We start from the raw sequence: 69,870 nt of genomic DNA on the forward strand, positions 1-69,870 counted from the left end.
TTGTTTCCAGTCTTTTGCCATTATCAAAGCTTTCCCGAGTGCTCAAAAGATGATACACACATCTTTGGGTCTATGGACAGGGTTCTCGGTAGAGTAAATTGGGTGATGTTTTCCCTTTAATTTTCATTTTGTCCTCCTCTGGATCTGAAGTGCACTCTCTCTCTTAGTCCAGAGAGGGGGTATAATTAGAAGAAGATCGTAGAATAAGTGATGAGCTAAGTCAGAATTAGAACTCAGATGCCGGGCCTCCTAATCCATCCAGCATTGCCTCTGTCCACCTCCACGTGGCCCCCTGGCTCACCAGAGAAGCAGGCAACAGCAGCTGAGCTGGGGAAGGTGCGGGAGTGGGGCTGGGGGAGGGAGGGTGATTATAGCCCAAGCTGTTGATAAGACAAAGCAACAAGGGAGGGCTCCATCCAGGGTGTTTAGGACCTGGGGAAGGAGAGGCTGAAGGTGCATGGCCCAGAAAATGAACTTAGGAGTGAAAACAAAAGGCAACTATCCATTTTCCCCTTTTTCCATTGTCACAGAACTTTTAGCTGGGCTTATGGCCACCCAGAATAAAAATTATTTTCCAGCCTCCCACTGGAGGCTGTAAAGTGATGTGTCATGTGATAGCCTCCAGGAACCCTTGTTAAAAGACAAGGTCTGCCCCCTCTTCTTCATCCTGCCCTGCTGCCGGGAGTGCAGGTGCCCTCACTCGAGGCTGTAGGACCAAGGCCATAACTTAGGGATGGAAAGAGGGTGCTGGAGTGAGCCTGGGTCCCTGGCAACCTTGTGGATCAGAGCTCTCTTATAGCCTGGACTTCAGGCCTCCAGACTTTCGCCTGAGAGATTAAAAACTAGGATGCAAAAGCTCGGAATGTTTTGGGTTTCTTTGTGCAGCTGAATTGAATCTTACCTGAAACTGAAGGCCATGGTTGAGTATGTTGAGTTCTTACGGTTCTGACAATGGATTTGTCCTGGGCTACCTGAGCTCCGTTTGCTAGATCACCTGTCAGCCTTGGTCAGGGGTGTAAATGGAACCATGATAGTGCTGGGGATGGGCCTGAGGAGTCAGGATACCTAGGTCCTCAGCTGGCTCTGCTGATGCCAGTACGTTTCATGACTTCATGCAAAGAATTCCCTTTCCCTGGGTCTCAGTTTCCTAATCTGGAAAATGAAACGTTTGAATCAGAAAACCTCTAAGGTCCTTTCCAACTGTGATGCTCATAGCTCTGGCTCAGATGGTTGACCTGGATCTCTCTCCCTTCCCAGCTCTGTCCTCTGAACTCCTCATGGCATTTCACTGGTCTCGCCCTTGGACCATGGTCAGGTTTTGCCTTGCATCTCTCTTCTCCTTGAAGTTCTCTGAGGTCAGGCCCTTGGGCTTCTTCCTGTCATACCCTTTTCTAGCTTCTAGAATAGTGCCTTGGGTATAAAGTGTATTCAGTACACCTTTGTCAAATAGATGATCTCACACAGACACAACTGGAATATGATCCCGGATCTTTCATGCCCTACTCCCCCGGCCCGCCCCCCAGCCCCAGCCCATGCTGGTTCCACTTTGACCCCGTGGAAGTTGGGAGGGAACAGCAGTCCACACCCACCTTCCCATGCTGGAGCTTTGCCTCCCTCAGAGCTGCACCCACACCGGTTTCCCTGCCCCAACTTGTTGCTAATTTTGGTCTCTGTGGCTTGGTCCTCCTCTGCCACACCTTCCTGTGACGTCCTCAGGCCCCCATCTCCCAGCCAGGGAGCGAAGGAAGGGAGATACCACTGAATGCCCTGGCGGGGGTGGGGAGGGGTTCTTTGCTAAGGTCTTCTACTTCTTTCCTTTCCAGTAGTTTATTCCTCCTCATTCTCATCCCTCCCAGTCAGGAGCTTTGTGAACATCATTCTCCTATCGCAGACACCAAAAAGAGAAGGAACAGAGTGGGTGAGCAACTTCCCCTGGGTTACACAGCGGGAAGGTCTCTGTGGACAATAAGTTTCTTGGTGGCCACCTTCAGCAGAAGATGACAGAAAAGGGTAAGGACCCCAGTCCTGTAATGTTCCCATCCATCTTTGCTCCGTGAATATCATAATCTCTCTCTGTGGCTGGGAAATGCCCACCTTGGTTTGGCAGTAGGGTTTGGATCTTTTTGGGCATCTGAACCTTCCTCCATGCCCCTTCCCCTCTCTTTCTTACTGCCCACAGCTCATCAGTCTCCACCACAGGGCAATTCCAGTCCCTGCCTCCTGGTCTCTGTTCTCCTCTGAACCGTGCTAGGGGCTGTCACCTACCCGGCGTGATACCATTACCCTGCACAGTTGGTAGTCTCACTATTCTCATTCTAGAGGTGAGGACACTGAAGTTCAGAGACGTCCAGTGACTTGTCCAAGGTGACACCCCGGGTAACGTGTAGGACTGGGCTCTGAAATCATGTCCTTAGCCCCCAAGCCCAGGGCTCTCTCCTTTGCAGCCTACATGGGGTGGGGGCAGCTGTGCTTTCTTCCACTCTCCTGGGGAGTGGCTTTATTGAGAAGAGCACAAGCTCCACAGTCGACATAAATGGAGCACTGACTCTGTACCAGGCTTGGCTTGAACTCCTTCAATCCTCACCACACCCTACGCAGTGGGTACCAGTACTCTCTTTGGTTTATAGCCAGGGAAACTGAGGCCCAGAGAGATGAGTGACTGATCCGAGTTAACATATCTAGTGGTTGACAGAAGTGTCAACTTGAACCCAGGACCAACAGCTTCAGTGCTTAAGAATGGTGCTGCCTTTCTGAAAGGAAAAGCACAGGTTTGAGAGAGCCATATAGGTCTGGGTTTGAAGCCCCGCTTTGCCACGTCTAGCTGGTGCCGTCTCTCTCATCTGGGCCCCTAGATATGCAACGGGGGTGCTGCCCTGCAGTGTTGGCTTGTGTGGACACAAGAGAGGCATCTAGAGATAGAGCTCATTATAAAGTTCTGGCCCTGGGCGCAGGGTAGAGGCTCAGTCAACCCGAGTTCCTTTCTTCTCTTTCTAGGCTTCAGCTAAGGTTCTCCGATCTCAGCCCACGAAGGAAGGATTTTAGATTACAGGAAAGAGGGTGTTCTACTGAAGTTGGAGCCGGCTTCTTCCTGGTCCCAGGCAGCTTGCCCTTTTCATCTTCCTGGACCTCGCTCCGAGGGGCTGTGGGAGAGACTGTGCCCTGTGTCTCCCTCTCTGTTTTACAGCCTGAAGTTTAATCTTCTCCCCTCCCTGCCCACCCTGGTGTCCCCTTTCCACCTCCCTAGTACACTGCCCGTGGGTTTCTACCATGGAAAGGCCCTACTGCCTGAACTCTTATCTGCTTCCTGTGGTTAATATTGGGGCAGGTTCTTTGAATGGGAACATCTGTCTGAGTCACTGTGCCCTCCGCAGCTCCCACTGACTCAGCATTGGGCTCCCCTTCCTGTCCCCATCCCCCCTTCCCACAGGTGAGCTTCTCCCTGCTCCACTCTGACCACCGGCTCCTCCTTTACCAGCCGCTCAGAGCCTCTGAGAGAGGGCAGGGCTCAATTTCAAGGCTCCACTCCTTTTGAGCACCTGCTCTGAACCAGGCCCTGTGCTAAGCATTTTCTGTGCATTACCTTATTTGACTCTCAAAACATCACTGTGCGGTCACGGTTAGTTACTAACTGTTTCCTCTTGGAGGCTCAGGGAGGTTAAGGAGGTTAATTTACCCCAAATCGCAGAGCTAGGCAGAGCCATGACTCAAACCCATGTCTGGTGGACTCCAGATCCCAGGTTCTTAAACACACTGTCCTGTGCGATATTTGGTCCTGAAGCAGAGGGAAAGACAGACAAGAGTCCTTCTTGCTGGGAGAATTTGAATACCCCATCACACACTCAACTTTGGGGGAAAATTTGGCTCCTGGGCACCCACTTAGAAGTCAAAAGTTGCCCTGGGATTTCCCAGAGACCAAAGAAGGCCACCATGTGTGGGAGGGAGGAAGTGTGAATTTCCAGGGGCTGGAGGGGTTCTCAGTGCTTGGAGTCCAGTGGTGTTGGGCAGTCCAGTGGTGTTTTCCTGTAATCTAAGATCCTTCCTTCGTGGAGGAGTGGTTCTCATCTCCTTGGAGGTCTGGGTTACTTGGACTGGGCTGTTCATTCCCTAGCAGACCTTCACAGAGGGCCCTGTGTGTACTCACACTCTACCACCAAGGCTCTCTGGGTAGTAAAAGAGGCAGAAGTGGCAACAAGTATTGGCATGGCTGGTGACAAGGGCTATGGTGGAAGCAGGCAAAGAAGGAAGGCTTTGAGGAAGGCTCTGAAGAAGGGCAAGGACCCACTCTTCCCAAGGTCTCGTGTAGAGTGATGGAAGGTCAGAGAGTGCTGGGTTCAAATCCAGGCTCTGACGCTTCTGACCTAGGGGATCTCCAGCAGATTTTCTCTGAGCTTCAGTTTTGCCATCATGAAATGGGGATAATCCTGTCTACTTCACTGGAGTGTAGTGCCTGGTAAATAAGGGGAGGTTGTTTTTTTTTTTTTTGATTGATTGATTTTGGGCTGCGTTGGGTCTTCATTGCTGCATGCGAGTGGGGGCTACACTTCGTTGTGTTGCATGGGCTTATTGTGGTGGCTTCTCTTGTTGCAGAGCATGGGCTCCAGGCGCATGGGCTTCAGTAGTTGCAGCACGTGGGCTCAGCAGTTTTGGCTCGCAGGCTCTAGAGCGTAGGCTCAGTAGTTGTGGTGCACGGGCTTAGTTACTCCACAGCATGTGGGATCTTCCCGGACCAGGGCTCGAACCCGTGTCCCCTACACTGGCAGATGGATTCTTAACCACTGTGCCACCAGGGGACTCCAATAAGGTGGGTTTTAAAGCCCTGAGAGGTATCAGATACTACTCTCTGTTTCCATTCCCACCTTGTCCTGTCATCAAAAAATACTTGCAGGAACAATCTTCCCAGCAGCCATGGTTGCTGTCAAAGTCAATGGCTTGATCCTCAAGTTAGACAGTAACTCTGAGCTCTACTCTTTTGGCCTGATCACAATCTCTTTTAGATAAGAGATTGAGGTGAATTGGGGGTCACTCCCATACCTCTTCTTAAAAACAAAGCAAAAGAAAACAAAACAAGCAAACAAAAAAAAACCCAAAACTAAAAATGGTGTTACAATGTCAATTGATGGGGAATTGGAAACTTTAACTCACAAAGATGCTACTTACCCCTCAAAACTGGGAGGCTTTACAGGCTGGGTTAAGAACACAGATTCGAGACCCAGACTATCTAGGTTTGCTTCTTGGCTCCATGATGTTCAAACTGAATGAACTTGGACACTTTTCTTATAATGCCCAGTATCCTTGCATCGGGCCTTACCTTCCTCAGCTGAGAATGGGGATCCTAAGAGTACTACTAGGGTCTTCCTCCTGGAGAACATGTGAGGCCAATATAAGATAGCATGTGTCAGGAGCTAAGCACAGATCCTGGATTATAGGAAGCTCTCAGAAAACATTAGCCGGTCTGTTACTGCTTGGAAACTGCGGTTTAGCCTTAGAGAGTCGCAGTGCTGGCTGGGACTCTGGGGTTATCTAGATGCATGGTTTTCACCTGGGGGGCTCCAGGGTGTGTGGACGTGCCCCAGGAGCCCCTCGTCAGATTCCAGAGAGGAGTAGGCAGGCCCACCTATCCTCTGCCTCTGCCCCTGCCCCCATCTGTTTCATAGCTTGGGGTTCCCCGTAAAAGTTGTTTGGATAAAAGTGTGTGTGTGTGTTGACAGGGTTGGGGGTGGGTGGTTCTATTGGTTTTTTTTAGAAGTTTGAAATCTACAGATTTGTGTCAGTGATTTCCAGCTCCCTCTACCCCATGAGGACCTTTGACTATCTTTTCATCATAAACCCCATGGTTTGAAGAGTTTGGTCTACCTCCAAACTACATGTATTTAGCAATGACGTGTAAGATTTTTAGCTCTGGTTAAAGTATTTTGGGAAGACCTTTGGCAACACTTACAATTAGGAATCGTCATTGTCTATTTCAGAGTCTGAGAAGAGACTGGGGCCCTAGGCCTGGGACTTGGGTCCCCTCCACTCCTTTTCCTACAGGGGACCACGTCTTCTGAGCACCTTCTATGAGCATCATCTTATTTAACTTTCACAAGCATCCTTTGCTCCGATCTTCATTTTAGACTGAGAGAACAGAGCATGGAGGCATGGGCGGGGGTTTTTGTTGGTGGTATGTATCACTGCCCAGTATCACTCATTTGATAAATGGTTTTCAAAGTCCCAGCCCACTGAAGCTTTATTTATTTTCTGCATGAAAACTAGAGGCTTGTAGGATCTGTCCACTTTTTTCCAAATCGTCCCAACTCTTCTAAACATTTCACTGTTATTTGGAATTCATTAATTGGTTCCCTATGTTAGCAGAGCTATGCGGGAAGGTACAGATGAGAGAACTGTGTTAAGCCACAAGTGGTCTGTGTTTGATTTCATTACTTGCGTCTCCTCCACGATTCCACGCTACAATTTATTCACACATACACATGAGCATACTCCAAGGAATACATTCTCAGAAACAAGGTCCGCAGCAGAACCCCAGACATATACACTCCACAACACGTCTGTTCTTTGAGGCATAAACATGGAAGCGGATGCACACACAGAGACGGTCAGATACTCGGACTCTTATATGTATCCAGATACAAAGAACCATAGCTACACAGCATGCACACACATACACGTACACCCTAATTGAAATGAGTTCTCTCTGAAGCCCGTTTGACCAGATGTCTTTGGAAGGAAGAAGGGATATAGGATTTACAAAAAGGAAAATTGCAACGATAACAGGGTAAACTTACATGCTCACTAAACTGGCAAAAAAAAAAAAAGTTGGAGGGGAGTTGAATAATGACATCCAATGCTGAGGACTACTTTTTATAAAACAAGCGTCTTTATACATTGCCACTAACAAAGAAATGGTCGCTTTTTTGGGAAACATCTTTCTTATCGCTCCAGTAGTCAGATGTGTTTATACTCTCTTTTGCTGTAATTCCACTTCTAGGAAGTTAATCTAAAGAAAAACATCAACAAGAAGAAAATTTGACTTATAGAAAAGTAGCCACAACATAGTTACTTAGGAAATAGTGGTAGCCAGATAAATATCTACAATTAAATCCCGTTATCTCAGTTTGAGGCAATCTGTTCCAGCCACATCACAATGACAATTATGAAGAATAGGGAACATCACAGAAAATATTTATGATAAAGTCAGTGAAAAAGAAGAGCACAAAACTGGGAGTTCACTGTGGATGGGATGAGATGAAGATTTGTCTACAAAGAGCTAAACAATGGAAAGTGAGAAACGAACAGTTCTTTGAGAGAGATATGACTATTATTGATTTGGTTTTTTGTTTGTTTACTTTAATGTTGTTATAATAAAGATTTCTGTTCCCAAAGCTATCTGTAATATAAAAAACCCAATGTAAGCCAGCCTGACAACTGCAGTAAAGATTTAACCCACTCGCGGATAATGGACCCTTAGCAACTCCTATGTTCGAGGGGCTGTATACACAGACATGTGCATCTCTAAGAATGCCATGTGTACATTGGACTTGGTCAGCCTCCCAGCCTCAACCTACAAGAGTCTTAAATGACAAGCTAAGAATTGTCCATGGTGCTTCACAGGCCTAAGGCTCACCTCTGTTATTCTTCCAAGCCCTAAACTTGAATATTTTCAGGTGATCTATTTAATACAAATATCTGACCTTGCAGCTCTTGATCCTTGGAGATAAGACTCCAGTTGGTGAAAAAAGTTATTCAGTAGGGCCAGAGACCAAGTAAGGTCTAGGCTTTCCATGAACTAGCTCTGTGACCTTTGACCGAACTTGTTAGCATTCACTGAAAACTGACCGCTTTGGGTGCTGTGGTGGATGCCCTACACCAGAGGTCCTCAACCTTCAGGAGCGCCAGAATCACCTGGAGGGGGTTTCTTGTTGATACAGAGGTTACTGGGCCTCACACCCTGTGATAAGACTCAGTAGGACTGGAGTGGGGCCCAGGAATTTGCATTTTATCAAGCTGCCAAGTGACATTGAAGCTGCTGACCCAGTATGGAGGGCCACTTGCTCTACATAGATTTTGCTCAAAATAACCTTGCAAATGAAGGGTCTTAAATAGCACTCCCATGAACTAAGAGGATAGAGAACTTGAGTGACTTAATCTTCTTAGTAATAAGATTACCTGCTCTTTCAAGAACTGAAATATGGAATTGATGAGACAATCCAGATACTAGTCATTTGCTCTGATGTGAATACGAACACACACGCACGCACACACACATACACACACACACATCTTCCCCTCTATATGGAGACCCACTGCCAGCCTGCCTTCTTTTTCAATATGAACTATCTCCAGGGGTCAGTTTCCTGTTTGTTTTTTGTTTTGTTTTTCAGTCAATGAGAATGAACTGACTTAGTTGGTCAACTTAGAAACTTAGATGGTCAACTTAGAAACATGCATGGTTTCTGCTGTCACCAGGGATCCTCAGCAAAGTGACAGCATGCACTGCTAGTGACTCTGCAGATGACCCAGGCTTTGTGGTCTCAGGTTTATCAGTGTATCCACTGTGCTGCCTGGGTGAGCTGGGTGCTGGGGGCATGCAGAAGAGCTACTGCTTTGCAGCTGTGTGCCAGCAGTCCATCTCTGTGCATCTCAGCTGTAGTATGAGGAAAATAACACTGACCTTCATCAGGTAGTGGTGAGGGTTCAATGAGCTGGTCGTGTAAAGAGCACAGACTGGTACCCAACAGAGATTTTCCTGGGACTTGATTGAAATGGCTCCAAACTTCACATAAAAGAGTAAAAGGGTGAAAATAGCCAGAACACTTCTGGTTGAAACACAAAAAAACAACAAAAAAAAGAGAGGGGAGCCTTTCTTAACCAGATACCATGGCTCATTACGGTCAATGCAGTGATAAAGTAGGTGACCAATAAAAAGAAAGTCCATAAACAGAACCACGTATGTATGATGTTATGGTATGTGATATGGCTTGTACGTCACATCAATTCAAAAATTAGGCCTGGAAAAATGGCAGTCCATATGGAAGAGAAGATTAAATTGGATGCTTACGTTACACCATATGCAAAAATCAACTGCAGATGGTTAAATGTTAAAAATACGCCCCTGGGGCTTCCCTGGTGGCACAGTGGTTGAGAGTCTGCCTGCTAATGCAGGGGACACGGGTTCGATCCCTGGTCTGGGAGGATCCCACGTGCCGCGGAGCAACTAGGCCCGTGAGCCACAACTACTGAGCCTGCGCGTCTGGAGCCTGTGCTCCGCAACAAGAGAGGCTGCGACAGTGAGAGGCCCACGCACTGCGGTGAAGATGGTCCCCGCTTGCCTCAACTAGAGAAAGCCCTCACACAGAAACGAAGACCCAACACAGCCAAAATAAATAAATTAATTAATAAACTCCTACCCCCAACATCTTCTTAAAAAAAAAATACGCCCCTGAAAATTTTAATAGAAAACTTTAATAGAAATATCTTTTGAACTTTGGGGAAGGGAAAGATTTCTTAAACAAGATACAAAAATGTTGACTCTAAAAGAAAAGAACGATACATTTTCTGTATTACAATTAAGAGTTTTCTTTCTTAAAAAGACAACTTGAAAATAAGCTACAGGTACTTCCCTGGTGGTTCAGTGGTTAAGACTCCACGCTCCCAGTGCAGCAGGCCTGGGTTCGATCCCTGGTCAGGGAACTAGATCCTGCATGCTGCAACTAAGACCGGCACAGCCAAATAAAGAAAGAAAGAAAAAAAAAAGAAAGAAAATAAGCTACAAATCGTAGACTATATGGCAATCCACATCTTAACAAAGGATTATATAAGAATGTATCAAGAGCTCCTTGATATCTGTGAGAGACTCTATTCTTGTTTAAAATGATTCAGAATGTATTGCCCTACATCACTGGCTTTGTGCTTGGCCATGTAACTTCCTTGAGCCAACAGAATGTGAGCAGATAGGACATGTGTCATAGCTTAGCAGAAGCTTTAAAAGCATTGCAAGTTTATTTTTCCTGGATCCTCTGCCAGGAGAATGACATATCCTAAACAAGAGCTGTTCCTTTAGCCTGAGCCCAGGAGTGGGAAGACATGGGGCAAGGACCTGACCCACAGGTTGGAACAGAGATGCAACTGACCTGCAGACTTGAGAGCAAAAAGGAATGTTTCTTGTTATAAGCCACCGATTTGGGGAATGAGTTGGGGGGGTTGTTATGGTAGTGAAAGCTGACCAATATGGAAACTAGTACCTAGCGGTGGGGTGCTGTGCTACCCAAAGAATAAAATGTGTGGTTTTGGCTTTGGGGCTGAGTGGCAGGCAGGGAAGTAACTACTATAGGGGGCTGGAAAACCAGCAAGCTATGTAATGTAATAGTTAAACATTTGGAAAAACTGTCACATGTGATCATTCGGAAGGGCTCCCTTCCCCTACACTGCTCCGCTGGGAACCCACAGAAGGAGAGCTTCCCAAACCTCCAAAGGCCAAAGCCTTCCTGGATTGATCTGTCATAGCATGTGTCCTCTTAAAACACTTACAGCCCCTTAGCTGTGTGTCACTAAATGTCCATGTCAAGGTCAATACCGTCCCATGTGGTCCACCTCTTCCCTGGGGGTCCATACTCACCCTCCAGGAGCTTGGGCACAAAGTGGGTGGCTGCCTTGGTCTTCTTGACTCGATTTCCCTTCATGACTCGGCCCTCCTTGTCCAGGCCCATGTACCAGGCCCGGCCAGAACGACGCTGGCGATAGAGAGCAGAGGCGTACAGGACATAGTAATTCTCAAAGACGCACTCCTTAAAGCGTCACTCAGCTGTGAAATGTGGCTGAGGAGACAAAGACCCAGAAAGGCACACACAGACAGAAAGACAAAAGGACACATCACTGAACAGAAGGGAGCCCTGGGAAGAACAAGGCAGGATATAATCCATATGTTTGAGACTGCCAGAGCCAACTTCTGAGTCCACACAGGAACTGGAGAAAGGGAGGATGAGGAAGAGTCTGGTGGCCCCCCGAGGGCCGGGAACTAGACTTCTGGGGGCCTGGGATAAGAAGATAACTTCTCTCTGCTCTACTCCCAACCTCTCACCATCCAGGGCACCTGGAGGGAATTTCTGCTTGGAGGAGTTCCTGAATCCTTCCCCAGCATCCTGAATGACTCTGGGGAAGTGAGTAATAATGAGGTCTAGAGGAGGTTGGAGGAGACACAGGGGTCCTAAAAGGTTGAAAGAGTTGGACATTCAAAGAGCCTGGGGGTATTTAGGAGGCTATTGGAGGAGAAGGGATTGGAGGGAGGCTACAGGAGGTGCTTGGGAGCGGGCAGTGAGGACAGGGTGTCGGCAAGAGCTGGAGGGAGAGGAATCCCTGAGTTGCAAAATATCTGTAGCTGGGAAGGTTGTAGCTAGGGGAGTCCCCTGACTCCAGGCCACTCTGCCCCCTTGTCTCACCGAGCTGTAGAGCAGCCCCTCAGCATTCATGGCCACGTAGTGACCCAGCTTGGCACTCTGGATGGTGACTACACAGAGCCCCACAGGGATCAGGTTGAAGTGGGCTGGGGGTGGAGAGAAGGGGTATCGGTACCCCAAGCCTCCAATCCCCATCTGAGCCCCCCCTCAATTATGGTCCTAGTTCTACTTCTTCCTTTGCGGGGTCAAAGAGCCAGACTGAAAACAACAGAACCTGAAGCCACAATAGGACGGTCATCTCCTATGCCTGCGCTCCCCCTTCCCACCCAGTAGCTGGATTCCCCTCTCACTGAAAGAGCTGGTGTCCTCTGGGGTGCCCTGGATGCTCCCATCGGGATTCGCCTGGAGGTAAAAACCCTGGCGGCAGAACAGTTTGGTGACAATGCCTTTGAGCTGAGGCTCTGGAGAGAGAGACATTCATCTTGGAACATGACATCTCTGTTCCCAGAAACATTGCTACACTTGGCGGGATCAGAGGAGAGAAAGAAAGGAGGATGGAGGGAAGGAAGAGGGTCCCAGGGCCCCAGCTCCCTGACCCTCTAAGCAAGCTCTCTCCCACCTCTCTTTGACTCCAGAGGATGCTGGGGTGTGGGTCCCTTCTGCTTCCTCTAACCAGCTTTCAGTTTAATTGATTGAAATTTATTTAAAGGCTTAATTCCTACTCTACAGCTCAACCAGAATGGGGGGAGGGGAGAAGAAGGAAGAGGAAAGGGAGAGATATATGGAAACGCAGAGGACAGAGGGAGACAGGCAGAGCTGCTGAAAGGGCAGTGTGTTTGCGAATGTGGGGGGCATTAAGGTGACCCCAGGGTAGGGTCGCACCCTCAGGAGTGGGGGTGGGACTGGACCTGACGCTGACTCAGCACCTGCTGCTGCAGCTGCCGCTCGCTTCGCGCGGGCCTCGCCTTGGCCCACCGCCAGCCTGTCTGACACTGACCCATCTGTCTGTCTGTCTGTCTGTCTGCTGGCTCGCGGGGGCCCAGCCCTCCCTGAGGCTCAGCCTCTCCCCTTCAGCCAGGTAACCCGCCTGGGATGGGGGATATTCGTAACTAAACCAAGGAAATGGGGGAGGGGGCCAGGGAGCTGGTGAGGCAGGCTGACTCACGTGGGGCTGGGTCCCACACAAAGGGTGGGCTGCTGACCTACCACTGCGGAGGGCCGGCGGCGGGGGGAGGAGGACGCCAGCGGCGGGGTGGGAGGGTCTCCCCCTAGGGGAGCTGAGAGCGGACGGGAGCGAGGCCAGAGGGACTTCCCGCCTGTCGCACCGGGACGGGGACCACAGGCTAACCTTCACAACTCTCTTTGCCTGGCGCTTGCGGCCGAGTTCCCGGTACCCCCTCGTAGGTGGTACGACCGCCAGTCTCCGTGCGGGTATCCAGCCGTGTAGTGTGTCTGAGTTCCTCGCGGCAGAGGGTCTCCTGAGCCCGTGGGGCCCGATTTCTGAGCCGCGTAGGCGGTCATTGGGGAGTGCCCAGCTCCCTTCTTGAAGTGCACGTCACGGGAGGAGGGCGCACAGAGGGGCGGACTCGCGAGGTAGCTGCAAGGACACCCGGGGGAGAGCTGGGGAGATTGGTACCGAGCCAGGCAAGCTCGGCGAGGAAGAACGGAGCCAAGGCTCGGAGGAGCGGGAGAACCGGGGCGGGGGCGGGGCTTCCGGAGCCGCAGAAACCCTCGCGGTAACCCAGGCTTCCGGAACCCCCAGGCCCCTCCGCTCGGCATTTAAAGAATATCTCATTGAGAGAGAGGGCACGTAGTCAGAGGATGGTGGGGGTGGGGACTCCTGTGTTGGGAGGGGGGGGCGAGCGGGAGCTTCCAGGCTTCGGGGCACCAGGCTTAGCCCCTCAAGCCTTCCCCTTGCCCTCAAAAGCGAGGAGACTCGGGGTTATGGACGCGAGACAACGGAAACTGAGGCATCGTCTGGCCGAGGGTTTGTGGTCCAGGCCCACCCCCTTTCACTTTCGGGCAGTCCCCGTCAGTCGGGCCCCACTCTTCCAAGTCCCTGGCCTCAACCTCCCAGGCAGAGAGACCCCCGGCCCGGAGACCCCACCCCAGCCACTCACCCGGGCAGCGGTCCGGTCGCGCGCGCCGACCCCCCCGCACAGTCGCACCTTGGACAGCAGGATGAGGAGCTGCTTCTGGCAAAGGGACTTGGTGCCGCGGGGACACACGCGCCGCTGCGCCGACACGGGCCGGCTGCCCCCGGGCTCGTGGACTTCCCGCTTCTGCCGGATCAGGCTGCTGGCCAGTGCCGCCATGGCGCCCCGGGAGGAGACACCCCAAAACCGGCAGGCTCCCGGAGCGCGCTGGGCCACCCCGGAGAAGCCCGCTAGCTCACCAGGACATGCTCTTGACTCTGCGGTCCGACTCGCCGCCTCACCCACGGGACCTGAGGATAAGCCCTAGACGACCCCCACCCCAGGCACCAGCTCCCACCCTTGGGCCTCTTGCTAGCTTCGCCAGACCCAGCAGCCTATGTACCTGTCAGTTGACCCCACCCTCGACCTTTGCCCCCCACAGAAAACTCCCCCTTCTCTGATCTCCAGTGTCCCTGTCCCCCACTAACACTATCCCAAAGCCAAGACCCTCAAAGTTTCCAGGATGTGGTTCCAATATCCCCAGGCACCTTTCCACCCTATTTCCGGGCCGTGCACTCCTGCCAAAGCCACTCTTGTAATTTTAAGGGTGTGGGTCCTTAGCTTTGGGGATATTAGCTCACCCCACCCCTGCTGGGGTGCTGCCAGTGTCTAGGAAGAACCCAACCTTGGTGTCTTTTCTTTTGCCACCCTCTAATTGAAGAATCCCCCACTTTTTTCACTGAAATCCCCAAAAAAGTATGCCTTGAAATATCCAGACTGTCGCCAATCAGCAAGAAGAGGTTCCCAGACCCTGTCTCTGGACGATACCGCTTTTTACCAAGTCACCCCCATTTCTAGTGGCACAGCATTCCAGCTGCTGAGCCCCTTTCCTCACCTTGTTACCATCCACTCCTTTTGAAGTCACCTCCAAATCCGCCCTTCCTAGTGGTTACACCAGGTGGTTGTCTGGAGGGCCCTGTGTCACCTCGGAATAAGGAGCATAGGTTTTTGGCTTTTTTCTTTTTTTCTGGCAGCCCCTAATTTCCTCGGGGACAGCTGGTGCTGTTTAGATCCCACGCCCTCCAATCCAACCAGCCCCCCGAGAGAGGAGTGCACCCACGTTGTCACGGGTCCCCAAATGTGAACAGACCCGCTATAAGTCAGAGCGCATCAGAGCTTTCTGCGACAGGGCTTCCTTGTCCTCCCTGGGACTGCCTATAGCGCCCCCTCTTCCTTCCCCGACGCCCCTCAACCTGTCCTCTCTTGTCGATCCGGGGACGGCTGGCGCTGGCTCCGGTTCCAGGCTCCTCCCTCCCTGTACCCCACAAGCGGAGCTTCCCCCCACGCCCGGCTAGACGTCCCGGACCCCAGGAAGGAGTGAGAGTGTCTCCGCAGAGAGCCCTGGTCTGGCGAAGTGAGCACTGGGCCTGGCGGCTGGACCAAGCGGAGCGGCGGCAGCGGCGGCAGCGGTAGCGGCTGTGGGAAGCTGAGGCGGCGGCAGCGACAGCGGCTTCCCCTCCCCCGAGAGCCGGTCCGGGGGCGGGGCAGGAGGCGGAGACGCCGGGAAAGAGGGGGAGGTGAAGCTGGGCGGGCGGAACCCCGGGGTTCCTTGGAGGCAGGGAGTGGCGACGGTCTTAGAGACAGGCGGAGCCGAGGCAAAGCCGCATGTCTCGCATGTCTCCGGGTTCAGAGGAGGAGGGACAAGGAGGCGACTTCACTGAATGGAACTCTGGATGGGGGGAGAGGTTGGGCTTAGATAGATGGAATGGCGGATGCCCCGAGAATGGAGAAAGGGACCCTACTGCCCGGGATGGAGGACAGAACTGGATGAGGAAGGTGGGGGGAATAACTGAAGAGATAGCGGTGGTGGTGAGGTCTAGCCTGGGGTGAAATCCGGCCTCCTTAATGTCTCTGCTTTTGTGTGAGACAAATTGGTCAGTCCCTGGTCTCCATACCTTTCTCCTTTACACGTTCTTTCAGCAAATATATTACCCCCATCCCTATTGACTCCTAAGAGAAAAGACCATAAGAACAGGCGGGAGATGGATGCCAGAGGCTGCACCGGAGTGGGAGGGGTGCTGGCCACAGATTTGGAAAGTGGAGAGGCCAGAATGGAACGACCTGTGCCAGGGATGGGGCGGGAGGAGGGTGGGAGGAAGCGGAGGAACCGACGAGGAGGCCTTCTAGAACGGGCTCTTCAGGCCCAAAGGGCTCAGCCTGTCTCCCAGGTGAGGGGAGAGCAGTCCCCTCCACAACCCGCTGGCCAACAGACGCACATTCCAGGTTAGTAGGAACAGCGCCTTTAATGGGCCCCGCCTCCCACGCCGGCTAAGCCGCCCCCCTTGCGTGCAGCCTTGGCCTCTTCCACAGCGGCGCGCAGGGCGCGGGCAGGGTCCCTGCGAAGCAGGGCCAACGCCCCGAGCAGCGAAGCGGAGCCGTACCCCGCACGGAGCTTCTGGCCACTCAGAAAATAGTGGGGCAGCGTCCCGGCCTCGAGCACCCGGCCCAGCTCATCCAGCAGCCCGAGGCAGCAGGCGCCCGCGTTCTCGGCTCGCGCCAGAGAGGGCGCGGGCAGCCGCTCACACGCCCCGTAGAGCAACGTCCGCAGGAGGTAGGGCGCCGCGACCCTAGTCCTGGCCACCAGAGGGCGCAGCAGCGCCTGAGCCGCCGCGTGCGCTTGCAGCAGGGGAACGGATATGCGCGTCTTGAGCGCCAGCTCTTGGCGGGCGAAGCAGAGCTGCCAGCCGGAGGCGTCCGGCCGCTCTGTGCCGCCGCCGCCGCCGGGCACCAGGTAGAAGGAAGACGACTCCGAGGCCAGCGGGCCGGCCCACGAGTGGCTCCGAGGCCCCTGGGGCCAGCCGGCCACAGACACCACGGGGATCAAGTCGAAAAGCAGGAGGCGGCGCGGGGGCCCGGTCGTACCCAGGAGGATGGTGGTGAGCCCCGCGTGGCGGGCTGCGTGGACCAAGCGCGGGGCACCCGGAACCGGAAACGGGGACTCAGTGACCGCAGCCAGCGAAACAGAGAACCAGGCAGCCACCTGGGCGGGGCACAATGTGGGCCATGCCTCCGGAGCCGCCAACGGCTGTGGCACTGGGCTAACGTCGGTTGCTTTGGTGACGTCACCATTCGTTTTTTTCAGTGGTGAGGGAAAGCCAACGTCGGTTACGTCTTGTTGAGGCAACTCTGGCACTGAAACATTACTAGGTGAGTTTTCCAAAGACTCGTGTGCCTCAGGCTCAGTGACATGTAGCTGGTCCACGGAGATTTGCGGATCCTTGGGAGTTTCTTTGCTTTGGGCTGGGTGGATCGAATCACGTCCTCCTGGGAGTGGGAGTCCTAGGCAATCCTGCCATACCTCCCGGACCGAGGTTCCGCGTACCTGCTCTGGGAGGAAGAGCCATGTGTAACACGATCCCACGTCCGGTTGCAGCTCCTGCCCAGTGCCATCTAGCGAAAGCACGGGCACCAGGAGTGTGAAGCCGGCGTCGTAGTGAGGTCCCTGAGCGTAGGGACCTAGAGGCGCAGGCCCCAGATCCAGGGAGCCCTCGCGAATCCCGCAACGAAGCAGCAGGAGCTCTGCCTGAGGAGGAAAGCGAGGGTCCCGGCGGTGAACGAGACCTAAGGAAAGAGAAGGGATCGTAAAGTCGTGATCCAGAGCCGGGGCGGGGTGAGGCGGAGCTGAGAGCTGCAAGTTCCCGAAGGCTGGGAGGGTTACTTAGCAAGCAAAGAGAAAACAAAGTCCTTGGCCTGGAGGAGATCTGGTCCTGGCTTGGGACCTTCACTCCAGCTCGCCTGCACACCCAGCTCCTGGATCAGCTGGGTTAGTTCTTGCAGCTGCGCCCCAGAGCAGAAGTCGATGTCCGTGAGCGGCCGGGCTGGGGCTGGGGGCGGTGGGCCCCACCAGGGAGCACTCCCCCAGACCGCGGAAGCCATATGGCTCTGTCGTTTGGGGGCTAGGAAATACACAAACGGGAGGAAGCCCAGACGGGCCTTACCTTTTGCTGCGGAAAACTGACCCCCGTTCTTGGCTCTTCCAGAGACCAAGAGGGTTCCCAAGACACGGTCCGCCAATGGGTCTGCAGACGAAGGGCCCTAAATTTAGTCTTGAAAGAGAACAAATAAATACCTCCTCCGTCCTTGCCCTTTTCTCATATGCTGGTCCCCGCCCCCATGGAACGGTTCACCTGACTCAGCAGGTAGAAAGTAGCTGTTTGGCCCCTCCTAAGGAATGCAATAGCCTCCTTCGCTGCCCCTTGTCTACGTCCCCTTACCTCTTTTTCAGAAGAGGCTAGTGGTTTGCAGCTTCCCTCTTAGGGTTAGCTAAAAAGGCTGGGAAGAGAATGGATAGGAAGATTCAACAGGTAACTTCTTCCTGCTGCCTGTAAGGCCACGCCCTTAAATTATAACCACGCCCCTTTCTGGAGACTGTGGGGGTGGTTCCGGACCAGCCCGGCCTCCAGTCAGAGTTCAGTCACTCCTTTCGCTGGGCAGAGATCTCGTGGCTATCCTGGGAGTTGTAGTTTGTCTTCAAAGCTACCAGGGCGTTGGGGCCACGCCCCCACATCCTTTCCTGTTCCGTTGAAGTAGTGCCTGATGGAAGTTGTAGTTTCTATGGAGGTAAGCTATTCTGTGTCTTTATGATAAACTATTCTGTGTCTTTATGATAAACTATTCTGTGTCTTTACAAGGCCAGGTAAAGCGCACAAACACTCCTTGGGGTTAGAACAGAGGCCTAATAGGATGGATCTGAATAGCAAACAATAATGAGGGACATACACTAGGGAATGCAGAGAAATAGGGGACTCTACATCTCACTTGGGAGTAGAGGAGCCCTGGTCATTTAAATCTAGAAGGGTTCTTGCATGCAATTATAACTTCAGTTTAGAGATGAGACTGCAAGCCTAGAAAGGTTGCACATGACTTGTCCAAGTTCAGAGCTCAGCCAGAGAGCTGTTGGAAATGGGCTCTCCAGCTGGGACGTATCTCCTTGGAATCGGTGGTGGTAACGTTAGACAGGAACACACCGATAGCGTGCATGTAGTGACACAGGGATGGACATCTGACTCAGGGAAGGGACATATTAGTGTTGCCCACCTCAGACACACAAGTGGTGTCAGGGAAAACACTTTGGAATCTCGCAGTTTATGTGTGTATACAGAAGAGTTATCAGGACTGAAAATCAAGTCCAGAGGAAACTCCAGCTGGGCTAGGGCAGGGCAATGAAAAATTATCAGGGGAAGGAAATGGCTTTCAGCAACCAGTGCTATCATGGACACAGCTTAAGTCCAGGATGAACCTAGGACTCAGAATAATAGGACAGAAAGATAGGACACCAGAGACACGCTCACAGATTAGACCAATGCATACTGGACCAGGATTTCTAACATTCCTTTTTCCTAGGGGTCTGTCTCCCCAGTGAACTAGGCCTAAGTCCATGGGCAAGAAAATTAAGTGGAGACACCTCGAAATATCTAGAGGCCTATGAAGGAGGGGACCCTCAGAATCCAGGGCTCAATTTGGAGAGCCTAAAACACAAGGTTTCCTAGTCACTGACAAAGAGAGGTCTTCTTCCTCAGTAACCAAGAGCCCCAAACACAGCCCAGAACGGGGGAGGCAAGTTTCCGTACATCTGGTCATGAACCAAGAGACCAGATGAGGAAAACTGAAGCCTGGGCTCTTCTCACAGTCTGGGGAAATCAGGCACTAGGTGTCCAGCCCCACATCTTACCTCCTCCCTAGAGGGTGGCTTCTGAACCACCCTAAAAAGAGCAAAGTTCGCTGGTCTCTGGGGGAGCTTTAAGATGCTGGGGGTGGGTGACAGGGAAAGGAAAATTGCTCTAAACTCTAAAGCACTGCTCTGCAATAGCATTTTCCATGATGATGCAAATGTTCTAAATCTGTGCCGTCCAGTGCAGTAGCCACTAGCTCCATGTGCCTACTGAGCCCTTAGAAGGTCATGGCACTGAGGAACAGAATTTTTTTTTTTTTTTTGGCCAAGCCATGAAGCTTGCGGGGTCTGAGTTCCCCGACCAGGGATTGAACCCCAGCCACAGCAGGGAAAGCGCCAAGTCCCAACAACTGGACCACCAGGGAACAGAATTGGATGCCAGGGAAATTCTGTTCCCTGAGGAAGAGAATTTTTAACATTTTAACTTAATTTTTAACAGAATTAATTTTCCTTAATTTTAACTAATTTACATTCTAATAGGCATTTGGCTAGTGGCTACTGTAATTGACAGTGCAGCTCTAGGGCCTTGGGGATAACGGATTTAGCTAGACAGCGATGGAGGGACAGCAAGGATACTTTAGGTCCTCATCAGGTCCTGTGGAATTGGGCTGGGGTGGATGTCCTCAACCACCCACAGAACACTTCTCTTGTCTCTTTATTCCTCATGCATATCTGTCCCCTCTTTTTCTAAGTTGCTCATCACACACTGATATCCCCACTCCTTGATGGTCTCCGGTGAGTTGTTGGATGTCTCTCAGTGAAGGCGCCTGGGAGACAGAGCTTCGCACTTGTCCCTGCCTGCTCTGAACTGTCTCTGGCGGGCGTCAAAGACCACATGTCCTAGCCAGGTGCCTGACCCAGGACAGTAGGGCTTCCAGCTGGTTTTGGGAGGCGTAGACATCTGGCAATAGTTCTGGCAGGCTGGAGGAACTGTGGTACACCCAGTCTTGGCTGCCTGCTTGCCGGGAGAGTGATTGGAGCTCAATCAGTACAGGTACTTCTGAGAAGATTTGCAGGTCATTGTAGACCACCTGAGCCCTGGGAGAGCAGGAGTTCTGACTGGGTGAGACAGAAGTCCATGGTATGTGCTGCCCAGCATCCTCCTTTCGAGGAACTGCCTCAGATATAAATGACTTTCGGGTCTGATGTGGGCCCAAAACTTGGACAGAGTCAGTTCCAGATGGTTCTTGTGGAGGCCAGGGTTTGGGATAAGGCATGAGTTGTTATGGAAGCCTGATCTCTTGAATAAGCCAGAGTCTTGAGTAAGGGCTGGACCCTTATGGGGGCCAGCATCACGATTAATTCCTGAGTACTTGTGTTAGTTAGGGACATGGGTATGTTCTGAGCTCCTGTAATTTCCAGCATCTTGGGTAAGGCCACATCTCCTTTTGACTTCAGTGGCTTGGGTAAGGCCTGGATACTTACGGAGGTCAGAATCTTGAGTAAGGCCTTGGCTCCTGCAGACTCAAGAATCTTGGGTAAGACCTGGATTCTTGTAGTCTCCTGAGTCTCGGGTAAGGCTTGAGCCCTTATGGAGGCGAGGGGTTTGCACAAGGCCTGGGCTCTTCAGATTCCTGGCAAAGGCCTGAGCTCTTGTTGGCTCCAGAGTCTTGGGCAAGGTATGGACGCTTCTCTGGCCCAGAATCTTGGGTAAAGTCTGGACTCCTAGAGACTCCTGAATCTTGGGCATTACCTGTACTCTTGTCACATCCAGAATCTTGAGAAGGGTGTGGGCTATTATGGAAGCCAGTTTTTTGGGAGAGCTCTTGACTTTTATACAGTACAGTCTCTTGCTTTCGTTCCAGATTCCTATAGACTTCAGAATAATGCATAAAGCCTGAGCTCCTCTGAATGTCAGAAGTTTGGAGAAATGGTATGTTCTCATGGAGACCAGAGGGTTGGGTGAGATATAGGTGTATAAAGAAACGTCTATCTCGAGTAGAACCTAAGCTCTTCTGGGAGCCAGAATCTTGGGTAATGACTGGATTCTTCTGAAGATCAGAGTCGTGGGAAAGGCTTGGATTCTTGCAGAGGTAAGGGTCTTGGGTAAGGCCTGGAAGCTTGTGGAGGCCTGGATCTTGAGCAAGGCCCGGGTTCTTGGGGAGACCTGGGTCTCGGGTAAGGCCTGGGTTCTTATGGAGGCCTGGGTCTTGGATAAGGCCTGGGTCCTTGTGGAGGCTTGGATTTGGGGTAAGGCCTGGGTTTCTGAAAACTCTACAGTCTTTTGAAGGGCCTGGGGTCCTTTGGAGGACAGAGCCTTGGTTGAGGCCTAGACTCTCATGAAGTTCAGGGGGTTGGGGCTGGTTTGGGGTTTGGGAAGTAGTGGATAACTGGGGAAGGATGGGACCCTGGGAAGAGAGGACAGACTGAGGAGACTTGGAGGTTGGGGGAAAGGTGGGGGGTTGTATTAAGGTGGAGGGCTTCTGGTGGTTGCTGTGTTGAAGGACAAAGGATCTGGGAGAAACAAGAGGCAGAGAAAGAGTGCATGGTGGAGGCATGGTGCATGGTGAGCTCTGGGCACTGGTTGGAGAATGGAAGCAAGGTTGAGAAGGTGCAGCATCCTTGGAGTACACCAGGAATGTGGGGTAGACTGGAGTCTGGGGGTCTGTGTTTCTCTTCTCAGAACTGCAAGGATGGAAGCTGCAGTAAGGGAAGGTCTTGGACTGTACAAATTTGTCTTTGGCATCATTTGAGGTCTTCCCTTCCATATTCCCCAACTCCAGGTAACCCAGTATGGATCCTGTGGAGGACTTGGCACTGTCCCTACTACATTGCTTCAGTGTTTGCTCTGCTGTACCAGAGCTCACCAGACCATGCCCCTCTTGGGGCCTGGAGGGGGTACCAACCCATCCACACTGAGGCGGCATCCAGCAGCAAGTTCTTTCTGGAATACCCAGAATTCTGAGGCAGACACACATGGAATAAGTTCTGCTTTACCCTGCGGTCATGGTAGACCACATGGCCGGAGGAGAGGCCTTGGCTAAAGGCAGACAAGGTAGAGGGAATAGAACCTAGGATGGGCGTAGGGGTGGTGGACGGGACTTGAGTGTTTGTCAGGGCCATGCCCAGCCCTGGGACAGAGGTTGTGGCAGAGATCGGGACAGGGGCTGGTGTAGGGGCTAGGGCAGGAGTAGTAGCAGGGGCAGAAGTTGGGAGAGGGACCAGAGTGTTGGCATGGATATAGGTCAGATGAGCATGGGTCAGGGTGCAGACAGAAGTTTGGCCCAGGGACTGGGCTGAGGCATGTGAGGTGTCCTGGTCTTGGGCCTGGGCTGGGGTATGGGCTGAGGTATGCTCAGGGCCATGGACCTGGGCAGGGCTGTGCTCAGGGGTGAGGGCTGGGGAAGGGGTCTGGGCCTGGGGGGTGGTGTGCTCAGGGGAGTGGAATGTGAAGCAAGTCTGGGCCTGAGGTGGGACGTGCTCAGAGGGGTGGGTGGAGGAGAAGGTCTGGGCTTTGGCAGGAGTGTTCCCAGTAGGGTGCACTAGGGAGAAGGCCTGGGTCTGGGCGGAAGTGTGCTCATGGGCGTGGCCTCGGGAGCAGGTCTCGGCCTGGGTGGGGGGCGGGTGTGCCCAGGGGGGTGGGCTGAGGAGGTGGCCTGGGCCTTGGCAGGAGCATGCGCAGGGGGCTGAACTGGGGGGCGGGTCTGGGCCCCGGGCTGGGACCTGGGCTGGGTCAGAGTCTGGTGTCTTAGTCTTGCTGTCTTGGGGCAGGCGGAGTGGAACCACGTCCACCTTGCTCATCCTTTGGAGCTTGGAAGATGTCTCCTGCCTGGAGTACAAGGTGGCTTGGGACTTTAAGGCTGTGACCGGAGGGGCCTCCCCAGCTCCCACTACCCGCTCCATCCACAGTCCCCGTGGAGCCTCCGTGGAAGCCCCAGCCCATCCACACTGAGGCGGCATCCAGCAGCACTTAGAAGCATTCTCGTCATTTGTGTCTGGTATCCAGGAGTTTGGGTGGTGGTTTGGGTGCCCGAGCAGGAAGGGCGATGGCGGAAGCGGGAAGAAACTCTTGAGCACAGGTTCTTGGGATCCACGGAGCAGCGCATGCACATGCGATGGCTGCCTACACAGCTGGCTTGCTTGTCTGCGGGGAAAGGTGAGATGGGTCAGGGCCTGGCTTCCTGAGGGGCTGAGAATCAAGGCAGGGATAGAAGAAAGGGGACAGGCCCACATCCCCTGAGCCCACGCTGGCGCCCACTCACCTTTGGGGAAAATACGATTGAAAAGTACCCGCAAGTAACTCTTCAGATGCCTCCAGAGCTGAGGGAAGCAGGGGAGGGGGGAGACCAGGAGCAGGGTTAGCCCTGAAATCCAACACTTGTCCGGCCACACCCCAGCAGCCCTCCCAACCTCAGCCCCTTCGAGGCCCCAGGGCTCCCCCAACTCCGCTGCCCAGGTCCTGCCCTGACCATAGTCACCACGTTCATCCCCAAGTTGAGGAAGATTAATCTGATCAGGAGCAAAAGAATTGAGTCTCCTAGCTCCTGGCATTTCCTGAGGATGGTGCCAGAGCATGGCTCGGCTCGGTAGAGGGCTCGCTCACCCACGGCCGGGGGTCCAAGGACTGCCTGGGTCCCCTGGCCTCCACATAGTCACTGGGAGCCAGACTGGGTCATAATGGGGCAGGTGGTGAGGTCACAGTGAGGGAGGGGGATGAAAAGGAGGACCCAGGGTAGCATTCCCTAGTAACCAGGGTCAGGTAAGCTGAGCCTGGACAGTCAAACAGGGCCCGGTGGCCGGCACACCTCCCCTCGAGTGGTCATTCATTTGCTTACCACCCGCTGACTCACTTGTTCAAATGACACATTCCGTCTCTTGGCCCCTCTTGAGACTAGGAAGACCTCGGCCTCAGAGGCCTGCTGAAGGCCTGGCTGGAGTCCAGAGCCTCAGCCTTCTTCATGCCCTTCACTGGGCCTGGAGCTGGACCTGCCCAGATGTGGAACCTCCCAGATGGAAGCAGCTTCTTGTATGAGGCTCTTTGGGGACAGGGAGAGCTGAGACACAGAGGAGGTGCCCAGAGACCAGTGGCTTGGAGTCTGCAGCTGCAGATGTACTTAGTGCATGGTATAGTACCAGGAGGGGCCTGCTGGCAGAACTGTGGCCACTAAACCAAGGGGACCCTCAGGCCAAGAAAGGGACACTGGCTTCTTATTGCAGGAAGCCAAGGGCAGGGGCCCAGGCTGGCAGAAGGAGTGGCACTTCCAAGCCACAGACCACCAATGTTTCCTGGACTCTGGCGCTCTTTATTAAACTCTCCATGCCCTGCCCCCCCCGCCCCCGCCCCCATTTGCCGCCGGTCAGTTCATTTTCCCAGTCTGGCTCCTGTGCAGAGAGGGCCTCGAGGCCGAGGTGGAAGGTAGCAGTGAGTTGGCCCGTGCTTGGCTCTCCTGCCGTTGCCGCTTCTGCTCCAGGCTGTCATACACCTGGTAGTTGGCATTGCCCCCCCGGGTTCCGGCTGAGTGGCATGAAGGTGGGCGGAGGTGGAGGGTTCTCGGTAGCCTGGACGTCGGGCAGGGGCTGGGAGGGGCGGAGGAGCAGCGCTGAGCTGGGAGCCGGGGCCCGCTTGTACGAGGCCTCGGCCAGCACCGTGAGGGAGGCGGACGTGGCCAGAGGGCGCCGCACGGGCAGCATCTCGGCCCATTCGGCTGCCCAGCGCCGCACCGCGTGGGGATCCCGGGAGTAGTTCAAGTGTCCTGTGAAGGGGTGCGGGCTGCGGTTGGGCTGGCTGTGAGCACAGCTGGGGAGGCTCCGTCCATGGGCCGGGTGGCGAGTTGCACTGCCAGGCTTCGGGCAGGCTGCCCAGGAATTATTACATTCCTTTGTCCCAGGGGTCTGTCTCCACAGTGAACTAGGCCTAAGTCCATGGGCAAGAAAATTAAGTGGAGACACCTCGAAATATCTAGAGGCCTATGAAGGAGGGGACCCTCAGAATCCAGCGCTCAATTTGGGGAGCCTAAAACACAAGGTTTCCTAGTGACTGACAAAGAGAGTTCTTCTCCCTCAGTAACCAAGAGCCCCAAACACATCCCAGAATGGAGAAGGCAAGTTTCCATACATCTGGTCGTGACCCAAGAGACCAGATGAGGAAAGCTGAAGCCTGGGCTCTTTCTCACAGTCTGGGGAAATCAGGCATTAGGTGTCCAGCCCCACATCTTACCTCCTCCCCAGAGGGTGGCTTCTGAACCACCCTAAAAAGAGCAAAGTTCTCTAGGCTCTGGGGGAGCTTTAAGATGCTGGGGGTGGATGACAGGGAAAGGAAAATTGCTCTAAACTCTAAAGCACTGCTCTGCAATAGCATTTTCCATGATGATGCAAATGTTCTAAATCTGTGCCGTCCAGTGCAGTAGCCACTAGCTCCATGTGCCTACTGAGCCCTTAGAAGGTCATGGCACTGAGGAACAGAATTTTTTTTTTTTTTTTGGCCAAGCCATGAAGCTTGCGGGGTCTGAGTTCCCCGACCAGGGATTGAACCCCAGCCACAGCAGGGAAAGCGCCAAGTTCCAACAACTGGACCACCAGGGAACAGAATTGGATGCCAGGGAAATTCTGTTCCCTGAGGAAGAGAATTTTTAACATTTTAACTTAATTTTTAACAGAATTAATTTTCCTTAATTTTAATTAATTTACATTCTAATAGGCATTTGGCTAGTGGCTACTGTAATTGACAGTGCAGCTCTCGGGCCTTGGGGATAACGGATTTAGCTAGACAGCGATGGAGGGACAGCAGGGATAATTTATGTCCTCATCAGGCCCTGTGGGATGGGGCTGGGGTGGATGTCCTCAAGCAACCACAGAACTCTTCTCTTGTCTCTTTATTCCTCATTCATATCTGTCCCTCTTTTTCTAAGTTGCTCATCACACACTGATATCCCCACTCCTTGATGGTCTCCGGTGAGTTGTTGGATGTCTCTCAGTGAAGGCGCCTGGGAGACAGAGCTTCGCACTTGTCCCTGCCTGCTCTGAACTGTCTCTGGCGGGCGTCAAAGACCACATGTCCTAGCCGGGTGCCTGACCCAGGACAGTAGAGCTTCCAGCTGGTTTTGGGAGGCGTAGACATCTGGCGATAGTTTTGGCAGGGTGGAGGAACTGTATCCGTTGGGTGGTACACCCAGTCTTGGCTGCCTGCTCGCCGGGAGGATGATTGCAGCTCAATCAGTACAGGTACCTCTGAGAAGGTTTGCAGGTCATTGTAGACCACCTGAGCCCTGGGAGAGCAGGAGTTCTGACTGGGTGGGACAGAAGTCCATGGTATGTGCTGCCCAGCATCCTCCTTTCGAGGAACTGCCTCAGATATAAATGACTTTCGGGTCTGATGTGGGCCCAAAACTTGGACAGAGTCAGTTCCAGATGGTTCTTGTGGAGGCCAGGGTTTGGGATAAGGCATGAGTTGTTATGGAGGCCTGATCTCTTGGATAAGCCAGAGTCTTGAGTAAGAGCTGGACCCTTATGGGGGCCAGCATCGCGATTAATTCCCGAGTACTTGTGGAAGTTAGGGTCATGGGTATGTTCTGAGCTCCTGTAATTTCCAGTATCTTGGGTAAGGCCACATCTCCTTTTGACTTCAGTGGCTTGGGTAGGGCCTGGATACTTACGGAGGTCAGAATCTTGAGTAAGGCCTTGGCTCCTGCAGACTCAAGAATCTTGGGTAAGACCTGGATTCTTGTAGTCTCCTGAGTCTCGGGTAAGACTTGAGCCCTTATGGAGGTGAGGGGTTTCCACAAGGCCTGGGCTCTTCAGATTCCTGGCAAAGGCCTGAGCTCTTGTTGACTCCAGAGTCTTAGGCAAGGTGTGGACGCTTCTCTGGCCCAGAATCTTGGGTAAAGTCTGGACTCCTAGAGACTTCTGAATCTTGGGCATTACCTGTACTCTTGTCACATCCAGAATCTTGAGAAGGCTATTATGGAAGCCAGTTTTTTGGGAGAGTTCTTGACTTTTATAGAATACAGTCTTTTGCTTTCTTTCTAGATTCCTATAGACTCCAGAATCGTGCATAAAGCCTGAGCTCCTCTGAATGTCAGAAGTTTGGAGAAATGGTGTGTTCTTGTGGAGACCAGAGGGCTGGGTGAGATATGGGCGTTTAAAGAAACGTCTATCTCGAGTAGAACCTAAGCTCTTCTGGGTGCTAGAATCTTGGGTAATGACTGGATTCTTCTGAAAGTCAGAGTCGTTGGAAAGGCTTGGATTCTTGCAGAGGTAAGGGTCTTGGGTAAGGCCTGGAAGCTTGTGGAGGCCTGGATCTTGAGCAAGGCCCGGGTTCTTGGGGAGGCCTGGGTCTCGTGCAAGGCCTGAGTTCTTGTGGAGGCAGTCCTGGGATCATTGCTGGGGTTCATTGCTGGGGTCTGTGAAATTGGTACCTGTTGAACCTCAAGTCATTTTGTTTGCACAATGAACATCTCAACAGATATAGAGGAATATAGACCTCACCTTCCATACCAGATGGGTTCCTGGAATGTGAGCAGATAAGCCTTTTATGAATCACCCTGCTTCTCTGTTCATTTTCATTTGACTAACGTTATCGATCATTTTAAGCTGATTCCATTAAGTGGGTCTATATTGAGCACCTGCTGTGTGTTTGGAGTCTTGATGGAAAATGCCCACTGGCTATTTCTCTTTCTTTCTCTCTTTTTTTTTCTTTTTGGCCATGCAGTGTGGTTTGCAGGATCTTAGTTCCCCGACCAGGGATTGAACTGGGGCCGTCAGCAATGAAAGCGTGTAGTCCTAATCACTGGACATCCCGGGAATTCCCTGTGGCTGTGTGGGCCCTGGCACCCCCCAAACCACCACAAACCACCTCCTCTCTTCTTTTTATTCTTCTCCCAGTCACCTCTCTGTCAGGGAACAGTATACCTAGGCCTTTCCCGTCCCCTCAGCCGTGCTGGATCCAGAGACCGGGGGGTAACAGTGGGACAGGGCCTCCACCTCCCTGGTCAGCTCCCACAGCTGCCGCCTCACGTCTCTGGCATTATAGGCTTTGCGCCCTGAGGAGTGGCGCCGAGGGATGTCTGCGACGTGGGCTGGGCCCAGGATGGGTGGCTGGGCTGGCGAGCACTGCTCCTGTTCTGCTTGGGGCACCCCCCAACCGTTCTTGTGGCTCAGGGCCTGAGGGCTGTGGGGCGGGGGTTCACAGGGTACGCGTAGGCCTGTAGGCCCAGCTCTGACTGCCTCTCTTTTGAGCGGCCTTCCCTCTACAGTTTGCTGGAAGCGGATGGTCTGGGTAGGTGGCTCCACGGCATCCTGGGCCCAGGGAGTCCAGAACCCCTGGGTGGACTGAAAGCCTTCCCAGTCCTTGGGGCAATTCCAGTTGTGGGGGCAGATTGTTGTGTGCTGACGTGGGGGCTTCTCGTCATCGCTGTCAGTTGTCAGGGGCCCAGGCTACGGGGCGGTGGGCGCGGCGTGCTGAAGAGTCACGACGGCGATGGCGGCGAGTGGGTGGGGGGGACACGATCATTTTCACAGGGTCCATGGTGCACCGAAGGCAGACTGCAGGGGCGCTCTGCTTCGGGGGCTGGGTCTGCTTCCCAGGTGAGCATAACTTAGAAGCTTCTGTGGATTGGGGACAGGTGAGAGGCTGGTGGGGAGCCTGGCTCCTCCAGGGATGGAGAGGCAGGTTGCAGGAAGAGAAGCTGCATAGTTATGGTGTCTGAGCAGGGAGAGCGGGAGGGGAAGGGGCCCACTTAAGGTCAGGGCTAGAACACCTGGTTTCTGCCTTTCCTATTCCCCAACCTCCCCATCCTCCACTTACCTTTCTCACAAATAACACGAAACACTTGGTGTAAGAAGCCACGGAGTCTGCGCCAGAGCTAGGTCGGGGAGGACACAGTGACTGAGTGGCCGTGGCCATGGGGGTCCCTAGGGCCCCAACCTACTGTGCCCACAGTACTACCGGCCGCCATCCTGTCCCAGAGGCTCCTGGGGGTAAGTGGGTCACAACGATGTGGGGCTCTCCCTCACAATGTGCCAAGAGGGAGAGTCCTGGGCCTGTGTTTGACCCTCCAGCCTGGGCCAGGGCTTAGCAGAGGCCAAACACTTCACCTTGCATGTCTCTCCTGTAGCCAGCCACCTGCACCAGCCCATAGGCCCTCTGGCCTGTTTGGTGTCTGTCCCCATCAGCCCCTGCCTGGTCCTCTACACCAGGCTCTGACCTCTGCACAAACACTGGTCCTGATCTTAACTCCCTGAACAACCCCATTACCAATGACCACCTCACCCCAGCACTCACTCCCCCTTTCTCTCTGACCTCAGAGCTGTTCACTGGAAAGGGCTGTGGGCTCGGACCCCCTCCTCCTCCCTCACTGGCAGAGTCACTTCTCCAGGGTTTGTCTCTTCAGAGCCCCACCCCTACCTCCCAACATAACAGCAGGCAAAACCAACAGTTAAACTTTTATATTTACAATATTCCATCCTGGAGTCCCTGCGCCGTGACAAAGTCATGATGCAATCAAAGGCAGGACTGCAAAGCAGCACTGTGCCAGGACGGTGGACTACATCTCTATTGATTTGTTTGGTTGTGTTAAGCTTATCTATGGAAACAGCACAAGGGGGATTTGCGCCCAGGGTTAGGAAGATGAGAAAAACTACTACCCCCCCCCTACTATTGTTATTACAAAATGGAAAATACCTATTTTGGCCCCAGGAAACTGGGAATGCAATACACAAATGGAAATATAGGGATGTTCCTATGGAAAACACCCCCAATTGAACAACAGTGGCCCTACGAAGGGGTTGTTGTTGATTTTGCTTTCATATGGGTCCACTATAAAGAAAGGTTAATACTCTGGCAACAATTGCCAGGTGATAAACAGGAGCGTAGGAGGTATTGTAAGTGCTACTAGTGGAGTCAGGTGCACAGGAACTGTAGGATATATTGTAAATATTTTTAAGGCACTATTCAAAAAACTTGCCCATGCATTTAAGAACAAAAAGTGTCATGAAGAACCTAGGGTTAAGAGAGGAATAAAGACACAGACCTACTGGAGAACGGACTTGAGGATATGGGGAGAGGGAAGAGTGAGCTGTGACAAAGCGAGAGAGAGGCACGGACATATATACACTACCAAACGTAAGGTAGATGGCTAGTGGGAAGCAGCCGCATAGCACAGGGAGATCAGCTCGGTGCTTTGTGACCGCCTGGAGGGGTGGGAGGGAGGGAGACGCAAGAGGGAAGAGATATGGGAACATATGTATATGTATAACTGATTCACTTTGTTATAAAGCAGAAACTAACACACCATTGTAAAGCAATTATACCCCAATAAAGATGTTTAAAAAAAAAAAAAACTTGCCCATGCAGAAAGAACACGAAGATTGCACTTCTGTAGTAAAGACCTTACATAATAGCTTGACTTAACTATTAGAAAATAACCTGCAACTAATGAGAACTTGGGGAATTATCTTGTTAGTACATCTAGAAACTGGGGACATTTTCAGAAAACTGACAAAAATATTTTGAGGTTAGAACATGTTGAGATGTTTTGATTTTGTACATGATGATGAAACCTGCCTATATATAAATACCTGCTCTGAAAAATAAATTTGTGCTTGACGTGCTGACATCTACAAAGGGTGTCAGGTCTTGTTTCCTTCGCCGACGCCGTCCATCCCTCAGGTTTACCTGGACTCGTTGGAGCTGGACTCTGACAATTTACAATATTCTCTTCATCTTTTGCCAGGTTTAAAAATGTGTACAGAGCCGCGAAGGGTTGGGGTGGGGACAAGGGATTGTCAAGGAATTGTTCTGGGGACAGGGGCTGGGCATTGGAGTCTGTGGCTGAATCATGGGGTCCCCCAGCCCCCCTCCCATGCCCCAGTTTGGGGGGCATCTGTCTACAGGGTTCAGGGCCCAGGTCCCTAGCATTTAGAAGGCAGGGCTGTTTGGAAAGGAGCTAGACCAGGCAGGGGAAGGGGTAGGAAAAGAACTAAGTTTCCATGGGTGGAGGTGGGGGCAGAAGGGACAGTCAGGAGGCAAAGTTCTGGGGAGCCAAGACCAGGGATTTGGGGGTCAGTGGAAGACAGCACTCCACCCCCATTCAAATTTGGCACTAATGAACCCACAAAATGCCAGCAGACGAGGATTGGCTCCTTCTCGGCTGGTGTCCCTTGAAACCCTTCCCGACATTGTTCCTTTCCCCAGAGGCCCAAACCGTTTCTTTGGGCAGTCACCTTACACACATCCTTTCAAATCAAATTCTTCCTGCTGGTGTCTGCCCAAGCGCTGTCCCCCACTGCCCCCTCCATCTGTTCCTCAGTACAGCTGACCCCGTTCTCTCCCCCAACCTGTCCGGGGAAGTCTTTCTCCCCTGCTCTCCTCCCCTCCCCCCTCCACTGCTCCTTTCCTTCAGCCCTGGGGGCCCAGGGGAGAGGGGGCAGGTCAAAGGAGGGGGTGGGCAGCTGAGGGGAGAAGCTGGCTTGGGACCAGGAAGGGATGTCTTCAGAGGGGGACGGCGAAGAGGGGAGGGAAAACAGGGGCAGAGAGGGAGGGATGAGACATGGCGAGAAGAGGGACGCAGGCGGGACCCCTTTAGCTGCCACCTCCCCCTCTCCTGTATCCTACCTGCCCTGGCCCAGGGCTGAGGAATCCTTGGCACGTTTTGGGGGGTCTTTGCCCCTCAAACCCACCTCAGCAGTTTGGCACGGATGAGCGACGGTCTGAGGACTGAGGGAAGAAGGGCTGCCCTCAGACCGCGGTGAGAGTTTTGGTCAAACATGCACGGCCTCTGTGGGTGGCAGGTGCCACGCAGCCCCCCACCCCACCCCACCCCCCGAATTCTAGGGGAAGGAAGGGCAGAGCTTAGGGTCTGTTCATCTCCTCAGGGTTTGTCCCTCCCCCTCAGCTTCTGTCAGTTTGAAGTCCTTTCACACCTGCTGTGTGAGAAGTTAAGTGCTGGGCCTGAGGCCCTAAGATGCAGGGAAGTGCTGGAGAGAAAGGGGCTGTCTGCATGGGAAAACGTACATCCACATGCAAGAACATGTTTCCACTCAGAAATGCATCCTGGACCCAGGGGAAGACAAGTTCCCAGGCAGCACAGGGATGCAAGGTCTCCTCTCTTCCCCGTGGCAGGGAATGTGTGTCTGTCATCTGTGGAAGGCGAGGCCTGCCCTGGGGAGACCGTGCTTCACCTCACTTGTGCCACGGGGGATACACATGCTTCGCTGGGGCGGGAGGGCTGGGGTCAGGGCAGGGGGGCTGTGATTTCCTCGCTACTTCCCAGGCACCACCCTGTGTCGTCCGGTGGCCAAGGGTCGCTGTTTGTGAACACACCACTTCCAGGGTCTCCAGGGGGTGGGAGGAGGGAGGAGGTGGGGGCACAAATCCCCACAGAAATTCTTTGAGGGAGCCAACATGTGTCCAGGGCGGCAAAAAAAACCCTCACCCTGCACATGGTTTCTCACCCCCTTGTGAGAAAGCACAACTCCACGTGGGAAAATACTTCCACGTCTCCACACACCGAAGACGGGTGTCCAGACGAGGGAGGGGAAAAAACACCCCCCCCCCCAAGTTGTTCAAAGGCCCGGGTCCAGAGAAGAGAACGGGCCACTCTGCGCGGGAGAAGCGCACACATCCCGGCGAGGAAACCGATGTCCACCTAAAGCTCCTCGATGTGTCACAGCTCCACACGACAAAAGCCTGTCGCCAAGTCCTCCTCCCTGCCTTCTGAGCTGGCCGGGAGGGCCGGGGAGGGGGGCCTCCCCGAGCCGCCCCCTATACCCGAGTGGTGGAGTGGGGATGGGGGAGCGTGTTGTTGTGGCTGGTAGCGGTGGGGGGAGGCGGGGGGAAGGGCCCAAAGGGATGCAGGGAGGGGGGCGGCGGGGGAGGGGGTGGCCCCAGGCCGCTGGGCAGCAGGGTCAGGGCCCCGGGGGCCAAGAGTGGCAAATCGTCCGGCGCCCGGCGCAGGGCCAGGGTGTAGTCGGGCGGGCAGGCGGGGCGCAGGGCCACCGCAGGTTCCGCGCCGACGCCCCCGCCCCGCTTCAGCTGCAGCGACACCAGCTCCTCCTCGGGTGGCAGCTCACGGCCGGCAGCAGGGAGCAGGGTGCCCCCGCCGGGCACGCCGGTGCCCGAGCCGCCGGGGCGGGGTGGGTGGGGAGGCTGAGCCGCCTGCACCGCAGCTCCTGCCGCCGGTCCCGCTTGTAGTAGAGAGCGGCGAAGGCAAGGATGTTGAGGAAGAGGAGGGAGGCGCCCATGGCCACGGTGACGCTGAGCTCCGTGGAGTAGTTTCGGGAGTCCCCGGGGAAGCGGTCGTAGGCCTGGGGGCCTGGCTCGGGCTCGGGCTCGGGCGGCAGGGTGGCCGGAGGCGGGGGTGGGGGGCGGGGGGGGGGGCGGGGGCGGCGAGTGCCGGGGGCACCAGGGGGCGGGCGCGGCGGCCAGCGCGTGGCGTAGGGAGGGAGGCGCGTGGTGGTGGTGAAGAGCTCCGTGTGCAGGTTGTGCAGGTGCGGCACGAGCTTCAGCCAGAAGGCCACCTTGTTGGCGCGGTAGTTGGCGCGCACGCGCGGCTTCAAGCCGATGTGCAGGTACAGCCTCTCCTTGCTGTTGAACTTGCTCCACACCACCTCCTCGAAGCGGTTGCGCTTGGTGTGGATGAACTTGGTGTCCTGTGGCACCGGCTGGTTGGGGTCGCTGTGGACACAACGGGGCAGGGAAAGGAGGAGTAAGGGTGAGGCTCCCATGAAAGGCAGGGGTGGGGGCCTGCTATGGGAGGAATGGAGAGAGAGATGGACAGAGATGCAGAGAGCTGGGGAGACGGGAAGTGAGACAGAGACGGATACGAAGAGACAGAGAAACTGCCAGAGACGGACGGACAGACAGACAAAGAGGGATGAAGCCAGACTGCCAGAGACAGTCTGAGATGAGGACAGAGGGGCAGAGAGGGAAGAGACAGACCACCAGTGACAGAGGCAGAGTCTGAGAATGAATGAGATAGAGACATATGGAAACAGAGACACAAAAGGACATGAGAGACAGCCAGGGGGAAACCAGCGAGTACAGAGTAACCAGATCAAAGCAAGCAGAGATATCAATAGATTTCAAGAGAGAGAGGCAGAGACAGCAATAGACAGACAGACACAAACCCTCACACACACTCAGATACACAGATGGGAGCACTCAGACAGCGGGCCGAGCTCTGGGAGGAGAAGGAGAGAGCTGGGTGGGCAAGGGAGGGAAGGAGAGACAGACACGGAGCCAAAGGCACCAAGTGAGCCCGCCCCCCAGAAAAGACAGGGACCTCTCTTCCAACTCTTCTGAGTCTTCAACACACACAGAAGAGCTGTCCGGCAGGTGTCTGAGTCGAGAAGGCAAGAGTGCCTTGATGGAGGAATGATGGCCGTGTGAAGGAGAGGGAGAGAAGGGGCTGAGGATGGAGGCGGTGTGTGCCCTGACCTGCAGGGATGCCTGACCCAGCCCCTCTGGCCCTCACCCGGTCTTGGCGAAGTTGGTCCAGTAGGTCATGACCACGGCGCTGAGCATGACATCATTCTTGGAGAAGTTGCAGGGGAAGAGGTCGGTGGCACCCACCATGGGCACACCAAAGACGTAGGGTAGCTCATCCCCGTGCGCTGCATCTGCCCACTCGGGCCGGCCCTCAGCCTGGCAGTGGTGGTAGAAGGTGTAAAAGTAGACAGGGGACTGGTAGTCAGCGTGCAACTTGGCGGTGGCCACAGCCGGTGCCACCCACTGGTGGCCAGTAAAGAGCGCCAGCAGGGTCTTGCGCCACATCTCGCCATTGTCCCTGTTGGCCCAGTCCATGTACATAAACTTGATGGTCTGCCGCAGCACATCCTTGCCCTCCGGGTAGCCATACAGGTTGTCCACAAAGTTGGAGACGGTGAAGTCGAAGGCGCTGGCGGACACGCCGTCCTCGCTCTCCGCCGAGTCCTCCACGAACTTGAGGCCCTCTCCCTGGTTGACACCGATGAGCATGTCATAGTTGAGGAATTCTCCCTGCTGCATGAGGATCTCAGGGTCATGGGGGACTATATCACCATCCACCATGGGCCCAAAGGCGATATCGTAGCTGGGGAGAAGGGGTCAAGGTCGCATCACCTGTTCACCGGCCTCCTCTCAGCTCACAGCCTGCTGAGTCCTCTGCTCAGAAGACCCCTCTCCCCTAGTTAAAACCTTCTGAGCCCTTCAGGGTACTTGACCTCTCAGGAAGTCCTCCCTCAAGCACTTCATGGAGCCTCGTGCACACTGGCTCTGTTTAGGCACCTCCGCCTAGGGAAGGCTTCTGGGAGAAGGCAGGGCCCCGGGAGGGCCTTGAAGTTCCCCTCTCCTGGCTAAATGGAATGCTTGTGGCCTGTGGGCACCTCTCACCCTCAACCTCCTTGGAACCAGCAAGGAGAATGGAGGTCTGGACCTGGCCCTCTCCCACCCCCATACCGGGCGGGCTGTATGTCCTGGTCCACCAGCTCCCGAGAAGGCTTACGGCGCAGACACTCCACGGCCTCTGCACTGTCCTCCCGGTCACAGCCCACCTTGGCCGCCAGCAGCCGCGTGTACTTGAGCAGCTGGTAGTTGACAGACCACCTAGAAATAGCAGTGCCACTCTGGGCGATGGCCTTCTGGAACAGCCCTGGTGGGACAGGCAGGCTTTAGGCTGGGCTGTTATCAGCCTGAGGGAGGAGAAGGGGGATCTGGTGGGGTTGGGGGTGTGAGAAAGGGGACAAGAGGGACAGGCTGAGGAGGTGGCTGGTACCTTCCAAATGGTGGGAGAGGATCAGAAGGTTGACACAGGAGGCCCCTGCCCCAGATCCGAAGATGGTGATGCGCTCGGGGTCGCCCCCAAAGTGGGCAATGTTCTCACTGAGACAGCGCAGGGCCTGGATCTGGTCCACGAGCCCGTAGTTGCCTTTTGCAGCCTGGTCCCCAGTGCTGAGAAAACATGGGGGTAGAGGAAAAAAGGGGGCTTCCTGGGGGTGTCACAGCACACTTTCCCTCTTTCTGGGCAGCTCAGTCCAACCCAGAAGCCATTCTGCTTCTGCTGGGTTTAGAGGAACCCTGCCAGCAGGCCCTCCTCCCAGACTCCAGCCCCTAGAGTTGGCTGCCCACCCTCACCAGGCACCCCAAGCCGGTAGTTGAGTGTGGCTACAATGACGTTGCCGTAGGTGGCCAGGACAGAGCCATCCAACATGTTCCCGGTGCCCTCCATGTAGGAGCCACCATGCAGGAACAGCATCACCGGCTTCTTCCCGGAGTCCCGGATATCTGCGTGGGGAGGGGGCGGGTCGGTGGGCCGGGGGGTGGGGGACAAGGACACAGTCAAACCAGAAGCAGCACCGCCCAGCTCCCAGGCCTGCTGAGTTCCAGCCCAGAGCTCAGGGGACATGTCACTCCCATACCTGGGGGGCAAGACCGGATTCTCCTCCCTCCCTCCCCAGCTAACCCTGGCAGACGATCCCTCCCCACCTCCTGCCAGTGTGCCCTACAGCACTTCTCCCCATGCTTGGCAGACCTTCCAAGAAGCCTAGCAGAGGCAGGACTGGGGGCTGGCCCTCCTCAGGGCATCTGCTGGACCCAGAGGAACCCCTCCCCACAAACACACAGCAAACCTCCTTCCTGCTCCTAGGAAGAGCGAGCTCCCAAGGCTGTCACTGGAGCTAGAGATCCTGGGAGGGTCCTGGCGTTTCCTTCGACTCAGGCCGTGGGCCTCAGTTCCACATGGTAGCCTGGTCTGTGGGTGAGGGTGTGCCAGGCCCTAGGGTCCCTAGGGGCTTGGTCTCCTCCCCAGTTACCATGGCAACCCCAAGCTTAATTACTGTGGCCGGAGGCGGCAGGGTGGGAAAGAGCCTGCCTAATGAAGCCAGGGTCCAGCTCTAGTCTCGGACCCCCCAAACTGGCCTAAGTCCTGAGCTCTGGACCCTTCTCTTGCCATGTCCCCAAAGGATCCCATGATCACTCCCATATGTAGAAGGCCCCTTGAGGGGTAACTAATTCCGGAAGAGGGTGGGAGTCTGCGAGGGCTTGCCAGGGTCCCTGCCCCTGCAGCTCCTCCACGATGCAGCCACAGTGCCTGTGCTGGCGTCACCCCTGGCCTCCAGGCCCTCCTCTTTCTTGACACCTGCAATCTCTGACCAGCCTGGGCACTCGGGCAAATAAGATCCAGACATGGGCCTCCACAGCTGGTCCCCAGTGCCTCTGCCCGCCTCCCTCATGCCGCTAGGAACTTCCCTCCTGGCAGAAGGTCAACCAACAGGTCACTGAGACACTCCCCTCCAACCCCCCACAGACAGCTTCCTGCCTCCTGTCTCTTAGGACCTTCTATGACACCTCCTTCCACCTGACTTTGGCCAGGAGCTCCTAGGTGGGCAGTGCCCTCTCTGTGTCCTCCCCCAATCCTATTCTTCCCTTTGTTCCTGAACCTCCAGTGGCCTTCCAACAGTTCAGGCTGGTCTCCTTCCCTCCGAGGTCCTGTCCTAAATGTCCTCACCCCTCCCCGCTCCTCCCCACCCAGCACCTCCACTCCCAGCGAGGGGGGAGGGGGAGTCAGAAAGGGGAGGAGCAGGAAGGGGGGCTGGGGCGACAAGAATTCAAAACCAACAACAAAAAAGAGGATCAAGAAAGAAGAAAGAAAAAAACAACAACCAAAAAACAAGAAGCTCTCGGGGCAGATTCAACAAGAAAATTTAAAAAACCCAAAAAAACAAGAAACCAAAAAGATCCGTTTTTGGAAAAAAAGAAAAAAGTTCTTTGCACTTTTTCAAAATTTTGTGGTGAAACTTCAAGATATTGGGCCCTGTTTTCAAAAATGTCCAAATTCTTTAATTTGCTTCAAATGTGCGTTTTCTGCATCGGACAGGCTTTTTTTTGGAAACTGTAGCAGCTTTCTGCTGTTTCGATTGTGGCATCAATTTGCCAACTTAAACTTGTTTTTTTTAAATGTTATTTTGCTCCAAATTAAAATTGTTTTTTCAAATGTTATATTTCCCAACTTTAAAAACAGTCCAAATGTCTTGGGCTTCCCTGGTGGCGCAGTGGTTGAGAGTCTGCCTGCCGATGCAGGGGACACGGGTTCATGCCCCGGTCCGGGAAGATCCCACATGCTGCGGAGAGGCTGGGCCTGTGAGCCATGGCCGCTGAGCCTGCGCGTCTGGAGCCTGTGCTCCGCAACGGGAGAGGCCACAACAGTGAGAGGCCCGCGTACCGCAAAGAAGAAAAAAATAAATAAATAAATAAATTTGTTTTAAATACAATTTATTGAACTGTAACTTTATAAAACTTAATTTTTAGTAATGACTGTTTAACAACTGGCTCAAAACATTCCTGAAAAGTTAACAAATGGCTCTCGAGCCAGTAAGAGCCAGTTCCAATACACCACTGTAAGGCAATCATCCCCAGACAATTTTCTTTTCATCTGATGTGGGAAATTGCCTTTTATAAGATACTTCATTTGGGCTTCTCATCACCCAACAAAATTTTCTCATGTATGGAAAGTAGGATACTTGAAGATTCAAAAAACACAGAATTTAGTGTGTGTGAGAAGTTCAAAGTCATAGGAAACAGAAGGAAACCTGTTTAATATACAGGTTCCAAAGAGGTAGAAAGGACAGGAAGGGAGTTTTCTCCATCTTATCTGGATCTGTGTCCATCACCATGCCTACCCATTCCTGAGTTGTCAGTTTGCAAATATCCTTGTCCTTCACCATCCAGGAACAGGGAGCTTCTGAGAAAAGTGCACCACAGAATGGCTTCACTCCGATCACACAAGCATAGCCATATAGCTCTCCCCCAGCTAACACATCCAAGATTTTGACTGTGAAATCTATCTGGCATTGAGACTGGCAAAAATGGACACAAGGTAATTTGTATATTGTGTTTTCTATTTTCTCTTTCAAAGAATCACGGTCAACCTTTTCTTTAGCACATCCCAGAACTTTCTTACTCCTATCATCCACTCCAATAAAAAGATAGCCTCGGGCTTCCCTGGTGGCGCAGTGGTTGAGAGTCCGACTGCCAATGCAGGGGATGCCCCAGTCCGGGAAGATCCCACATGCCGCAGAGCTGCTAGGCCCGTGAGCCATGGCTGCTGGGCCTGCATATCCGGAGCCTGTGCTCCGCAACGGGAGGGGCCACAGCAGTGAGAGGCCCTCGTACCGCAAAAAAAAAAAAAAGAAACGAAATAGCTTCCTTATTTTCAGCTATAATTTGTCTCCCTATAACTTCCACCTGCTGGGACTCACAAACAAATCTAATTGCTTTTGAACTAGCAAAACTATACTCTCATGACTCCCAAGGCTCATTGATGTTACTTGGTTGCTGATGACAACCATGATAGATACAAAGTTTTCTGAGAGTCTAGCTCCATATGAACATCTGCTCCACATTTCCCCAAATTTCTCACTCATTCTCCTTTACAAGTTGCTCCTGAGCTATGATTTTACTAAGCTCTTCATGCTCTCAGACATAAACTGAGAGGAATGAGATTTAAAAAAAAATTTTTTTTTTTTTACCTGATGCTCTTGCTTTTCCTCTTATTGCTTCAGTTCCACATCTGGCTTTTGTCTGAATGTTTGCCTTCTGTCACAGCCCCTGTTGCCCTTTGATATCAGCCTGGAAGGAGCAGGAACTCTGCCAGACTCCCCTAGTCTTCATAACATTGACCCCTGAGGAAGGCTGATAAGGACTCAAGAAAAGCCTATGACAGGGCAGATTGTCAGGCCAGGATCTGACCTCTGGGAGAGAATGAAGTATTAGTGGGGAAATTCAGGGGTTTTCAAGTGAGGGGCCAAAGCTAAAACATCCCTCCTCTAAAGGGCTGAGTGTTATTTCTATACATCATACAAGCATCTCCTGTCATGGTTAATTTCACTTCAAAGCTCTACATTTATTTTAGATTAAGCTGTCCTGTACATATCTATTATGAACAATATTAACCTATTCTATCACCTTCCAAATCGTTTGTCCTATTCTATTCACTTTTATTCTCTTTTTCCTACTTTTCCTCTTTGTTGGACACAAGACCCAGCCTAGAAAAATACTCTTTGGTGAAGGTTTGGCTACCCCTGGATGAGAGGATTACAGATGATTTTTCATTGAATTTCTTTTCCTTTCCTTTTTTTCTTTAACTTTTCTCTATTTTCTAAATGGTCTACAATGAACATCAATTGTTTGCATAATTAAAAAAAACAATTAAGTGAAAAAAATAAACAGGTAAGAGACAGTTATCTCTTTTGGGGATGCTGGTTAAACTGGAACAAGTGAATATTGGCCAGCAATTATTGATGATGATGATGATGATGAACCTATGAACATTAACTTACAAGGACAAAGGGTCTTTGCAGATGTGATTAAGAAAGGATGTTGAGATGAGGAAATTATTCTGGATTATCCATGTGGGCCCTAAATCCAATCACGAGTGTTCTCATAAGAATTCAGTAGAGGGACTTCCCTGGCGGTCCAGTGGTTAAGACTTCGCCTTCCAATGGAGGGGGTGTGGGTTCGGTCCCTGGTCAGGGAGCTAAGACCCCACATGCCTCGTGGCCAAAAAACCAAAAACATAAAACAGAAGCAATATTGTAACAAATTCAATAAAGACTTGAAAAAGTGGTCCACATCAAAAAAAAATCTTAAAAAAAAAAAAAGAATGAGGTAGAGAGAGATTTGATACCTACAAAAGAGGAGGGGGCAATGTGACCACAGAGGCAGAGATCGGAGTGATGTGGCCGCAAGTGAGGGAATGCCAGCAGGCACAGGAAGCAGGAAGAGGCACAAAATGGATTCTGCCCTGGAGCGTCTGAGGGGAGCACAGCCCATGCTGACACCTTGATTTCTGCCCTCGTATGTCAAACTTCTGGCTGTGAGAGAATAAAGTGTTATTGTTTTAAACAACCAAGGTTGTGGCAATTTGTTACTGCAGTCACAGGAAACTAACATACTTCTCTCCGCATAAGTCAAACCATCAAACAACTCTTTGTTTCTACTCCAATTTGCTTATGCTGAAATGGCATTCTGAAATAGGTTTCTGAATACCTCCTCGGGTTTGTTTTTTTTTTTAACTGAGGTCACTCTTCCTATGGAGTTCTGCTTTGTTGGCATGACACTTTGTACCTGTCTGGCTCAAAAGTTATTTCCAGGATAGGAGGCAGAATACATACTATGACGAATAAATCAGCACAGCAACATAGTAAACTGCAGAGGTCTGCTCTCAGCTTCAACTTTAACCCTTTTTCACTCACGTCATTTCCAAATTCAGTCTCACTTTTATTTCATTTTAAAATTTATTATTATTATTTCTTGGTCGTGCCACGTGGCATTTGGGATCCTAGTTCCCCAACCAGGGATTGAACCCGCGCCCCCTGCAGTGGAAGCACAGAGTCTCAACTACTGGACCGCCAGGGAAGTCCCCAGTCTCATTTTTAGTTCTACTACCTACCTTAATTCTCAGTTTCACTCTCACACTGAAATCCTTCTGATATCACTTACTTTTAGAAAGATAAAAAGGACCGTCATTTACTGGACATATGCATTTGGGCACAAGGGACCAAGCTGGGAGTGTGGCACATGATATGGAACCTGAGATTACATGGCCAGTTAAGTGGAAGAGCTGGCATGCACAGCCAGGTCTGTTTAATACAAATGCCCCTACTCCTTCCACTGCCTTTCAAGTTTGGGATTCTGGATTGCTTTGGAGTCTTCAAAATCTGAAATCTACCTAAGTACCTCCTTTTTCCTTCCCAATCAACAGGAAGGACATTTTTGGGGCAGAAGAACTAGGAACTGTATTGTTTTCTCCTTCTTATTCTTTAATGCACTATTAGGGACCAAATCAGGAGAAGGAAGGATAATGTGAAAGATGAGCAAAGAGGGTTTCTCTTCCTTCTTCAGAGTTCCTTAGTTAAGTCCTCTGGTTATGAATAGTACGTTATCAGGCCAGCGAGGAGCTCACATTCTGGCTCTGATACCTCAAAGCAAATGTTCATGATACAAAGCAACTTGAAATCAGTAGCTTGTACAGTGGTTTTTTTCTAGGTCTTGGGAAAATGATCTGGTCACACTGCTGACAGTTGGCGAAGAACTAGAGCTCCCAATTTATTTGTGTTTATTCACCAAGCATTTCAATTTATCAGCCGAGATAGGTATAGCACAGTTTTCCTGGTCAGTAGACACAAACTGCCAAATACCAGCATCCATCTCACTCTCAATTCATTTGTCAAGATGATTCGGCTAGAATAGCAGACTAGATAGCATGGTGACCAAGAGTAACAGTGCTGGTTCTACCACGCCACCACCTGACTCTGGGTAAGTCTCCTTTCATTCATTCTCTCATTCAGTCAGCTGTTTTTTAAAGCACCAAGGGCCTTGAAATCCTAGCTCTAGCACTTTTTGGCTTAGAAAGCTTCGTTAAGATAATCCAAACCTCACATTCCTTCTTTGTAAAGTGGAGATAATAATAGTGCCTTCTCCATACGGTTCTTGTGAGAATGAAGTGCGATGATGTATATAAAAAGGTTAGCATGGTGCCTGGCATATAACGTCAGCTTTTCATTCGATAATCAGTTACTAAGCATTTACTGTGTTCTGAACATGGTACTATGTCCTGGGGCCACCCATCATTTGCACCATTTAGTGACTGCCTTCTTTGGGCCAGATCTGCAACTTTGATGATCTCAAATTGTCCTCGTAACAACTTATAAGACATGCATTATTTTCACTATCTTATAAATGAAGAAACTGAGTTCAGGGAAGTAAAGTTGAAGATTACACACCTAGTAAGTAGCAGAGCTGGGATTTGGACTCCTATCTATCTGATTCCAAAACCCATTTACTATCATTCTGCCATGCAGCCTTTACTGTTAGCAAGAAGAATAAGACACATGTCCTGTTCACAATCTAGAGGGGGAAAACATATATTAAAGAACTCATTGCAATACAACATATGTGATAACACCAGGTGTTATCGCATTGTTCTCATTCAGTTCTCGTAACAGCTCTGTGAGGTAGGTACTGTCATTATTCCCTTTTCACAGATGGGGAAACTGAGGAACAGAGTTTATGGTGCTTGCAAATACTATAGTCCATATACATGACCACTACACTCTAGTGCCATTCTGGAGAGCTAGAAACATATGAACAGTGTGCTTGGGGTGTTCTAAGGAGTGACAGTGACTATGCTTGTGAGAACAAGATAAGATTTCATAAGTGAGGTGGTATGTGAGCTGAAACCTGCAAGTAATGCACCAAGTTGAGGGTTTCCGTGGTGGCGCAGTGGTTAAGAATATGCCTGCCAATGCACGGGACATGGGTTCGAGCCCTGGTCCGGGAAGACCCCACATGCTGCGGAGCAACTGAGCCTGCGCTCTAGAGCCCGCAAGCCACAACTATTGAGCCCGCACGCTACAACTACTGAAGCCTGCGCGCCTAGAGCCCGTGCTCCACAACAAGAGAAGCCACCGCAATGAGACGCCCGCGCACCGCAATGAAGAGTAGCGTCCACTCGTCACAACTAAAGGCCGCGCACGGCAACGCAGCCAAAAATAAAATAAATAAAAAACATAAAAAAGGACAACCTCATTTCCATAAAGACAAGCAAAAAAAACTTACCTTAATAAAAAAAAAAGAGGGCTTCCCTGGTGGCTCAGTGGTTGAGAGTCCACCTGCCAATGCAGGGGACATGGGTTCGTGCCCCGGTCCGGGAAGATCCCACATGCCGCGGAGAGGCTGGGCCCGTGAGCCATGGCCGCTGAGCCTGCACGTCCGGAGCCTGTGATCCGCAACGGGAGAGGCCACAGCAGTGAGAGGCCCGCGTGCTGGGAAAAAATAATAATAATAATAATAAAAATAAAAGGAGGCACCAGATTGAGAAAGGACGATGGAGAAGGAAGGGGAAAACCAGGCAGAGGAAGCAGCACTTGCAAAGGCCCATTCTCTTCACTGTCTAAAGTCTATCCTTAAAGTACAATGGAGGTCCTTCATAGGTCTGGTACAGAGGACATTCCATTTTTCTCCATTTATTTCCTCATATCTTTCTCCCCATCCCTATCTGACACTCATCACATTCCTCCTGCTGTCCTTCATATGCCACCTCTCCATTTCTTACTAGCTCTCACCTGGACCATTGCAATCACTTGGCAATAGCTTCCCCTTCTTTTACTCTGCCTTCCTTCAATCTATTTTTGAAACACAGTTGCATATTGAGTTTTCAGCTGTGATCACCCATCTCCTCAGACTCTGAAATCTTTAAATCTCCCACTTTCTCCAGAGTAGTCTAAACTACACAGCCAGCAAGCCACTATCTTTAACAGTCTTGCCCTGTCTTTCAGATCTCTTATCACCCCCTTTCTTTACGTTAACACTGGTCCTGAAACTTTGGTGTGAATCAGAATCTCCCCTGGGGTACTTATTAAAAATATACACGCCTGGGTTCCAACTCCAGATTCAAGCTTAATGATTCTGTAAGTGTGGATTGTGGGAGTTTGTCGTTTGGTTTTGATGCTGGGGGACATCTATGTTGTTAAGTTTCCTCCTGGTATTTCCAACTCACTGAATTTTGGAAAACACTACACCAGTTTCAACTTTACCTAAATTTGGTAAGCTCCCCTATGCTTTCTCATTTAATTTGGGAGTTAAATTATTTTCTCCCAGAATCTCCAAATCGAACGCATCTTTCAAAACCTAGATCAAATGCCACCTCTCCCAGGAAGCCTCTCTTGCTCTCTTTCGCAGTTCTTTGATATTTAGTGGCACCTCTTGCTTATTCAGGAAGCGTCCAAGCCCCTGACAAGCCAATGAGTTTCTCCTGGTCGGGGGGAGAGGGACACATTAATCAAAGTCCACCCCAACCCCTAGCCCTCAGGCGGGAATTCGGCGCAAGCACGATACTGTCGGAACACTGAATCCATAGTTCTTCCTGGAAAGCCAGGGCACACACACCCTCTACAGCCTGCCTCAAATGCCCTTCCCCAGTTGTGAAACGAGGCACCAGCATAAACCACTCCAAATGTCAGTCTCCCCAAGGTCGGAGATCAGGGAATTGGAGGGCGGGCGGGGACTACTCAGGGTCTTGCTTTCAACTTTGAGCATGTAGCCCGCCACGCCAAGAAGAGACTGCAAAGACGCCTACGCCTTCCCGCCCGCTCTCCCCACCCCAACCCCGGCGTTCGCCTAGCCCTCCGATTGGCTGCTCCTCGCACCAGCCGAGCCTCAGGGCTGCGGCCCACGTGGTCCACTGGTCGTCGCGGGATTGGTTGTCGGGATCGGGCTGCCGCGGCAGCTGGCGGGTTAGCGAGGTGGAGCAGTGTGGAAAGCCCCAAGCCCGTACCTCTGGGACTGAACGGCGGCGGGTGGGCTGCGGTCAGCCTCTGCAGGCCTGGGCAGGCCTCCTGAGAGTCTAGGGCGTAAGAGTTTTGGGGGTTCCCAAAGCGGGCTGCGGACCCCCTGCCTGAGGCTTTGGTTTGAGCCCTGGATCCGGCCTTGTGTTTCCCCGGAAGGATGGCGTCTCAGTCTTTCCTGAAGTTGGTGGGGTTTGGATGTTATTATTATTATTATCAGCAGTAGTATTGTTATTGTTGTTATTATTATCGTTTTGAGGATACACCGTGTATAAGAATTGGTTGCCCTGCGCAGGGTGCCATGCAGAATGCCATGAGTTAGAAGTTGGAGGACGGAGGGCTTAGAGATGCTTGAGGGACGTCCTTAACCTATGTGAAATGTTGGAGGTAAGTCGGCTTTATAAACTGTGCTGATGCTTGTATAATCCAGGCGCTTAGGGTTTAGTAGAGAGGGTCGTTCACTGACTGAATTAAACTGTCGCTTATTGAGCCGCCTTCTGTGTCCCAGGCATCATTCTGAGTGTAATGGATGCAAAGGCCAGTAAGAGGAAGTCCTGGTTCTTTAGGAGCTCTGTGTAATGGGGCTGGTGGGAGAGACGGGAGGTGGGGGACGTGAATGGGTGAATAATTGGTGTGTGATGCGTACTGTGGTGGGGAAAAGTGCTGTGGGAGTCAGAGGAGGGGATGACTGAGGGAGTTAGGGACCACTTAACAGAGAAGGTGACGTTTGAACAAGGTTTTAGAACTACAGACTTTCTCCAGATTGAAAGGGGTAGGGAAGGCGCTCCAGACAGAGGAAAGCGTACTGTGGAAGAGAACAAGGAAAGTTTGCCCTCTGTGGCTGGAGCACACTTGGAGCTCTGCTCACAAGTTTCATGCTTTTAGACAAGGTTATTTAAGTTCTCTTAGCCTGTTTGCTTTTTGTAACGTGTACTTACTTCTGCACAGGTTGATGAGATACAGGTTCAAGTCTCTAAACAGGCACTTTACTAGTTTCCCTCTCTTTGTGGAATTCAGTTGCTGAATGGAGAACACAGACCATAGCTGTACGTTTTTAACTATGGAGTATCAAGCTATTGACATTTATAAATGGCTGAAGGAGGCATGTTGTGTCTCCAGAATTGTTATTTAGATACAATGCTGAAAAGCTAGAGAGGTTGACATTGTTTGTGATCCTAGTACTTTAGCATAGCATGTTAGCGATAGTAAACTACGAGAAGGTGTCATTTAGAATAAATAAAATGCAGGCAGCTTTCTCATTCAGAAATTGATCATCCATGTTGTGAATTACCCAGGCTTTGCATTGTTTCCTTTATCTTGCCCATGGCCTGGAGAAAAATGAAATTAAACCTTGTATTTAGCTGGTAGTGGAAAAATATAAATCTGGTAATCAGACCTCAGTTTCTCTTTCCAGCATTGCTGTTATTTTTCTATGGACCTTTGTCAAATCCTAGCCTCCCTGGGTCTTGGACTCTTTAGCAGACTCTTGTATAAAATTTTTTATGACTATACTTTTCATCTTTGTTGGCAGCAGAATTGTAAATCAAATTGTATATTAAATGAACTGGAGTTTACTTTATAAAGGATTTTAGGAGAAAATCTTTTCTAAAGATTTTGCTTTAGAACTAGATTATAAATCCCTTCACAGACATCCCTGAGATTTTATCATGCATGGTGTTTGGACTCACTAAAACAAGAAATGTTTTTCTGTACTGTAAATGCTTCTCCACTCTACTCTGTATTACAAAAATTTTTAAAAAGCACCTCCAAAACAAAACTTGTTCAAGTTTGCATTTTTGTACAGCAGAGTTGCTTGAGGTGAATAGTAGAAGATCAAATATTGAAAGCCCACGGTTGCAACTTATCTAAAAAGAAGTCTTTTTTTCTCATGGGTAAACCTAAGTTTTCTTGGATGTGAAAATAGGGTGTTGGGCTGCTCTTAGATAATACAAGGAGGTGAAAAGCAATGATGCAATGATGAGTGAAGTATAGTCTGACCTGGCATTGCCATTGCTTCAGTGTTGGCATTGACCAGGGTATGACCCCTTAATCTTCTCTCTGAGCTGATTCTGGTTGTGGTTTTTCCACATTGGTATGTTCTAGCCTATTTGGATACTGGTTTTATTATGTGTAAGAGTGTTTAATATTCTTTTGAATTACTGATACTTTCCTGTTTTTCTTTGTAGGTTGAGGTGAAAAATATGGCTTTGATATCTTCATGGAAAACTGCATTATTTCAGTCCTGAATCTGGTTCGGTTCCCTTATTGACTCATTACTATATTAAAAATGTTTATTTAGCAGTGATTGTAAAATGAAAGTAATTAACATGTACATGTTTTTTGTGGGGAGACTAAGGGGAAACACGTGTTCAGCCTAGAAAAACATTTCTCATTGGATTTCCTGTGAAGTCAGTGTGTCTTGGGTTTAACTTTGAAACAAATTAAAAAATTTTTAAATTAAAAAGAAGTTTACTTAACTATGGTATTTGTTCTGGTAAAACCTTGTGGTTTAATAAGAATTTTTGCAAATATCCATTATACTCTTCTCATGGTACATAAAAGTGTTAATATTTTAAAATCTATAGGATATTCTATTTCAAAATTTAGTTCTATTATCTTAGTGCTATCAGAAAATGTGCTTTGAATTGCTGAAATGAGTTGTATTGGACAACACCTGTCTCAGCAGAGGCACTTAAAAATCATTTTCATCCTTCCTCTTGTAGTAATGATTTTTTTTTAACCCGTATGTTTTTAACCTGTATGTTTAACCCTGCCAATCCGGTGTCAACTTAAGTGTTTGTGCAGTATTTCACTTGAGAAATAAGGTATTTCACTCAAGATTGAATTCTTGCTGTTGGAGGAGAGGATTTCTCTCCAATATTGGATTAGCAAAAAAAGCAAAATGTTAATACAGAATGCCTCAAAAAATCAAAGGTAGGGGCTTCCCTGGTGGCGCAGTGGTTGAGAGTCTGCCTGCCGATGCAGGGGACACGGATTCGTGCCCCGGTCCAGGAAGATCCCACATGCCGCGGAGCAGCTGGACCCGTGAGCCATGGCCGCTGAGCCTGCGCGTCCCGAGCCTGTGCTCGGCAACGGGAGAGGCCACAACAGTGAGAGGCCCGCGTACCGCAAAAAAAAAAAAAAAAAAAAAAAACCCGCAAAGGTGGCCTGAATGAAAAATTTACTCTAAATACCTCAACTAATCTTTCGGTTTCCACATAATCATGACATGGAACAGCTCTTTGCCAAAAAACATTTATTCTTCAATTTTACTTAAGCGTTTTGTAGAAACTTTAGTAATAGCCAGAATAATTCATGTCAGCTTAGCAAACTCTTAACAGCAAGCACAAAGACCTTATGAAAAGATCCTGTCTTTACACAGTCATAGTTAGGGCAGTATTTTACTTCATCTCTTCATTAATAGCTTTGCTTTCACACTGAAGTCTTCAGACTATTCTGTATATACATTCAACCCCTATTTTCCTGTAACCAGTTTCCCAAGGAAGATATGTGTGGTTCACAAAGGGATCTTTAAAAGGTGATAAACTATAGCAAATGTTACTTAACAAATGAGTCTCAGCATATGGAAGGAGAAAGTGTTTCTAAGTATTTCTATAAAAAGCATGTCCGTGAGGGGTGGGGTGGGGATGAACTGGGAGACTGGGATTGACATGTATACACTGATATGTATAAAAGTGATAATTAATAAGAACCTGCTGTATTACAAAAAATAAAATAAAAAAGCAGGTCCATATTTCATACTGTTTGCAAACCGATAAAACCTATTCCTCATAGGCAGATAAATGCTTTCCTTTCTCAAAAGGCCTGCTTCCCCTTCACTACCCACTCTACGAGGTCTAACTTGGGTTTTTCCTGAGAGCTTCTATACCTCTTGTCCTTTAAGGAAGGGGACAGGAAAAGCTTCTGTGCCGAGTACCCTCTTTGATCCCCTTCTCTATGCTGATCCTCACATCCCCTGCCAGTCCTGATTCTCTCACTCTGACCAGCTCGGTCAACTCTAAGTAGAGGTGTCTAGGGAGCAAGCTAAAAGGTTAAGATCAACGAGTACATCCTTTTAAAGAAATCCATGTGGCTGTTTAAAGTTCATACAATTATTAATTGAGGATGATCAAACAATGCTATTTACCGTGCGGAAAACAAGCCCTCTGGCCTTATAGTGCAGTCATTTTGTTGTGAGACAAGGTGCTAATCCCTTTCAGTTCTCAGGGGAGTACAGTTTAATCAGATGCTGTACTTGTGTTGGATAACCTGTGATGGGACAAGCTCGGTGACTCTTCACGTAATTAAACACACAGCGATAACAAAACACATAGCCAGAGGTGGCGAGAACGGTGTCATTCACCCGGTTTTTACGACACAGTGGGCACACAGTCTTCATTTGGGGCAACAGGGGAGAATCAGAATTGTAGTCTAGATGTACCGGTGGTGGTGGAGTAGGCAGGGCAGTCAATGACTTGATGGTTTCTTGGTTTCCGGATGAATACCACCACTCAAGGAACTGCAGGAAGAATACACCCACCGAAAGGCCAGTAGAGAGGCATGAGGCGGCACCTCCCACGGCTTGCTTCAGAGCTGACTTTATCTTCTCGCCAACGCCGTTTGGAGAACAGAACAAGGAGGCAAAAGCAGAAACTGTTTATTTAGGTACAATCACAGAACAACTAATACGCATGCAATTCTTACACTTTTCATTAGAATCGTTGATTCAGCTTGGGGATTGAATAGATGGTGGACTGGCGTTTTCTCTTGTGTCTATTCGAAACAATTCCCTCTTTCTAACCTACCGTATTTTAGGAGTTCTAGGAGCTAAGCTTTGTTTTTAATGACTAGGGCTTCTTTTGCTTTGTGTTTTGAGAAAGAAGTTAATGAGCCATTGATTATATAGACCTTTTATGGGGGTGGAAGATAGTATATCCAGAAAAAGAAATAACTCACTTAAAAAACAACTCAGCAGTACTGAGGAATATATTTGAACTTGTCAGAGAACACAGACACTAGGAGCGGGATAGCACCATGGTTAAGAGCAGTCTTTAGAATTGTACTGATCTGGCTTGAATCTCAGCTCTGCCGCCTATTAGCTGTGTGGCCTTGGCAAAGTACTCAAATGTTAGAACTTAGTTTCCTCAACTGTTAAATGGTGCTAATGCATTTATTTCATTGAGCTGTGATGAGGATTGAGATAATATACGTAAACACCTAGCAAAGTGTCTGGTACATAGCAAGTGTGTGCAAAAATGTAGCCATTATGATGAGGAAGGTTACCAGGATGGCAATCCTTGTTTTATGGACACAAGAATTTTTCGATGATTTTATGAAATACCCCAAAGTGGACTGAAGGGGGTAAATTTCATAAAATTGGGATAAGATTTTAGGATTTATTAATCAAATATGTTGGGGAAATGTTAAGCCTTACCTCCCAGCTGGTTGCTGCATCATGCTGGCTTCGGCTGGTTTGTGCTCCAGAGCTTGTATATCCTGAACTGTAAGTCGACCTAGCCAAACCCCAGCCAGACTCAGCAGTGGTGAGTGATGCTGAGCCTTTCCTAGGATGTATCGAAGCTGCTGTACAAGAAACCAGCCTTCCCAGGCCATGTTAACAAATGGGTAGGCTGCCAAAAAGGCTCTGTAAAATCGTTTCCAGCGGGAAGTAGGGGGATGGATGGAATATTCATCCTCTTTTCTCAGGCTAGAAATCAGCTTCTCCAGCTTCACTTTCAGATAGGGAAGAAGAACCAGGAAAATAACTGACTTCCAAAGCTGCTTCTTTGGGAGACCAGCACTGGCCAGTCTCTGAAGCTTGTGTGTGTCTCCTATTACGATCCTCTTTAAGCCATAAATGTTTTCAGAAAACGAGGCGCTGGTTTTAGACAGATAATGTTGCTGGAGCAGAAGATCTAGCAGGGTGAAGATTTCATCAAACCACTTCCACAAGAAGCCGTAGCGGGCAGGATTTGATTCTGCAAGAACCTAAAGCAAAATAAATAAATGAAATTCATTCCATTACACAGCTACTATGCCTTGTATTTATATTTCCTTTTTTTCCCTCTGAATGTCCACACTTTTCTTTCTGGGTCTACCTTAACCTCCCTGAAGTGCTGGGTATTCAGTACACATAACAAGAGACTCCATAACCATTAAATCATGTGAGGTGCATTATATGCTAATTGGTTATTTCAAAACTTAGGCCAAGAAATAAATTCAGATTATTGACTTGGTTTTTACCCGGACGTTCCTAAAACTTTGCAGAGAATTAAATCCTTACCTTGACCACATGCTGAAGAGCAGGTCTCACTGCTGTCATTAAACTGTCCTGTGCTACCACCTCAAAGATGGGTGGCTGGCTGGTCATCCACCGCAGAAGCAGTTGTGATGTGAGCCCAGTGCTCAGCCATAGTTTCGTGTGTGCACTGGGTTTTTCTTTGCCCACAGACTCTCTAGTAAGCATGAACTTTCTGGGGGTGCCAGATGGGTGCTATTTTACAGGAACTGGGCAAAAAAGACCTCTTCCAGAGGCAGAGGGGAGGGGTCTCAAGGGAAGGTGAAGAATGAAGTCAACGCAGACACCCACGTTGGGGAAGTAGTGTGTGGGAGGGGTGAGTTGATTAATGCTGCACCTCACAGGGAAAAGCGTGACTATGGGGGGACAGGTATGGCGAAGGAGCGCTGGCCTCTCGAGCGGCAGTCCTGGAGGCGGCCAATCACATACTCCCAATCCGGAGGGCTCAAAAGCCAGGCGGCTCTGAGGGATCGAAGGTACCAGTGCAGGCCGGCCCCAACGGCCTGGCTCAGCTGTGGGCTGTGCAATCCCCCCGCCCGCGCCAGTCCTTGCGAGTTGACCCCAGACGAGGGGCGAGGAACCCGCGACGCCGCGTTTGAAAGGTCTCGGCTTTATGTCAGAAGCCGCAACCGGAAATAGAAGCCGCTTGGAACCCGGTGGCCGTGGAGAGGCGCTCTAGCCCCGAACGCGGCCCCGCGACCGGAACTAGAGAACTCTATGATCTCACAGGGACTTCCGCTTCCGCCCCCAGTTGAAAGTAAAGAAGGCTCCAGCGGGCTCGGTTGGAGAGGGTTTTACTTCTGGTTGGTTTTACTCTTTTTAGCTGGTTTTGCATCACTGTCTTGTTGGAAAGCCACAGCTCTGATATCTCTCTACAGAGTCTTTTTGGCAAGGTGTTGGGTCGCCGCACTGACGTCTGGCGCCCGGAGCCAGAGCTCGGCCTGTTGCTGAGGCCTTTGTTCCCTGGGGCGATAGAGATAGAGGCGAGGGACCCATGGGAATGTGGAGATGGAAGGCTCACTTTGCTTGCGGCGGGGGTACTCTTTTTGACGCCTTCGGGAAGGATTTGAAGCGACAAAGCCGAGATAGAAGCCTTAGCCTTATGGCTGCCAATTATTAAAAAAAATAAAAAATTTCCTGCTGTTGTTCAGAATTTGGGACGATTATTTTTCATTCAAGCTGGTACCTTAATTGTCTTCTAGGTTAGGTTACGTTCAAGCAGAACTCTAGGCACTTGCTACACTAAATGAAAATGGTTCCTACCCTCGAACACGGTAGGATGCGTCACATTAGCGATATGAATACAGTGCTAAAACGGAGTGATGCTGTTGAATTCTAACTAGCATGAATTGGGGAGGCTTGGCAGAGAAGGTACTTTTCATTGTATACCAAAGTTAATGTAATTAACCTGACCTTTTGCAAACTGCTTTTACATCGTATGCAATTGCCTTGAGTAGCTGCAGGTTTACTGAATTTGGATAATAGTTAAAGTTCATCTCCTCTCTCTCCAACCTCTCCCCTCAACCCCTGGGCTGAATAGCTAGAAATAGAAGTTTGCTTACCTTATACCATAGAGGACGTTATGGTATAAAGATAGTTAATTGTTTCACATAATGAGAACGCTGGAACAAGGTTTGGGTTTAGTTGTTTCAATAGGAGAAATAAAATCTTGCAAATTAACCTTAATTGTGGTTCCAAAAATTGTTTCAGGGAATTCCCTGGCGGTCCAGTGGTTAGGACTCTGTGCTTCCACTGCAGGATGAATGGGTTGGATCCCTGGCCAGGGGAGCTAAGATCCTGCATGCAGCGTGGCCAAAAAAGAAAAAAGAAAAAAAAGTGTTTTATAGTCTGATTGGATACCCGCTGGAGAAAGTCACATTGATGGAAGATTTTACCTTACAGAGTTTTAAGGAGTAGAGATAATGTATCTATATAAAACACCTAGCTGTAGCTTTTTGGTCAGTGGTAGCTCTTACAGAGAGGCTTTTCTTAAGTGAACAGCAAAAAGACAAAGTTGAGAAATAGCATCACCTAAGACGAGTGGGAAGTTAGTTAAACATTGGTATCAGTTAGGGTTCTTTGGTTACAAGCAACAGAAAACAGGCTAATTTAAACTAAAAAATTTATTAGAAGAATATGGAGTAGCTAACAAAATAAGGAAAACCAGCTCTGAGGGAACAGGAATTACACAGTCCTACTGGATGTTTCTAGCAAGAATTAGCAAAGTGTCATACAAGCATCATTGTTGCAATGAACGAGCTTCAACAAATTTCTGTCACTGTACTTAAGATTCAGATCCCTATTGACTGACCTTGGTTCAGATTTCATCTCCTATCCCTGTTTCACTCTTAGCCAGAAGAGTGCAAGACACCTTAATAGTCCTTTGAGAATATTCCAAAAGTAAACTGATGTTGTTATGTGAGAAAAAAGGCAGTCAAAAATAACAATGTCAATTATTACAGCCAATAAACACCTCATCACAAATCCCACTCCCAGGTTTATGGTGTAATAAGCAAGACACAAAAATTGATTGCACTTATGTTAAAAGGTGTGAAGAGCCATCAGATAGGTTAATATGGTGAGTTTAGAGGAAGAGACAATAAGAGCTGGGAGAAATGAGGCCGTTCAAACTATCTTAAACAGAAGCTATATTGGCCTTTGTAACCAAAGGGAAGCCGGTGGAAGGAATGAGGTTCCCAGGAGCCCCTACCCAGAGGACACACCACCTGGCCTCTCAGTGAACTCCTGGTTCAGCCCCTCTCCCCAGCACCCCAGGCCGGATTCCCTTGGTGGCACACTACAAGCCTCCAAGGCCAAAGCTGCAGGTACCACTTCCCACACGAGAAAGCTAACTGGGAGTCCCAGGCTGGGGGCTGCGCATCCCTAGCAGATGAAGTGTTCCAGAGCAGCTGGGAACACCTGGATGAGAGAGTCCGTCAGGAGCGCAAAGTGCCCCACCAAAATGGCCCATCAGCGGAGCTGAAGCCAGCGGGGCCTGGAGACATCAAACCTGCCAGCTAAAACGCCCCATGAATATTTAACAGCCTTCAATATTTAATTAGTGCAGACAGATTAACTCGGAAATCGCACACACTTGGGCTGGGGGAAGGGGGAGCGTTAGAAGGAGAGGGGTGGGCTCGAGGAGGAGGCCGTGCTTATTGCATAGGGCGAGGGAGGCAGCTCACCTTCCCTCCTTACCACCCCTAGCCACCTCTCCCTGCAGAAAGCAAGTGACACTGAGAAAAGTCATAGAGAAATGGTAATTGGGAGAAGCCAAGGGAGGGGTCTGCATCTCAGGCAAGATTTGGGTAGGGTGGCGTGAGGGTAGTGCTGGGGTGCGCACTCTGTCAGCAGCCCTCCGCTGGGCCTGCTGGACCCCAGCCCGACTTTCGGCAGCAGGTGTCCATGTGTGATTACATCTGCGCCTTTGGCATTCCTGGATTATGCTGTTTGTTTATTGTATCGCAACACTACCATGAGTCTTTTATCCCCTTTGAGTTTCTTCGAGTTTTATCACATCTTGTGCCATTTTTTATTTAACAGAGTTTCCCTGAACTTCATTATCTGGTAATAAATTGTCATCATTGATGTCTCTTTTTTGTCTAAACATTTGGTCAAGAACTTGTAAAATGTCAGAGCCAGACCTGGGCTCAGGCTGCCTGTCTATGCTGGGGGTAACATTCCAGTACAAAGAGGGCTTGGGTTCCATGAATGGACCAGCTTGCTTCACACCCTCATGTCTTTGGGCACACTGTACTTTCTGCCTTGAGCATCCTTCCCCTCTTCTCCTTCCCCCAAGAATTCACTCAGAGATTTTTACCCCCCGGGAAGTTTTCATTGACATCATATTTTGTAACCATCTTTTTGCTTCCCCCAGGCTGAGCTCCTCAAAGACAGTAACTCAAACTTCTAAATACATCATGGGAATGGACATGTTGTGGGTGCTTAATGATTTGTTTTTATTTTTAATAAATTGAAGAAAAGAGAGATTTTAAATAGGAACTAGAGCCCTCCAAGCACATGGTGTCAATGGCTTGTGTACCAGTTAGCTATGCTGCGTAACAAACAACCACAAAAAATCTCAGTGGTATATTATTATGAACATCTATTCTCAGGGATATTCAGGTCAGTGGAAACTTGGCTGGTCTAAGTCCAGACAGAAAATTCTGCTTCAAACAATGGTGGCTGGGACAGCTTTGATTCTCCCTGAAAGGCTGAAGTTGGCTGGGGAGGCTCTACTCCAGCTGTGTCTCATCCACCCTGGATGAGTAGGCTGACCGAGGCATGTTCATCTCATGGCAGTGTCAAAGGTGCACAAGGAGTTGCCCAGCCACACAGCACATTTCAAGTCCTTGCTTTCTCCATGTTGCTAACATCTCATTTACCAAAGCAAGTCACATGGTCAAGCCCAAGGTCAAGAGGCAGGAAAGTAAACTCCATATGTGAGGAAGCCGTGGCAAGGGTTAGATGAGGTGGGTAAAGACTTTGGGCCAGTGTTTGAATCAATTACAGGTGGGTTCCCACCACACCATGCTCAGGACCCCTCAATGACAGGACCCCGGTGGGACAAGAGCCAGATGAGCCCTATATGCCTCTCCCTCTCATCCTCATCCCCACCATCCCATCCCCACCCCCTGGGGCATCAGGGTTAACAAAACAGCAACAGACATGAGATGGGAGGTTAAAGAAGCCACTGATGTGAGCCACAAAAAGGAGAGAGAAGGGGACGGAGCCAAAGCTGAAAATCAAAGTCAAGGTCAGTCTCATATGACAAAGGACAGAAGTCAGCGATGAGGGCAAATAATGGACTTAGGCTGAGAAGTGTGGAAAGCAGAGCTTTCGCCCTCAAGTCAGCTCCAGCTCCTGGTGCTGCCTTGGGTGAGTCACTCCCCACTCTCAGGCCTCAGTTTCCCGGTGTGATAAGGCCTTTGGACTCTGGGAGCCCGCATACCCCTGAGGACACTGATGTCCTGTGCCCTCGGGCCCATCATTCCTCAAACTCTGCCCCATTTCTTTCTCTTCAACATGCAAAGTCTGAAATCCTCCCTAAATATCTCAAACTTACAATCAGACAGTCCTCTATGTCATCAGAATCCCAAGGCTTCAGGACAAAGGACAGTCACTAAAAGTAGGTCATTGGCAGGTGGGTGTCTTTCTCTCTGATGTGTAGAATCAAATCTTGAGAGTTAGAATAAGCAGCTGGTAGAACGGAAAGGAATCCTCTTGGGAATCAGAAAAACGTGGGTCCAAAGTCTACCACTACCATGTGTAGCTGAGTAATCTTGGAGGGACGCATAGACTCTCTGAGCCTCAGTTTCCTGGCCTGTGAAATGGGCTGGTCATGGAAGCACACAGGGCTGCTGAGGGGAATAAATGATAGGACATTTGCAATGTACATAGCACGGTGCCAGGCTCCATGAAGGAAGTCAACATATGGTAATACAGTACTTCCTTTCCCTCTTCTATCTCAAGCTCTTGAATCTTCACTGATTCTGTCTCTTCCCTTAAAAGAAAAAAATGTATACATATATATATATGTTTAAACATATATATAATTTTATATGTATACATATATAATTATATATATATTTATATACATATATATACATATATATACATATATATGTATATATATGTATATATATATAAAATTAAAACAACTGCCAATGGTTTAATCCTTGCATCCGGATGTGGTGATTCTTTTTTTTTTTTTTGACATCTTTATTGGAGTATAATTGCTTTACAATGGTGTGTTAGTTTCTGCTGTATAACAAAGTGAATCAGTTATACGTATACATACACCCCCATATGCCCTCCCTCTTGCATCTCCCTCCCACCCTCCCTATCCCACCCCTCCAGGCGGTCACAAAGCACCGAGCTGATCTCCCTGTGCTATGTGGCTGCTTCCCACTAGCTACCTATTTCACATTTGGTAGTGTATATACGGACATGGTGATTTGAACTGGGTCAGCATTATCCAATTTTTCTAAGTATTCTCTTTCCTACCTTTCATCAACTCTATTGACAGGGCTTCTGTCCCTTTCTAATTGCCCATCCCTCGGATTTCTTTTTCTCTTCCTTGTTAAAGACCAATTTTACAAAGCACTTCAGCCACTCAGCCATTTTTATCATCATAATTAATTTGATTTCTCTTCTCATTTATTAATGGGTCAGGCAGCTCTCAAGGATTCTTTTTTCCCTGATATATTTGTAAAATGCCCTTCTTATTCCCTTTGGTGGCCCCAAGACTCTCTATGCCTTTTATTTCCTCCCTTGGCTGCCCTTCTGTTTCTCCGAAGCCTTTGCTGACTTCAGATCTTCCTCTCTGTATCCGGCCCCTCACCTGTCCCCTGCGGCCATCCCCTGCCCCGCCCTCCCTCCTCAGACATCCTGGCCTCTGAGGCTTCTCCATCTTGAGGTCCCATTAGCAGCAAGGGTTTGTCAGGCTCCTACCCATCCTTGTTCTGCTCCCACCCTGTGGGCAGAGAGGCCCTTTCATCCATGCTGGCAACCTGATGGAAAGGACCAGAAAAACCTAGGTCCTGCCCTGGTCCCCACCGTCAGCCTCCATCTCCCCAGGATTCCTGATTAAGGGAGTTATACACAGGAGCATCCATTCATTCATTTTTCAAAACCAGGATTGAGGTATAATTTACATACCATACAATTCAACCATTTTAAGTGTTTATTCATTAAATTCAATGATTTTTCGGTAACTCTACCTAGTTGTGCAACCATCACCAACAATCCAATTTGGAACATTCTCATGACCCCAATAAGCTCCTTCAAACCCATTTACAGTTAATTCCACTTCCCATCCCCATTCCCAGGCAACAACAGGAAGAAGGAAGTAGTCTGTTTACTCTGCATCATCAATAGCGGTTGTGACAATGAAAAAACCACCAATGTGATGCCACCTCTTGTTTTGTCTAGCATAGCAGTGTTACTAATGCACAGGTCCTAACCCCTGTTCCAGGGACATGTGCAGCCTCTGCACCCAGGCTCCTTACCTTGCACCATCCACCAGGAATGCACGGAGCTCCAGCCCTCAATGTTGCCCATCATGGTTGGGAGTTCCTGGCACTTCTCATTCTCCACTACATTCCCTAATAGATTCTTTTAGTTTCTAACATTACTGAGCTCTCTAACATGTTCTCCCCACCTTGCCATTTGAACTTGGCTCTTGGCATTGACCTTCCCAGGCCAAGGAACTTGGCAGTCTCTTGCCTATGATTGGAACTTTACTCCATCTAAATTGTCTCAGGATACCTTGGGGTCTCATCATCTGTCTCCTCCACCTTCAATCCCTCACCTTCACTCCACCCACCTCATTTCAGCCTATGGGGTCATATATGGAGCCTTTTTATAGGACTGAACACTCTTCAAAGCAAGCCATAATAACAGATACAGAAAGGCAAAAGACATGATCTTATAAAATAAATATCTCCTATCCCCAAATTATGCTATATGTGGAGTATAATACCTGTTACCTTGCAGGCCAAAAAACAAGTTATTAAATTTAAGTATAGTGTTGAGGTATCTGAATTTCAAAGACTATCTGTGCTAAGTAGAAAAAAATTGCTCCAAGATTAGGAAGAGAGTTGACACAAATGGTGACTGACATAGTACAACCCAGTGTTCCTCAGACTTCTAAATTTTGTAGTTCAGCAAAATTTTTAAAGAGAAAATTGGAGGATTCAACATAAGGTTGCCAGCTTTTCAGCCTGCCAAGCATAGATGCTCAAGAAATCAAGTTTAGTCTACTATCACCACAGTTTCATAAATGTTTTAACACCAAGAAAGGAGGAAAGAGAGAATCCCAGGGAAAAAAAAGACAATCCAATTGAAAATGAATAAATTTAGCTTTGTGGAAAACTCACTTATGTTTTTCTCACTTCCCCACAAGTGCATGAAAACTTTGGCGTGGGGCACGGGAACACCTAAATTAAACACATATTAATTCTCATAAAATATGCAGAGTCTCGTAAGCTTTCAAACCTCACCCAGATGTTGCCTTTTACACATCTGCACACAAACTGGAGGGGCCCAGCGATGATGTATGAGGGGTGAGGGAGAGGGTTCCTGCCTTGCCCTGGGAACCTCCTTCCTTTGAGAACTGCTTCCCTTTGTTTTTTTTAAGCAGCTGAGTTCATCATCATTCCCAGCCTTCCCAAGCTTCTCAATTTTATTTTCCCATCACCAATTTTCCCCACAGGTTTCTGATGAAATCCAGCACCACTTTCCAAGGAACTGGTAGCTGGATTTCCAAGAGTGGCCACTTCTCAGTAAACATCAGTTAAATCTGGGATTAAGGGTAAGGCTCCTCCCTGCTGGGCTCTGCAGCATCTCCTGGTCAAGCACACATAGAGCCAGACCTTTAACCCTCCAACCCCGCCACATTTCCTATTGGTCTATTCTAAATATTTCCCATCATTATATGTGTTACTATTAATATGTGTGGTTGGTATACCTTCCCGGGGGATGGAACATAGTGGGAGTAAATGGTATGAGGAAGGAAGTTGCTTTAGAGTCTACAAAAGTTTAGACGTCATAGAATTATGTGGTTCCTGAGTCAGAAGGGATGAGAGAGTCTATAGCTGTTGCTGGGGCAGTAAAAGCTCAGGAGCTGAGAGATAGAGGGAGGAACCAGCGTGACACCAAGGCGGTCAGGTGCCTGTGGGTTCCAACCCTAGTTCCACCAGCCACGTAACTGGGCAGGTCATTAACTTTACTAAACCTCAGTGTTTACACCCACAAAACACACAAGATGACCAGCCTCCAAGGGCTCTGGTGAGGATTAGAGGAGTAAGGTATACAGAGGCACTAGTACTATGCTGGCCCCAAACGGGGGCTCCTCTCTTTCCATCCTTGTTTTCTTAGCTCTAGGGGAGGGTGTCCAGGCAGAACTGACTTGGAGAAGAGAGGTGTGTTAAAGGTCAAGGGCAGAATCTAGGTGAACATGGGACAGATTCAATAATATCACAAATAACTCGTCCCTGGGTCCGGCTGGCTTACGTGACCAGGCTCTGTAGCACTGAATTTGTTTCACGCACCTGCCTCGGACACTGAGATGTTCCCGTGATACAGTGGGGTCCCTGCACCAACTGCCTGAACGTCTGTCAGGCTGGAGGGCAGGCAGCAGGCCCTGCACCTGGGCTGGGTGCTGTGCTAGGTACCTTGCATACAGGAATTTCTGTGAGGCAGATGATAGCAGCTCTGAGCATCAGGCACACTGCCTAGCGAGAGGGATTTGTAAGCTGCCCCAAGTCTCCAGCTGGTACCTGAGAAAATCCTCATTCAAACTACGTGTGCCCTTGTTCTGGGCACCCCGTGTTGCTCCCGCCTAAGAGAGGAAAAACTACAGGAGAGATATAAGCAGGAGAGCCCTCTCCAAGGCGTCAGTTCAAGAAGAGAAACTCTTGGACCATTTGATGTGTGCTCCTTGAGTTACCCACAGAGGTAGGGCCAGCAGGGGCATGACTGAGGGAGGGCGTTATTTACATGTAGAATTAAATAATATAAGAGGAGAGGGGGAGGTGCGGTGGAAATGAGGAGGGATGGAAAGGGAAGTCAGAGTCTTTATCACCACCTCCTGCCTCCCGCCTTCCCCCCACCTCCTCCTCTCCCTCCCCTCTTCTCCCTCTCTTCCCACTCCAAACAGGAGCAGCAGGGAACCCAGCCCACCCTGCCACAGCTCCTGCCTCACTGGCCATGGCCCTGGCTCCTCCCCCCTCCCCCAACCTCCCCCACCACCCCCTGTCCCCCGCTTGGCCCAAGAGAACTTCTGCCACCTTCCATTCCCTCTTCTAATAATTGCGCATTTCCCTGAGAGAGACTCAAAGGCAAAGGAGAGAGAAGATGATTTCTCGGTCAATAAGCCCTTAAGCAAGTTTCTCAGAAGGATGCTTTCCTGACAACCTTGCAGGCCTTGGTTTCCTCCATGATTTCAAATGAAAGCAATGTCACTTATCCTCAACTGATAGAGGTTAATCGATCGGTCATCTCTGAGTGCCAGTGATATGCTTGACACTAGCAGGACACTTAATTCTCACAATAATCCTGGGAGCCCTACTCTCCATCCCACCCCTCATTATACAGAAGAAGAAACTGAGGCTCAGAGAGGTGAAAGGATTTGCCCAAGGTCACAAAACAAAGAAGTAATGGAGACAAATATAGAAAACATTCAAAAGAAAGTTCCTCCATGCTGTCATTGAAATATGTGTAAGGCCTAGAGGTGTAGCAGCCAGGTTCTTGAAAGATAAGCTCAGTGAAGCGAATGGAACTTTCTTGGAAATATATCTGAGGCTCAGAGAATCAGCAGGAAGGCTGGGGAGTTGGGCTCAGACGTGGATGGGTCCCAGGACCACTTGGAGGGCCAGGTGTGGAAGGGGGAGAGCAGTGTCCCTCTGCTGTGGGCCCTGCCCCGTGGGTGCATGAGCTCCCCGTTTTCTGAGGTTTGGCGCCTCTTTTGTACTCCAGAAGATGCTTTTGAATGGCTGTGCTTATTCACGTGTTGTCCTTTTGGTGACAGGCTCACAGGCTTCAGATTACCATCCCACCAGATTGTAGTTAATGGGGAAGAAGTAAACCCCGAACAAATTCCACCAGGAGAAGACAATCCACAGTGGTAGGGGATACAGATCAGAGTGGGCTTCACAGAACAGGTGATGCTTAGCCGAGGCTTGAAGGGAAAGCCATAGCAAACTAATAATGGCTCATCGGGACCGCATTCTGGGAAAGCTGGGACCAGCCCGGGCATTAATTCCTTTACTCCTCCCAGCACCCCTGAGGTAGGGACTGGTATCACCCGCTGCATAGGTGAGGAAACTGAGGCTCCAAAACCTTAGGTTTCTTACTCAAGGCCTCACAGTTATAAGTGACAGTCAGAATTCAGTTCCGGCCTCACTGACTCCAAAATCCAAGCTCTTATCCACTCTGCTAGCAAACAATGCCTCACTATTAGAGAGGCTTCCACGTGTCAAAGTGCTCCCAGATCCATTATCTCAGCTCACACTCACAGCAACCCTGCAAAGTAGATAGGGCAGGTGTGATTATGCTCATTTCCCTGACAGGCAGATGGGGCCCAGAGATGCTAAGTGACCCACCCAAGGTCACACAGCCACTTAACAGAAGGGTAAGGCTGGCTGCCCCGACTCAGCATCCTCCTCATTGCTGCATATGCTCTGAGGGTCCTCGTGCCCAGCCAGCAAGAGGGACCAGAGTCCACTCAAGAGAGAACAAGGCAGAGCCGTTCATTTCCAGACTTCAACATTTAATTCCGAGGCAGGCACCTGACCCATCACCCCACGGGAGCACTCGTGGGCCATCCAGTGCCTGGCACGCTGCCGTCTCGGGGTCTGGGCACAATTAAGCACAAACCAGGAATTGGTGCCTAACAAATTAGCAACAGGTAAAAGCCATCAGGCCATCTGTTGCCTCCCACCCACTGCCACTGCCTAATCCCCTTTCTCGGCAGCGTCCCCTGCTCCGTGCTCAAACACAAATTAATATACTGGCCTTTGCATATGTATTTATGGCTTCAGGTGGGGAGAGAGCCACAGGAGCAGGTGGCAAGAAGGCAGTCGCTGGAGATGCTTAGCTCATGCAAAAGTCCTTCCTTAGGGAGGGAAGTCAGCTGAAGGCCATGGGATGGGTGAGCTGGAAGGCAGACCAAGGGCCTTGAATAGCCAGTTATGGAGGCAGGGAAGGGGCTGGAGGCACGGCTCTTGGTTCCTCGTAGGAAGCACTCCGCCAGACCACTCATTCCCCCCCTCCCCCACCGCCCCGAGGTCTTGCATCATGCATCCCATCAGCCACATTAGAAACGCTGAGGCAAGAGGAGGCCATAGGATTATCCATGGTCAGCAGGAGGCCAGGACGGAGCAGGAGGGAGCCCCAGGCAGCCAGGTGGCCAGCCTGCCTAGGAGACAGTCTTGAGCGGCCTCTCCGAATCTGGGTTTCCTCACTGCAAGTTTCCAAGATGCTCAAGTGTGCCAGCCATGCCTAACCAGTTCGACTCAGGAATGAATATGAATAGAGACTGGTATTTCCTGGTACTTCATGCTGAGCGCTTTACTTCGTTTTGCCCTTGCAGCAACCTTATGAGGTAGATGTCACTACACCCATTTTGCAAATAAAGAAGTGGAGGTTGCAAGAGAGGTTAAATTCAATGATTTGTAAGTAGGTACTTCTGGTGGACCTAGGCTGGACCAGGCTCCAGGTGGGCCCTTGGGATGCAAAGATGTACAAACTGGAGCTGATCCTTTGTCCTCACGGCAGGGTCAGAATCAGCCACAAGTGTTGCTGAGTAGATGACAGGGGGACAGTGGCAGATTAGATGGTCTGGGAAAGGCAGGCTTCCCTGAAGCCCCAGGTATGAAGAGGAACCATCTAGAAGTGAGGGAAGAGTGTCCCAGGAAGAGGGGACAGTATATGCAAAGGCCCTGAGGAGGGAAGGGATGGGTGTCTGGGGCTGGAGTGGCTGGGACCTGTGCGAAGAGAGGATATAGCTGGCTGCAGCAGAGAGAGAGGCAGGCCCAGACCAGGCAGGAGCTCACCAGCTCTGTAGAATGTTCCGGATTTTCTCCTAAGTGTGACGAGAGGCTGCTGCAAAATGTCACCCGGCTCTGTTGGACTCCAAGCCAGGTTCCCACTGCCTTCCTATGCTGTCCCCTCCCGCCTCGTGCTTCTCCTCCCACAGGAGGGACAGGAAGATGGCGGCCACCTCTTTGGAAAGTCTGCCCATTGTCACAGAGTGGGCAGAGTGAGGACTCTGGGGGTTCCCAGGCTGGGGTTTTCTTCTCCTAGTCCCAAACTGGGGCTGCACAGAGCTGAGCTAGTGTCCTTGAGATTTTAAAGTCCCAAATTACCCAGGATGGGGACAGCCAAGGAAGGAAGGATCATCCTTCAGTAAGTCCTCCTGGTCGACCAGAAAGATGAACTCCGGCTTGTGGAGCACATCTCTGAATGTCCAGGAATCTGTCTGGGGGCAGGGAAGGCAAGGAAAGATCTGAACCCCTATGCTTTCTATCTCATGGTGGGACAGGGTCTGGGAGGGGTCCCAGTCCCTTCAGCATCCCAGCCCAGGGAGTGGGTACAGCCAGACTTCACCCGTTACCAGCAATGTGACCTGGAACAAAACTTTGTTTCTCCACATGGAAAATGAATTAAGTCTGCCTCACAGAGGCGTGGGGAGGAGAGGATGGCCGTCAAGCACCCAGCTTGATGTCTGCACTTAGGTGCTCAGTCAGTGCTAAGGGACATTACTGTGATCCAGACCTGCTTCCAAGCCACTCCCCTCTCCAGCCAATCAGCATCAACCCTCTATCTCCCATTGTCCCGGAGCTTTGAGGCATCTGCAGTTTCAAATCCCTTGGTAAAAATAAGCTTTAAAAAAAAAAAAAGTCAGAAGAGGAGCCAGGAAAGGAAAAAAGGGAGAGGGAGAGAGGAGGAAGGAACTTTTTTCACCTGAAGCCAGATCTCTAATTCTGCTGGTGGCCAGGGACAGCCCTGCCGCCAGCCTCTCTTGCAAATCAAACGGCCTGCCGAGTAAGCAGCTGCAAATAGAGCGCTGGGCTCTTTGAAGGTGAGGAGCCAGAAGGGAGCTCTTATCATCCTCCTGGGCTCACAGGAATGCCTCAGGCTGGCCCAGGCTGTGCCAGACAGGAGCCTGGCGGGCATGTAACTGGTTGGGAGGGGAGGGCTGTCAGTGCCAGCTCAGGCTAGAGGGAGGGAGGGAGGGGGTGAGACCAGCATTGGTTGTGCTGTCAGACCTGAGTCCTCATCCTGTGATTCCAGCCAGTCACACACATCCTTAGCCTCCATTATTTCATCTGTGAAATGGGATGATACAGCCGCCTGGCAGGCCCCGTGCATAGCACACAGTAGGTGCTCCTTGAGTGGTGCTTCTCACCTCTGCAGACAAAGGGGAGGGATGGGGTGGGCTCAGGTGTCCAATCACCAAGGCTGCTATCCCCCTGCCTCCACAAGCTGCCCTTCCTCTCTGGCTCCCTAGAAGCATCTTCCCCGTGACTCAGAGACAGACAAGCCTCACATCTGGGCTCTTGCGTCATTATTCTCTCTCTCTCTCCATTCTGACCCCTATGGATAACCTCCCCACTGTCCTTCTCCTGAGCTGCCCCAGCCGCCTCTTCACAGGCCTCCCTGCCTCCAGCCTCCCCGGGCCCACCGAGCACACAGCTGCACATTCATTTCCCAGAAGCCCAGGTGTGGCTGCTCGCGTCCTCTGCGCAACACCCAGCCTCACTGCCCATCACCAACTGCTCCACTTGGCAGTCAAAGCCAGCCACATTCCAGATGCCCCTGCCTCATGGAATGACCAGCATGGCACACGGTGGGCCCGACCATGGCTCTCATGCCTTGCTCCGTCCTCCCCTCTCTCCACACCGCTGCCATCCCCAAGACTCAGCCTACCCTAGCCGGCCTCTTTGTTTTCGCTCATGCTGTCCCTTCCACCTGGAAGGTCCATCGTCCTAAAATGCTTTCTTCTTCCAGAATCCTACCAGCCAGAATATTCTCTCCCTCACTCTGCAGAATTTGGACTCCTCGTCCCAGGGCTCAGCAACATCTCTTTATTATAGGGGTATTTGCACCTGTGGATAATCTAAATCCACAGTTAAGCTGGTGTGGGGGCCAGGATGTGAGTTCTAACTGAGATGTCGATGAGAGAGATGCCCAGGGACACAGCGAGTGAGTGTGCGCCGGGGCTGCTCCAGGGCGCTTGTGGGATGCAAGGTGTGAGTTGTCAAGAGTGTGATTGTGCTCAGGGGCAGAAGTGTGCGGGCAATTGTGGACCACAGCCCACAAGTGTGTATGTGAGACCCTCAACGCCCAGGGCCCTCTGTGCCAAGCCAGCACGCAAATACCCTCCCCACTTCCCTCTGTGTCTGTCTCTGTCACACACACACACGCACACGCACACACGACACACACAGCACGTAGACATCTTGCAAATCTTCACATTCTTAAACCCTACAGTTGGTACAAAGTAATCAGCAAATACTGAAGTGCAAGTTCAGCTGTGCTCTCCAAGCCTCCATCCCACTGGACATATCAGAACACTTCCAGCTGAATAATAAAATAATAGGGAGTCACAGCGTGGCTCTTCCTTGACAGAGCGTTATTCACACCACGATCTCAGAGTCCTCACAACCTGGTCCCATCTTTCAAGTGCAGAGACCAGAGGGCACAGTCTGTTAGAGGCAGAGCTGGGGTTCAGACCCCATCTTAGGACTCTGACTCCCCAGCCCCTGAGGGCAGAAGCTGTGGAAGGCTCTACATCCTCAGAAACTGTGGCCAGTTGTGTGTTTAGCTGGAAGCAGAGTTCCTGAAGCCTGTGGATCTGTGCCTCCTTATTCTGTGAGTTGAGACACTGGAATGTTCCATTTGCGTTAAGTAATGGGGGTTCTGAACATCATGTATCCTCTCTCAAGGCTCTGCTCAGAACCTCTTCCTCCAGGAAATGTTTTCTGAAAATCTCCCCTTACCCTGGGCTCTGGTATGTTTCTATAGCTCCAAACCACAGAGGTTGGCACAAGGGCCTGTTTGCACTTCTGTCATCTGTCACCTACAGCAGCCTTTGAGCCCTAATGACAGGGACAGGGCCTCATTCACCTGTGCATCCCAGTGCCTGGCACATCTCAGACTTTGAACAAACCTTTACAGAACACATGAGTGAATGAATGAATGAAAGGAGGATTCTCCCAGGACACAGATCAACACTGTGCACAGTTTCATGCTTAGAAGTAAGACTCCCGTGTGAGTGTGGGGGGAGAGGGAGGAGGATGAATGTGCTAGAAAGAGGATGCAGGAGCCTGACTCCATCCTCATCTCTTTGACCCGGTGGTTTTCCCAAGGAGGGATGGGTTAGTCTTCTGAGGATGGAAGAAGGGAACCAAATAGGGAAGGGAGCCCTTTTGCCTTCAGTGGGGTCCACAGAAGGGGCCCGGTTCTCAGCCCTGGGCCTCTCGAGCCCCAAGAAGAGATCAGCCTTGAACGACAAAGCCAGCAACCTCTATAGCTGTGCAAACCAGGGAAAGGGAGTCCCTCCCGCACCGTCCCCCAGTGCCGTGGGCGTACTATCAGCTCTCTTGGCTGAAAATCTTGAGGGGTTTTCTCTTAAGTAATTCCATCTATAAGAATCTGGGAAATGACCACGGAGAACAATCTCCATCCCTGTCCCCTCTGCAAACCCAACAGAGGCTTGGAAAAATTCGTCTTCCGCCAGACTCGCAGCGTTCCATCTTGTCTGTGGCCAGTAGCCAACTGTGAGTAAGTTCATTAATATTAATGTTAATAATCTCCTACATTTGCTTCACGCTTTCCAGCTTACAAAGCACTTTCAGGTTCATCATCTCATCTGATCCTCACCACCAGCCTGGGAGGTCAATGGGGCAGTGATTATCATCCCAGTTTTACCAAGGAGAGAACTAAGATCCAGGGAGAGAAGGGATGGGCCCAAGGGCGCACGTGGCAGCTAGCTGTCGTGACCCCAGGCCGGTCCTCGCCCTCTCCATCTCCCACTGCCAACCCCTTCCCCCGTCTACCTCGTCAATGTTATCATCAGCATCATCTCCTGGTTCAGGGGATCTGTTCTCAGCCATTAGAAAGACAGGCTTAAAATAAATTAAAAAGTCAGGCTTTAGCCATCTGCTAAAATGGGTAAAACGACCTTCTAGAAATTTGCTGAGCGACCTTGGGCTAGACATTTCCCTCTCTGGGCCTCCAATCCATTTCCTTGCATGTCAGGTGAAAGGGCTGGTCTCTTCTCCTCCTTCTGCCCTGCCCTTCCGTGATGCGAGACCAGTGAAAGCTGAAGGGCCTTCCCTTGGTGCCAGACTCGGGCTGGCAGTAATCACACCCCTGAGGTCCCCTCCTGGAGTGTGAGGGGTCCACCAATCATGAGCCTAGGACTGCCAGAGAATGGAGCTATGAAGCAACAGAAGACTCCTAGGAACCCTCCTGAGGATGGGGCCGGAGCTAACCAAAAATTGCTACAATGTGACAAGCGCTTTACACACTTTGTCAACATGCCTCAGAATAACCCTACCAGACGGCAGTCATTTCCATTCTTTATATGAGAAACTTGAAAGATGAAAACATCATTAGAGGAGAAACTTGAAGCTTAGAGAGGTCACCTGACTTGCCCAAAGTCATACAGCAAACAGCAGACTCAAGTTCCAAACCCAGAGCTGGTCTGCTTTCTTAGTCCCAAATGCTTAAGGATCCAGAGGTAAAGCGGGAAGAATGCATAGGGGGTTTGTCCTTCCTCCATTCCCTTTCTTCCAGCCCGCCTCACCTCCCTTCTCCCTTCCTTCTTCTCTACCCTCTGCGGTTTCAACCCTGGGCAGGGCCTCCTCTGCTGTACCGGCTCGCCCTGTCATCTCTGCCCAGGCTGAGATTTATGGATCACACTTCAAGGATTTTTCTTTATTAATAACATTTATAATCATTTTAGAAATTAAGAGCTGAGGATGCAAAGCATTTTAATTAAAATAATCTGCAGTTGATAATTATAGGACTCTCTCAGCTGGAACCGTCTTCTTTCAATCTGTCACACTCCCGGAAGGCAGGAGATAGCTGTGAGCAAATGAGTGAGCCTGCTACCTGTGTGTGTAAAGCCGGGTGGCCCAGGGCTCGCCCTCAGAGGCTTCTGCTGGAGAAGTGAGCTCCAGGGTGAACCGGGCTGGTACCAGCTTTGGGGTGGGGCCTCTGTCCACCGTGCAGGGCTGGCTTCCCATGGGATGATAGCCCTTCTAGAGGTCTGCCCACCAGGCACACAGTCTTCTGCTGGTTTCCCTGTGGGCTCAGAGGGGTCGAAGCCCAAGATGCAGAGGGATATGTAAGGCTGTGTAGTGAGAAGTAAAACTCTCACTCAGCTCCTGCCTCTCTGCCCCAGTCCAACGCTCACCCTCACCTGAGGCACTGTCCTGCCCTCTGCAGTCAGGAGAGGGCAGCGAAGGCCACCAAATGCAGACCTGAATGGCTTCAAAGATGGGACATAAATAAGGACAGAAGAAGAGCCGGCTTGCGAGGTTGGGT

The 69,870-nt window shown here is 50.6% G+C and overlaps 3 protein-coding genes and 3 pseudogenes across 6 annotated transcripts; all 6 read right to left on the reverse strand.

Annotated features, from left to right (window-relative positions):
- Window positions 1-8,891: 8,891 nt before the first annotated feature.
- Window positions 8,892-13,869, reverse strand: LOC307177992 (fibroblast growth factor 11-like; annotated as a pseudogene). Its single transcript, XR_013831798.1, has 5 exons — window positions 13,511-13,869; window positions 11,741-11,851; window positions 11,433-11,536; window positions 10,613-10,811; window positions 8,892-9,707 (listed from the first exon to the last, which is right to left on the reverse strand). The product of XR_013831798.1 is annotated as a fibroblast growth factor 11-like (transcript).
- A 1,640-nt stretch (window positions 13,870-15,509) lies between these two features.
- On the reverse strand, window positions 15,510-18,021 carry LOC307178129 (transmembrane protein 102-like). The gene is made up of 2 exons (XM_079905861.1): window positions 17,248-18,021; window positions 15,510-17,146 (listed from the first exon to the last, which is right to left on the reverse strand). The coding sequence occupies exons 1-2, from the start codon at window positions 17,459-17,461 to the stop codon at window positions 15,828-15,830; spliced, it is 1,533 nt and encodes a 510-aa protein (XP_079761987.1). The 5' UTR covers window positions 17,462-18,021; the 3' UTR covers window positions 15,510-15,827.
- Window positions 18,022-20,241: 2,220 nt separating this feature from the next.
- On the reverse strand, window positions 20,242-27,687 carry LOC307177406 (uncharacterized protein; the record flags this gene model as incomplete). The annotated part of the gene is given in 7 exon segments (XM_079904507.1): window positions 20,242-20,574; window positions 20,578-20,721; window positions 20,725-20,824; window positions 20,826-22,088; window positions 22,090-23,025; window positions 24,826-24,949; window positions 27,681-27,687. Coding segments are annotated over 7 exon segments (2,907 nt in total).
- A 411-nt stretch (window positions 27,688-28,098) lies between these two features.
- Window positions 28,099-28,987, reverse strand: LOC307177407 (spermatid maturation protein 1-like; annotated as a pseudogene). The gene is made up of 2 exons: window positions 28,980-28,987; window positions 28,099-28,879 (listed from the first exon to the last, which is right to left on the reverse strand). The product of its transcript is annotated as a spermatid maturation protein 1-like (transcript).
- Window positions 28,988-32,955: 3,968 nt separating this feature from the next.
- On the reverse strand, window positions 32,956-36,487 carry LOC307177863 (neuroligin-2-like; the record flags this gene model as incomplete). The annotated part of the gene is given in 6 exon segments (XM_079905317.1): window positions 32,956-33,336; window positions 33,339-33,867; window positions 34,667-35,263; window positions 35,629-35,821; window positions 35,945-36,158; window positions 36,311-36,487. Coding segments are annotated over 6 exon segments (2,028 nt in total). The 5' UTR covers window positions 36,425-36,487.
- Window positions 36,488-49,555: 13,068 nt separating this feature from the next.
- On the reverse strand, window positions 49,556-51,925 carry LOC307177664 (peroxisome assembly protein 12-like; annotated as a pseudogene). The gene is made up of 3 exons (XR_013831799.1): window positions 51,796-51,925; window positions 50,947-51,500; window positions 49,556-50,128 (listed from the first exon to the last, which is right to left on the reverse strand). The product of XR_013831799.1 is annotated as a peroxisome assembly protein 12-like (transcript).
- Window positions 51,926-69,870: the final 17,945 nt, after the last annotated feature.

The sequence above is a fragment of the Stenella coeruleoalba genome, assembly GCF_951394435.1.
Source record: "Stenella coeruleoalba genome assembly, chromosome: 19".
Lineage (NCBI taxonomy): Eukaryota > Metazoa > Chordata > Mammalia > Artiodactyla > Delphinidae > Stenella > Stenella coeruleoalba.

What these genes read in the sequence shown, in the direction of transcription:
- LOC307178129 (XM_079905861.1), bottom strand. Translation starts at nt 17,461, where the DNA reads ATGGCTTCCGCGGTCTGGGGGAGTGCTCCCTGGTGGGGCCCACCGCCC. An exon ending in CTTTGTTTTCTCTTTGCTTG is followed by an intron (nt 17,147 to 17,247) that starts CTAAGTAACCCT and finishes CTCTTTCCTTAG; the next exon opens with GTCTCGTTCACCGCCGGGAC.